This window comes from Hyla sarda, unplaced genomic scaffold (assembly GCF_029499605.1).
Source record: "Hyla sarda isolate aHylSar1 unplaced genomic scaffold, aHylSar1.hap1 scaffold_662, whole genome shotgun sequence".
NCBI classification, from domain to species: Eukaryota; Metazoa; Chordata; class Amphibia; order Anura; family Hylidae; genus Hyla; species Hyla sarda.
Genome location: NW_026610678.1, coordinates 9,894 through 81,982, shown reverse-complemented (window position 1 = coordinate 81,982; position 72,089 = coordinate 9,894). Strand labels below are relative to the sequence as shown.

At 45.9% G+C, this 72,089-nt stretch overlaps 1 protein-coding gene across 3 annotated transcripts; it reads left to right on the top strand.

Moving 5' to 3' along the window:
• The first annotated feature begins 22,063 nt into the window (after window positions 1-22,063).
• LOC130342974 (zinc finger protein 260-like) lies at window positions 22,064-41,556 on the top strand. 3 transcript variants are annotated; one of them, XM_056554305.1, is made up of 10 exons: window positions 22,128-22,444; window positions 25,672-25,808; window positions 25,914-26,069; window positions 29,216-29,345; window positions 34,024-34,118; window positions 34,225-34,395; window positions 34,473-34,599; window positions 37,907-37,998; window positions 38,128-38,236; window positions 40,090-41,556. In XM_056554305.1, the coding sequence occupies exons 2-10, from the start codon at window positions 25,731-25,733 to the stop codon at window positions 41,493-41,495; spliced, it is 2,364 nt and encodes a 787-aa protein (XP_056410280.1). In that variant the 5' UTR covers window positions 22,128-22,444; window positions 25,672-25,730; the 3' UTR covers window positions 41,496-41,556. The 3 variants fall into 3 exon arrangements, with proteins under 3 accessions (XP_056410282.1, XP_056410280.1, XP_056410281.1); XM_056554307.1 differs by lacking the exons at window positions 25,672-25,808; window positions 25,914-26,069; window positions 29,216-29,345 and having other exon boundaries at window positions 22,064-22,444; XM_056554306.1 differs by lacking the exons at window positions 22,128-22,444; window positions 25,672-25,808; window positions 25,914-26,069; window positions 29,216-29,345 and adding an exon at window positions 32,383-32,499.
• The last annotated feature ends 30,533 nt before the right edge of the window (window positions 41,557-72,089 follow it).

The following is a 72,089-nucleotide window of genomic DNA, read 5'->3' as shown; positions in this document are numbered from 1 at the left end:
GCGCTGTTATTCTACATTAATAAACATAATTTAGTCTATATACAGAGGCCGAGACCTGCGTGTTATCGTGTGCGCTGTTATTCTACATTAATAAACATAATTTAGTCTATATACAGAGGCTGAGACCTGCGTGTTATCGTATGCGCTGTTATACATTAATAAATATAATTTAGTCTATATACAGAGGCCCAGACCTGCGTGTTATCGTGTGCGCTGTTATTATACATTAATAAACATAATTTAGTCTATATATACAGAGGCCGAGACCTGCGTGTTATCGTGTGCGCTGTTATTATACATTAATAAACATCATTTAGTCTATATATACAGAGGCCGAGACCTGCGTGTTATCGTGTGCGCTGTTATTCTACATTAATAAACATAATTTAGTCTATATATACCGAGGCCGAGACCTGCGTGTTATCGTGTGCGCTGTTATTCTACATTAATAAACATAATTTAGTCTATATACAGAGGCCCAGACCTGCGTGTTATCGTGTGCGCTGTTATTCTACATTAATAAACATAATTTAGTCTATATACAGAGGCCGAGACCTGCGTGTTATCGTGTGCGCTGTTATTCTACATTAATAAACATAATTTAGTCTATATACAGAGGCTGAGACCTGCGTGTTATCGTGTGCGCTGTTATTCTACATTAATAAACATAATTTAGTCTATATATACAGAGGCCCAGACCTGCGTGTTATCGTGTGCGCTGTTATTCTACATTAATAAACATAATTTAGTCTATATATACAGAGGCTGAGACCTGCGTGTTATCGTGTGCGCTGTTATTCTACATTAATAAACATAATTTAGTCTATATATACAGAGGCCGAGACCTGCGTGTTATCGTGTGCGCTGTTATTCTACATTAATAAACATAATTTAGTCTATATACAGAGGCCAGACCTGCGTGTTATCGTGTGCGCTGTTATACTACATTAATAAACATAATTTAGTCTATATACAGAGGCCGAGACCTGCGTGTTATCGTGTGCGCTGTTATTCTACATTAATAAACATAATTTAGTCTATATATACAGAGGCCCAGACCTGCGTGTTATCGTGTGCGCTGTTATTCTACATTAATAAACATAATTTAGTCTATATATACAGAGGCCCAGACCTGCGTGTTATCGTGTGCGCTGTTATTCTACATTAATAAACATAATTTAGTCTATATACAGAGGCCGAGACCTGCGTGTTATCGTGTGCGCTGTTATTCTACATTAATAAATATAATTTAGTCTATATACAGAGGCCAGACCTGCGTGTTATCGTGTGCGCTGTTATTCTACATTAATAAACATAATTTAGTCTATATACAGAGGCCGAGACCTGCGTGTTATCGGGTGCGCTGTTATTCTACATTAATAAACATAATTTAGTCTATATATACAGAGGCCCAGACCTGCGTGTTATCGTGTGCGCTGTTATTCCACATTAATAAACATAATTTAGTCTATATATACAGAGGCCCAGACCTGCGTGTTATCGTGTGCGCTGTTATTCTCTATTAATAAATATAATTTAGTCTATATATACAGAGGCCCAGACCTGCGTGTTATCGTGTGCGCTGTTATTCTACATTAATAAACATAATTTAGTCTATATATACAGAGGCCTAGACCTGCGTGTTATCGTGTGCGCTGTTATTCTAAATTAATAAACATAATTTAGTCTATATACAGAGGCCGAGACTGCGTGTTATCGTGTGCCGCTGTTATTATATATTAATAAACATAATTTAGTCTATATACAGAGGCCGAGACCCTGCGTGTTATCGTATGCGCTATTATTCTACATAATAAACATAATTTAGTCTATATATACAGAGGCTGAGACCTGCGTGTTATCGTGTGCGCTGTTATTCTACATTAATAAACATAATTTAGTCTATATATACAGAGGCCCAGACCTGCGTGTTCGCGTGTGCGCTGTTATTATACATTAATAAATATAATTTAGTCTATATATACAGAGGCCGAAACCTGCGTGTTATCGTGTGCGCTGTTATTCTACATTAATAAATATAATTTAGTCTATATACAGAGGCCGAGACCTGCGTGTTATCGTGTGCGCTGTTATTCTACATTAATAAACATAATTTAGTCTATATACAGAGGCCGAGACCTGCGTGTTATCGTGTGCGCTGTTATTCTACATTAATAAATATAATTTAGTCTATATACAGAGGCCGAGACCTGCGTGTTATCGTGTGCGCTGTTATTCTACATTAATAAATATAATTTAGTCTATATACAGAGGCCCAGACCTGCGTGTTATCGTGTGCGCTGTTATTCTACATTAATAAACATAATTTAGTCTATATATACAGAGGCCCAGGACCTGCGTGTTATCGTGTGCGCTGTTATTCTACATTAATAAATATAATTTAGTCTATATACCGAGGCCGAGACCTGCGTGTTATCGTGTGCGCTGTTATTCTACATTAATAAACATAATTTAGTCTATATACAGAGTCCGAGACCTGCGTGTTATCGTGTGCGCTGTTATACATTAATAAACATAATTTAGTCTATATATACAGAGGCTGAGACCTGCGTGTTATCGTGTGCGCTGTTATTCTACATTAATAAATATAATTTAGTCTATATACAGAGGCTGAGACCTGCGTGTTATCGTGTGCGCTGTTATTCTACATTAATAAACATAATTTAGTCTATATATACAGAGGCCGAGACCTGCGTGTTATCGTGTGCGCTGTTATTCTACATTAATAAACATAATTTAGTCTATATACCGAGGCCGAGACCTGCGTGTTTATCGTGTGCGCTGTTATTCTACATTAATAAACATAATTTAGTCTATATATACAGAGGCCGAGACCTGCGTGTTATCGTAGTGCGCTGTTATTCTACATTAATAAACAATAATTTAGTCTATATACAGAGGCCCAGACCTGCGTGTTATCGTGTGCGCTGTTATTCTACATTAATAAATATAATTTAGTCTATATACAGAGGCCCAGACCTGCGTGTTATCGTGTGCGCTGTTATTCTACATTAATAAACATAATTTAGTCTATATATACAGAGGCCGAGACCTGCGTGTTATCGTGTGCGCTGTTATTCTACATTAATAAACATAATTTAGTCTATATATACAGAGGCTGAGACCTGCGTGTTATCGTGTGCGCTGTTATTCTACATTAATAAATATAATTTAGTCTATATATACAGAGGCCCAGACCTGCGTGTTATCGTGTGCGCTGTTATTCTACATTAATAAACATAATTTAGTCCTATATACAGAGGCCGAGACCTGCGTGTTATCGTGTGCGCTGTTATTCTACATTAATAAACATAATTAGTCTATATATACAGAGGCCCAGACCTGCGTGTTATCGTGTGCGCTGTTATTCTACATTATAAACATAATTTAGTCTATATACAGAGGCCGAGACCTGCGTGTTATCGTGTGCGCTGTTATTCTACATTAAATAAACATAATTTAGTCTATATACAGAGGCCGAGACCTGCGTGTTATCGGTGTGCGCTGTTATAATTAATAAACATAATTTAGTCTATATACAGAGGCCGAGACCTGCGTGTTATCGTGTGCGCTGTTATACATTAATAAATATAATTTAGTCTATATACAGAGGCCGAGACCTGCGTGTTATCGTGTGCGCTGTTATTCTACATTAATAACATAATTTAGTCTATATATACAGAGGCCCAGACCTGCGTGTTATCGTGTGCGCTGTTATTCTACATTAATAAACATAATTTAGTCTATATACAGAGGCCCAGACCTGCGTGTTATCGTGTGCGCTGTTATTATACATTAATAAACATAATTTAGTCTATATATAAGAGGCCGAGACCTGCGTGTTATCGTGTGCGTCGTTATTCTACATTAATAAACATAATTTAGTCTATATATACCGAGGCCGAGACCTGCGTGTTATCGTGTGCGCTGTTATTCTACATTAATAAACATAATTTAGTCTATATACAGAGGCCCAGACCTGCGTGTTATCGTGTGCGCTGTTATTCTACATTAATAAACATAATTTAGTCTATATACAGAGGCCGAGACCTGCGTGTTATCGTGTGCGCTGTTATTCTACATTAATAAACATAATTTAGTCTATATACAGAGGCTGAGACCTGCGTGTTATCGTGTGCGCTGTTATTCTACATTAATAAACATAATTTAGTCTATATACAGAGGCTGAGACCTGCGTGTTATCGTATGCGCTGTTATTCTACATTAATAAACATAATTTAGTCTATATACAGAGGCCCCAGACCTGCGTGTTATCGTGTGCACTGTTATTCTACATTAATAAACATAATTTAGTCTATATATAGAGGCCGAGACCTGCGTGTTATCGTGTGCGCTGTTATTCTACATTAATAAACATAATTTAGTCTATATATACAGAGGCCGAGACCTGCGTGTTATCGTGTGCGCTGTTATTCTACATTAATAAATATAATTTAGTCTATATATACAGAGGCCGAGACCTGCGTGTTATCGTGTGCGCTGTTATTCTACATTAATAAACATAATTTAGTCTATATACAGAGGCCCAGACCTGCATGTTATCGTGTGCGCTGTTATTCTACATTAATAAACATAATTTAGTCTATATATACAGAGGCCGAGACCTGCGTGTTATCGTGTGCGCTGTTATTCTACATTACTAAATATAATTTAGTCTATATACAGAGGCCCAGACCTGCGTGTTATCGTGTGCGCTGTTATACATTAATAAACATAATTTAGTCTATATACCGAGGCCGAGACCTGCGTGTTATCGTGTGCGCTGTTATTCTACATTAATAAACATAATTTAGTCTATATACAGAGGCCCAGACCTGCGTGTTATCGTGTGCGCTGTTATTCTACATTAATAAACATAATTTAGTCTATATACAAGAGGCCGAGACCTGCGTGTTATCGTTGTGCGCTGTTATTCTACATTAATAAACATAATTTAGTCTATATATACAGAGGCCCAGACCTGCGTGTTATCGAGTGCGCTGTTATTCTACATTAATAAACATAATTTAGTCTATATACAGAGGCCGAGACCTGCGTGTTATCGTGTGCGCTGTTATTCTACATTAATAAACATAATTTAGTCTATATACAGAGGCCCAGACCTGCGTGTTATCGTGTGCGCTGTTATTCTACATTAATAAACATAATTTAGTCTATATACAGAGGCCCAGACCTGCGTGTTATGGTGTGCGCTGTTATTTCTACATTAATAAACATAATTTTAGTCTATATATACAGAGGCCCAGACCTGCGTGTTTATCGTGTGCGCTGTTATTCTACATTAATAAACATAATTTAGTCTATAAATACAGAGGCCGAGACCTGCGTGTTATCGTGTGCGCTGTTATTCTACATTAATAAACATAATTTAGTCTATATATACAGAGGCCCAGGACCTGCGTGTTATCGTGTGCGCTGTTATTCTACATTAATAAACATAATTTAGTCTATATACTGAGGCCCAGACCTGCGTGTTATCGTGTGCGCTGTTATTCTACATTAATAAACATAATTTAGTCTATATATACCGAGGCTGAGACCTGCGTGTTATCGTGTGCGCTGTTATTCTACATTAATAAACATAATTTAGTCTATATAACAGAGGCCGAGACCTGCGTGTTATCGTGTGCGCTGTTATTCTACATTAATAAACATAATTTAGTCTATATACAGAGGCCGAGACCTGCGTGTTATCGTTGTGCGCTGTTATTCTACATTAATAAACATAATTTAGTCTATATACAGAGGCCGAGACCTGCGTGTTATCGTGTGCGCTGTTATTCTACATTAATAAACATAATTTAGTCTATATATACAGAGGCCCGAGACCTGCGTGTTATCGTGTGCGCTGTTATTCTACATTAATAAACATAATTTAGTCTATATATACAGAGGCCGAGACCTGCGTGTTATCGTGTGCGCTGTTATTCTACATTAATAAACATAATTTAGTCTATATACAGAGGCCGAGACCTGCGTGTTATCGTGTGCGCTGTTATTCTACATTAATAAACATAATTTAGTCTATATACCGAGGCCGAGACCTGCGTGTTATCGTGTGCGCTGTTATTCTACATTAATAAACATAATTTAGTCTATATATACAGAGGCCGAGACCTGCGTGTTATCGTGTGCGCTGTTATTCTACATTAATAAACATAATTTAGTCTATATATACAGAGGCCGAGACCTGCGTGTTATCATGTGCGCTGTTATTCTACATTAATAAACATAATTTAGTCTATACATACAGTGGCCGAGACCTGCGTGTTATCGTGTGCGCTGTTATTCTACATTAATAAACATAATTTAGTCTATATACAGAGGCCCAGACCTGCGTGTTATCGTGTGCGCTGTTATTCTACATTAATAAACATAATTTAGTCTATATACAGAGGCCGAGACCTGCGTGTTATCGTAGTGCGCTGTTATTCTACATTAATAAACATAATTTAGTCTATATATACAGAGGCCGAGACCTGCGTGTTATCGTGTGCGCTGTTATTCTACATTAATAAACATAATTTAGTCTATATACAGAGGCCTGAGACCTGCGTGTTATCGTGTGCGCTGTTATTCTACATTAATAAACATAATTTAGTCTATATACAGAGGCCGAGACCTGCGTGTTATCGTGTGCGCTGTTATTCTACATTAATAAACATAATTTAGTCTATATATACAGAGGCCGAGACCTGCGTGTTATCGTGTGCGCTGTTATTCTACATTAATAAACATAATTTAGTCTATATACAGAGGCCGAGACCTGCGTGTTATCGTGTGCGCTGTTATTCTACATTAATAAATATCATTTAGTCTATATATACAGAGGCCCAGACCTGCGTGTTATCGTGTGCGCTGTTATTCTACATTAATAAATATAATTTAGTCTATATATACAGAGGCCCAGACCTGCGTGTTATCGTGTGCGCTGTTATTCTCTATTAATAAATATAATTTAGTCTATATTATACAGAGGCCGAGACCTGCGTGTTATCGTGTGCGCTGTTATTCTCTATTAATAAATATAATTTAGTCTATATATACAGAGGGCCAGACCTGCGTGTTATCGTGTGCGCTGTTATTCTACATTAATAAATATAATTTAGTCTATATATACAGAGGCCCAGACCTGCGTGTTATCGTGTGCGCTGTTATTCTACATTAATAAACATAATTTAGTCTATATATACAGAGGCCCAGACCTGCGTGTTATCGTGTGCGCTGTTATTCTACATTAATAAACATAATTTAGTCTATATATACAGAGGCCCGACCTGCGTGTTATCGTGTGCGCTGTTATTCTACATTAATAAATATAATTTAGTCTATATATACAGAGGCCGAGACCTGCGTGTTATCGTGTGCGCTGTTATTCTACATTAATAAATATAATTTAGTCTATATACAGAGGCCGAGACCTGCGTGTTATCGTGTGCGCTGTTATTCTACATTAATAAACATAATTTAGTCTATATATACAGAGGCCCGACCTGCGTGTTATCGTGTGCGCTGTTATTCTACATTAATAAATATAATTTAGTCTATATATACAGAGGCCGAGACCTGCGTGTTATCGTGTGCGCTGTTATTCTACATTAATAAATATAATTTAGTCTATATACAGAGGCCGAGACCTGCGTGTTATCGTGTGCGCTGTTATATATTAATAAACATAATTTAGTCTATATACAGAGGCCCAGACCTGCGTGTTATCGTGTGCGCTGTTATTCTACATTAATAAATATAATTTAGTCTATATATACAGAGGCCGAGACCTGCGTGTTATCGTGTGCGCTGTTATTCTACATTAATAAATATAATTTAGTCTATATACAGAGGCCGAGACCTGCGTGTTATCGTGTGCGCTGTTATTCTACATTAATAAACATAATTTAGTCTATATATACAGAGGCCCGACCTGCGTGTTATCGTGTGCGCTGTTATTCTACATTAATAAATATAATTTAGTCTATATATACAGAGGCCGAGACCTGCGTGTTATCGTGTGCGCTGTTATTCTACATTAATAAATATAATTTAGTCTATATACAGAGGCCGAGACCTGCGTGTTATCGTGTGCGCTGTTATATATTAATAAACATAATTTAGTCTATATACAGAGGCCCAGACCTGCGTGTTATCGTGTGCGCTGTTATACTACATTAATAAACATAATTTAGTCTATATACAGAGGCCGAGACCTGCGTGTTATCGTGTGCGCTGTTATTCTACATTAATAAACATAATTTAGTCTATATATACAGAGGCCCAGACCTGCGTGTTATCGTGTGCGCTGTTATTCTCTATTAATAAATATAATTTAGTCTATATACAGAGGCCGAGACCTGCGTGTTATCGTGTGCGCTGTTATTCTACATTAATAAACATAATTTAGTCTATATACAGAGGCCCAGACCTGCGTGTTATCGTGTGCGCTGTTATTCTACATTAATAAACATAATTTAGTCTATATACAGAGGCCGAGACCTGCGTGTTATCGTGTGCGCTGTTATTCTACATTAATAAACATAATTTAGTCTATATATACAGAGGCCCAGACCTGCGTGTTATCGAGTGCGCTGTTATTCTACATTAATAAACATAATTTAGTCTATATATACAGAGGCCCAGACCTGCGTGTTATCGTGTGCGCTGTTATTCTACATTAATAAACATAATTTAGTCTATATATACAGAGGCCCAGACCTGCGTGTTATCGTGTGCGCTGTTATTCTACATTAATAAACATAATTTAGTCTATATACTGAGGCCCAGACCTGCGTGTTATCGTGTGCGCTGTTATTCTACATTAATAAACATAATTTAGTCTATATATACCGAGGCTGAGACCTGCGTGTTATCGTGTGCGCTGTTATTCTACATTAATAAACATAATTTAGTCTATATACAGAGGCCGAGACCTGCGTGTTATCGTGTGCGCTGTTATTCTACATTAATAAACATAATTTAGTCTATATACAGAGGCCGAGACCTGCGTGTTATCGTGTGCGCTGTTATTCTACATTAATAAACATAATTTAGTCTATATACAGAGGCCGAGACCTGCGTGTTATCGTGTGCGCTGTTATTCTACATTAATAAACATAATTTAGTCTATATATACAGAGGCCCAGACCTGCGTGTTATCGTGTGCGCTGTTATTCTACATTAATAAACATAATTTAGTCTATATATACAGAGGCCCAGACCTGCGTGTTATCGTGTGCGCTGTTATTCTACATTAATAAACATAATTTAGTCTATATACTGAGGCCCAGACCTGCGTGTTATCGTGTGCGCTGTTATTCTACATTAATAAACATAATTTAGTCTATATATACCGAGGCTGAGACCTGCGTGTTATCGTGTGCGCTGTTATTCTACATTAATAAACATAATTTAGTCTATATACAGAGGCCGAGACCTGCGTGTTATCGTGTGCGCTGTTATTCTACATTAATAAACATAATTTAGTCTATATACAGAGGCCGAGACCTGCGTGTTATCGTGTGCGCTGTTATTCTACATTAATAAACATAATTTAGTCTATATACAGAGGCCGAGACCTGCGTGTTATCGTGTGCGCTGTTATTCTACATTAATAAATATAATTTAGTCTATATATACAGAGGCCCAGACCTGCGTGTTATCGTGTGCGCTGTTATTCTACATTAATAAACATAATTTAGTCTATATACAGAGGCCGAGACCTGCGTGTTATCGTGTGCGCTGTTATTCTACATTAATAAACATAATTTAGTCTATATATACAGAGGCCGAGACCTGCGTGTTATCGTGTGCGCTGTTATTCTACATTAATGAACATAATTTAGTCTATATACAGAGGCCGAGACCTGCGTGTTATCGTGTGCGCTGTTATTCTACATTAATAAACATAATTTAGTCTATATATACAGAGGCCGAGACCTGCGTGTTATCGTGTGCGCTGTTATTCTACATTAATAAACATAATTTAGTCTATATATACAGAGGCCGAGACCTGCGTGTTATCATGTGCGCTGTTATTCTACATTAATAAACATAATTTAGTCTATATATACAGAGGCCGAGACCTGCGTGTTATCGTGTGCGCTGTTATTCTACATTAATAAACATAATTTAGTCTATATATACAGTGGCCGAGACCTGCGTGTTATCGTGTGCGCTGTTATTCTACATTAATAAACATAATTTAGTCTATATACAGAGGCCCAGACCTGCGTGTTATCGTGTGCGCTGTTATTCTACATTAATAAACATAATTTAGTCTATATACAGAGGCCCAGACCTGCGTGTTATCGTGTGCGCTGTTATTCTACATTAATAAACATAATTTAGTCTATATATACAGAGGCCGAGACCTGCGTGTTATCGTGTGCGCTGTTATTCTACATTAATAAACATAATTTAGTCTATATACAGAGGCCCAGACCTGCGTGTTATCGTGTGCGCTGTTATTCTACATTAATAAATATAATTTAGTCTATATATACAGAGGCCCAGACCTGCGTGTTATCGTGTGCGCTGTTATTCTACATTAATAAACATAATTTAGTCTATATATACAGAGGCCCAGACCTGCGTGTTATCGTGTGCGCTGTTATTCTACATTAATAAACATAATTTAGTCTATATATACAGAGGCCCAGACCTGCGTGTTATCGTGTGCGCTGTTATTCTACATTAATAAACATAATTTAGTCTATATATACAGAGGCCCAGACCTGCGTGTTATCGTGTGCGCTGTTATTCTACATTAATAAACATAATTTAGTCTATATATACAGAGGCCGAGACCTGCGTGTTATCGTGTGCGCTGTTATTCTACATTAATAAACATAATTTAGTCTATATACAGAGGCCGAGACCTGCGTGTTATCGTGTGCGCTGTTATTCTACATTAATAAACATAATTTAGTCTATATATACAGAGGCCCAGACCTGCGTGTTATCGTGTGCGCTGTTATTCTACATTAATAAACATAATTTAGTCTATATATACAGAGGCCCAGACCTGCGTGTTATCGTGTGCGCTGTTATTCTACATTAATAAACATAATTTAGTCTATATATACAGAGGCCGAGACCTGCGTGTTATCGTGTGCGCTGTTATTCTACATTAATAAACATAATTTAGTCTATATACAGAGGCCGAGACCTGCGTGTTATCGTGTGCGCTGTTATTCTACATTAATAAACATAATTTAGTCTATATACAGAGGCTGAGACCTGCGTGTTATCGTGTGCGCTGTTATTCTACATTAATAAACATAATTTAGTCTATATACAGAGGCCGAGACCTGCGTGTTATCGTGTGCGCTGTTATTCTACATTAATAAACATAATTTAGTCTATATATACAGAGGCCGAGACCTGCGTGTTATCGTGTGCGCTGTTATTCTACATTAATAAACATAATTTAGTCTATATACAGAGGCCGAGACCTGCGTGTTATCGTGTGCGCTGTTATTCTACATTAATAAATATCATTTAGTCTATATATACAGAGGCCCAGACCTGCGTGTTATCGTGTGCGCTGTTATTCTACATTAATAAATATAATTTAGTCTATATATACAGAGGCCCAGACCTGCGTGTTATCGTGTGCGCTGTTATTCTCTATTAATAAATATAATTTAGTCTATATATACAGAGGCCGAGACCTGCGTGTTATCGTGTGCGCTGTTATTCTCTATTAATAAATATAATTTAGTCTATATATACAGAGGGCCAGACCTGCGTGTTATCGTGTGCGCTGTTATTCTACATTAATAAATATAATTTAGTCTATATATACAGAGGCCCAGACCTGCGTGTTATCGTGTGCGCTGTTATTCTACATTAATAAACATAATTTAGTCTATATACAGAGGCCCAGACCTGCGTGTTATCGTGTGCGCTGTTATTCTACATTAATAAACATAATTTAGTCTATATATACAGAGGCCCGACCTGCGTGTTATCGTGTGCGCTGTTATTCTACATTAATAAATATAATTTAGTCTATATATACAGAGGCCGAGACCTGCGTGTTATCGTGTGCGCTGTTATTCTACATTAATAAATATAATTTAGTCTATATACAGAGGCCGAGACCTGCGTGTTATCGTGTGCGCTGTTATTCTACATTAATAAACATAATTTAGTCTATATATACAGAGGCCCAGACCTGCGTGTTATCGTGTGCGCTGTTATTCTACATTAATAAACATAATTTAGTCTATATATACAGAGGCCGAGACCTGCGTGTTATCGTGTGCGCTGTTATTCTACATTAATAAATATAATTTAGTCTATATACAGAGGCCGAGACCTGCGTGTTATCGTGTGCGCTGTTAAACTACATTAATAAACATAATTTAGTCTATATACAGAGGCCCAGACCTGCGTGTTATCGTGTGCGCTGTTATACTACATTAATAAACATAATTTAGTCTATATACAGAGGCCCAGACCTGCGTGTTATCGTGTGCACTGTTATTCTACATTAATAAACATAATTTAGTCTATATATACAGAGGCCAGACCTGCGTGTTATCATGTGCGCTGTTATTCTACATTAATAAATATAATTTAGTCTATATATACAGAGGCCGAGACTTGCGTGTTATCGTGTGCGCTGTTATTCTACATTAATAAACATAATTTAGTCTATATACAGAGGCCCAGACCTGCGTGTTATCGTGTGCGCTGTTATTCTACATTAATAAATATAATTTAGTCTATATATACAGAGGCCCAGACCTGCGTGTTATCGTGTGCGCTGTTATTCTACATTAATAAATATAATTTAGTCTATATATACAGAGGCCCAGACCTGCGTGTTATCGTGTGCGCTGTTATTCTACATTAATAAATATAATTTAGTCTATATATACAGAGGCCCAGACCTGCGTGTTATCGTGTGCGCTGTTATTCTACATTAATAAACATAATTTAGTCTATATACAGAGGCCAGACCTGCGTGTTATCGTGTGCGCTGTTATTCTACATTAATAAACATAATTTAGTCTATATATACAGAGGCCGAGACCTGCGTGTTATCGTGTGCGCTGTTATTCTACATTAATAAACATAATTTAGTCTATATACAGAGGCCGAGACCTGCGTGTTATCGTGTGCGCTGTTATTCTACATTAATAAATATAATTTAGTCTATATATACAGAGGCCCAGACCTGCGTGTTATCGTGTGCGCTGTTATTCTACATTAATAAATATAATTTAGTCTATATATACAGAGGCCGAGACCTGCGTGTTATCGTGTGCGCTGTTATTCTCTATTAATAAATATAATTTAGTCTATATATACAGAGGCCGAGACCTGCGTGTTATCGTGTGCGCTGTTATTCTCTATTAATAAATATAATTTAGTCTATATACAGAGGCCGAGACCTGCGTGTTATCGTGTGCGCTGTTATACTACATTAATAAACATAATTTAGTCTATATATACAGAGTCCGAGACCTGCGTGTTATCGTGTGCGCTGTTATTCTACATTAATAAACATAATTTAGTCTATATATACAGAGGCCCAGACCTGCGTGTTATCGTGTGCGCTGTTATTCTACATTAATAAACATAATTTAGTCTATATATACAGAGGCCCAGACCTGCGTGTTATCGTGTGCGCTGTTATTCTCTATTAATAAATATAATTTAGTCTATATATACAGAGGCCGAGACCTGCGTGTTATCGTGTGCGCTGTTATTCTACATTAATAAACATAATTTAGTCTATATATACAGAGGCCCAGACCTGCGTGTTATCGTGTGCGCTGTTATTCTACATTAATAAACATAATTTAGTCTATATATACAGAGGCCCAGACCTGCGTGTTATCGTGTGCGCTGTTATTCTCTATTAATAAATATAATTTAGTCTATATACAGAGGCCGAGACCTGCGTGTTATCGTGTGCGCTGTTATTCTACATTAATAAACATAATTTAGTCTATATACAGAGGCCCAGACCTGCGTGTTATCGTGTGCGCTGTTATTCTACATTAATAAACATAATTTAGTCTATATACAGAGGCCCAGACCTGCGTGTTATCGTGTGCGCTGTTATTCTACATTAATAAACATAATTTAGTCTATATATACAGAGGCCCAGACCTGCGTGTTATCGTGTGCGCTGTTATTCTACATTAATAAACATAATTTAGTCTATATACAGAGGCCCAGACCTGCGTGTTATCGTGTGCGCCGTTATTCTACATTAATAAACATAATTTAGTCTATATATACAGAGGCTGAGACCTGCGTGTTATCGTGTGCGCTGTTATTCTCTATTAATAAATATAATTTAGTCTATATACAGAGGCCGAGACCTGCGTGTTATCGTGTGCGCTGTTATACTACATTAATAAACATAATTTAGTCTATATATACAGAGTCCGAGACCTGCGTGTTATCGTGTGCGCTGTTATTCTACATTAATAAACATAATTTAGTCTATATATACAGAGGCCGAGACCTGCGTGTTATCGTGTGCGCTGTTATTCTCTATTAATAAATATAATTTAGTCTATATACAGAGGCCGAGACCTGCGTGTTATCGTGTGCGCTGTTATACTACATTAATAAACATAATTTAGTCTATATATACAGAGTCCGAGACCTGCGTGTTATCGTGTGCGCTGTTATTCTACATTAATAAACATAATTTAGTCTATATATACAGAGGCCCAGACCTGCGTGTTATCGTGTGCGCTGTTATTCTACATTAATAAACATAATTTAGTCTATATATACAGAGGCCGAGACCTGCGTGTTATCGTGTGCGCTGTTATTCTACATTAATAAACATAATTTAGTCTATATACAGAGGCCCAGACCTGCGTGTTATCGTGTGCGCTGTTATTCTACATTAATAAACATAATTTAGTCTATATACAGAGGCCCAGACCTGCGTGTTATCGTGTGCGCTGTTATTCTACATTAATAAACATAATTTAGTCTATATATACCGAGGCCGAGACCTGCGTGTTATCGTGTGCGCTGTTATTCTACATTAATAAATATAATTTAGTCTATATATACAGAGGCCGAGACCTGCGTGTTATCGTGTGCGCTGTTATTCTACATTAATAAATATAATTTAGTCTATATATACAGAGGCCCAGACCTGCGTGTTATCGTGTGCGCTGTTATTCTACATTAATAAACAGAATTTAGTCTATATACAGAGGCCCAGACCTGCGTGTTATCGTGTGCGCTGTTATTCTACATTAATAAACATAATTTAGTCTATATACAGAGGCCCAGACCTGCGTGTTATCGTGTGCGCTGTTATTCTACATTAATAAATATAATTTAGTCTATATATACAGAGGCCCAGACCTGCGTGTTATCGAGTGCGCTGTTATTCTACATTAATAAACATAATTTAGTCTATATATACAGAGGCCCAGACCTGCGTGTTATCGTGTGCGCTGTTATTCTACATTAATAAATATAATTTAGTCTATATATACAGAGGCCCAGACCTGCGTGTTATCGTGTGCGCTGTTATTCTACATTAATAAACATAATTTAGTCTATATATACAGAGGCCCAGACCTGCGTGTTATCGTGTGCGCTGTTATTCTACATTAATAAACATAATTTAGTCTATATACAGAGGCCGAGACCTGCGTGTTATCGTGTGCGCTGTTATTCTACATTAATAAACATAATTTAGTCTATATATACAGAGGCCAGACCTGCGTGTTATCGTGTGCGCTGTTATTCTACATTAATAAACATAATTTAGTCTATATATACAGAGGCCCAGACCTGCGTGTTATCGTGTGCGCTGTTATTCTACATTAATAAACATAATTTAGTCTATATACAGAGGCCCAGACCTGCGTGTTATCGTGTGCGCTGTTATTCTACATTAATAAATATAATTTAGTCTATATATACAGAGGCCCAGACCTGCGTGTTATCGTGTGCGCTGTTATTCTACATTAATAAACATAATTTAGTCTATATATACAGAGGCCGAGACCTGCGTGTTATCGTGTGCGCTGTTATTCTACATTAATAAACATAATTTAGTCTATATACAGAGGCCCAGACCTGCGTGTTATCGTGTGCGCTGTTATTCTACATTAATAAATATAATTTAGTCTATATATACAGAGGCCCAGACCTGCGTGTTATCGTGTGCGCTGTTATTCTACATTAATAAATATAATTTAGTCTATATATACAGAGGCCGAGACCTGCGTGTTATCGTGTGCGCTGTTATTCTACATTAATAAACATAATTTAGTCTATATATACAGAGGCCCAGACCTGCGTGTTATCGTGTGCGCTGTTATTCTACATTAATAAATATAATTTAGTCTATATATACAGAGGCCAGACCGACCTTCTTTTTGGATTTCTCGAGGATCTATGCAGCTCCGGCAAAATATTCCCCCAGATGTCGCTGCTCCTGTATATAGTTGGTGTCCTACAGAATGTATGGGGCCCCAGATACTCATTAGTAGGCAGTATGAAGGTGTCCGGACCCCAAGGAGCCTCCCAGTAATGCTGTATACCAATTATACTGGGGGCCTAAACAGCAGGACATACAATGTATAGCTTGCTGTTCATTATACAAGAGCAGGGACTCCTGTCTATTGAGAGGAGCCTGGCTGAGGAACGCTCCTGAAATGAAATTTAGGATGTTCGCTCATTCATAGTAGTAATGTTTTATAGTATGGAGGAGGGGCTACCATTAACTAGTTGTTTACTGATCACGGCATCTGAAGTATAACAGGGTGAGAGACTCATCAGGCCACCTGTAACGCAATCGCAGGGGTCCAATGAGTCAAGATGGTGGCCAGAGCTCCTCTCACCCGCTCCTGTGCCGTTTCGGCAATCTTCTTCTATGGTCTTCCTTCTGATAGACAACACATATAGATTAAAGATATCACTGATCATCTGTCTATGTACAGCGCTAAACAGTATTAACAATCAAAAGATTAATAGTCCTCTATAGGGACATAAAAAAAAAGTAAAAAAGTTTTAATAAAAGTGAGTAAGCCCCTCCCCCAATAAAAAAATAAATCCCATTTTTATCCATTAACCCCTTAAATACATTTTGGCCTTAAAGGGGTACTCCGCTGCTCTGCGTTTGGAACAAACTGTTCCGAATACTGGAGCCAATGCCGGGAGCTCGTGACATAATAGCCCCGCCCCCTCATGATGTCACGCCCCGCATCAGTACGTTTAAAATCGCCCTATTTTGACCGCCTCGAACGTTCTCATTTTTCCGTATACGGAGATGTGTTAGGGCTCATTTTCTGTGCCCTTTTACGTATATGTGACTTTTTGATTCCTTTTTAGAAAATGTTTTTGCAATGTGATGTGATCAAAAAGCAGCAATTTTGGATTTTTTTTTTTTTTTTATATGTTTACGCTGCTCACCATACTGGATCATTAACATTATATTTTTATAGTTCGGACATTTACGCACACGGTTATGACAAATATGTTTATTTATCATTTTTTACGCTTTTTCAATTAAAATGGGGAAAAAGAGTGATTTCAATCTTTATTGGGGGAGGGGATTAAAAAAAAATACTTTTCTTTTAACTTTTTATTTATTTTTTTACACTTTTTATGTCCCCATAGGTGACTATTTACTGCAATCATTTGATTGCTAATACTGATCAGTGCTCAGCATAGGGATAGCACTGATCAGTATTATCGGCAATCTTTTTCTCTGGTCTGCTGGAAGGCAGATCAGAGCAGAAGACCCTGGGAGAGTGGCCGAGGCAGAAGAGGGGACCTCCGGCCGCCATCTTGACTGATCTGATCCCTGTGGCGGTATCGTGGGCGATCAGATCAGCCATTTAAAGGGGTATTCCAGGGAAAAACTTTTTTTTATTTTTTATATCAACTGGCTCCAGAAAGTTAAAGAGATTTACCTGGGGTAACACCTCCTGGAATTATTACATACCTGGGGTAACACCTCCTGGAATTATTACATACCTGGGGTAACACCTCCTGGAATTATTACATACCTGGGGTAACACCTCCTGGAATTATTACATACCTGGGGTAACACCTCGTGGAATTATTACATACCTGGGGTAACACCTCGTGGAATTATTACATACCTGGGGTAACACCTCCTGGAATTATTACATACTTGGGGTAACACCTCCTGGAATTATTACATACCTGGGGTAACACCTCCTGGAATTATTACATACCTGGGGTAACACCTCCTGGAATTATTACATACCTGGGGTAACACCTCCTGGAATTATTACATACCTGGGGTAACACCTCATGGAATTATTACATACCTGGGGTAACACCTCCTGGAATTATGACATACCTGGGGTAACACCTCCTGGAATTATTACATACCTGGGGTAACACCTCCTGGAATTTCCTCCTTCACTTCCCTCTTACACGGGTGATGGCCGCTCATCCTCTCTTCTTCATCCTCCACTACATTATTAGTCAGATCTCCCCCCTGATGTGACATATAGAACAATTCACTACAATACAGCAGACAGGAGGAGCAACAGAGACCCCCAAAATCTACCCCCACATCTATGACTGCAGGACCCCCCTATAGAGATATAGGATCAGCCTCATCTACCTGATGCTTCTCTGGGACATTTCCCTCTGGACAGTCCTGGGAATACAGAGGACGGGGACACCTCTCGGGTGGATTTCTATCACTGACTCCATCTGTAGGGAACACAAAAGGAATGAATACATCACCTCCAGTATATCCATCTGTAGGGAACACACAGGGAATGAATACATCACCTCCTGTATATCCATCTGTAGGGAACACACAGGGACAGAATACATCACCTCCTGTATATACATCTGTAGGGGGGAACACACAGGGAATGAATACATCACCTCCTGTATAACCATCTGTAGGGGGGAACACACAGGGAATGAATTAATCACCTCCTGTATATCCATCTGTAGGGAACACACAGGGAATGAATACATCACCTCCTGTAGATCCATCTGTAGGGGGGAACACACAGGGAATGAATACATCTCCGGCTGGATAGATTTCTATGTTACTAGGTAGTGAGAGTGATATCTATATATAAGTCTCTTCTTACCTTGTGATGTTGGGGGCCGGTGATCCCCCATCATGACTATGTCCTGGTACAGATCCTTGTGTCCTTCTATATACTCCCACTCCTCCATGGAGAAATAGACAGTGACGTCCTGACACCTTATAGGAACCTGACACACACAATGATACAGTCATCAGCAGAGCCCTCCCTTATTGTATAATGTCCCAGCATTCCCAGCAGTGTCACCTCTCCAGTCAGCAGCTCAGTCATCCTGGTGGTCAGTTCTAGGATCTTCTGCTCATGTATCAGTGAATGAGGTGGAGGCTCCTCGGGGGTGGGGCTCTGGGTGGTGCCCGATCCTCCTGACACACGGGGGGTCACACACTCACCAGACCACTTCTTCACTACTGTGTAATCCTGTGTATGGTGAGACACTGATCACTACAGACATTCTAAGAATCCGCCCCCTTTCCAGTCATTTCCGGGATTATTTCTAGGGATAAGACGTCATGTGACCTCTCACCTCTCCGGTTATCAGGTGGATTATCTCTAGGGTGAGGTGTAATATCCTGGCAGCCATGTGCTTTCTGGCCTTCTCCATCCTTGTTGGGTCATTGGTGAAGAGGACCATGGCCTTCAGAGAAAACGTTTGGTTACATGTCTGTCTGGTTCCTTCTCATGACACGCCCCCTCCCATAGGCTTGCATTGAGGGGGCGGAGCCGTGATGTCACTATGCTGCGGGGGCTGATTGGGGTGCGGCGTGGAGGATCACAGGACCCCCGCGACCAGGCATCTTATCCCCAATATCTTATGGATAGGGGATAAGATGTCTTAGCGCCGGGGTACCGTATTTTTCGCCGTATAAGACGCACTTTTTCTTCCTCAAAACTGGGGGGGAAAAGTCGGTGCTTCTTATGCGGCGAATACACCCCCCCTATCGCGGCGGTCCCTGCGGCCATCAACGGCCGGGACCCGCGGCTAATACAGGACATCACCGATCGCGGTGATGCCCAGTATTATCCCTTCAGACTGAAGGGAAAGTGACACTAACCCGGCTGTTCAGCAATCTCACCGCGGCGTCCCGAACAGCCCGACTGAATAGCCGGGTTAGTACTTACAGGACACCGGGAGGGACCTTACCTGCCTCCTCAGTGTCTTCTCCGTTCAGGGATCCCCTGTATGGCCGGCGCTCTCCTTCCTCGTCATCACGTACGTGCGTCGGCGTGCATAATGACGGCGACGGAGTGCGAGGATACCCGGCCGGCAGCAGAGACGTTCCGGAGCGACATCCAGGGCAGCGGTGACGGGTCCGGAGCGGCGGGGACACGTGAGTATTACCTCCTATGCAGTGGTCTTCAATCTGCGGACCTCCAGATGTTGCAAAACTACAACTCCCAGCATGCCCGGACAGCCAACGGCTGTCCGGGCATGCTGGGAGTTGTAGTTTTGCAACATCTGGAGGTCCGCAGGTTGAAGACCACTATTGGGTTCAAAATCTTTATTTTTTCAGATTTTGCCCCTATAAATTGGGTGCGTCTTATACGCCGGTGCGTCCTATAGGGCGGAAAATACGGTAAGCCTTTAAAGCAAAAAAAATGTCAGGAAGGTGATGATAAATCTCTACTTATTATTATTATTTCTATTGTATTTAAATAGTTTAGACAATTCTGTACACGGTGATAACAAACAGCTTCATTTTATTGTTTTCACATTTTTTAACGTTAATATCACAATATCTAAAAGGGGTTAAAGGGGAACTCCTCTGGAAAATGTGTATTTCAAAATCAGCTGCTGTAGGTTATTATGTTATTTCCTTCCTGTCTGACCACAGTGCTCTCTGCTGAAATCACAAGCACAGTGCTCTCTGCTGACACCTCTGTCCATTTTAGGAACTGTCCAGCGTAGGAGCAAATCTCCTGTAGAAAACCTCTCCTGCTCCGGACAGTTCCTATAATGGACAGAGGTGTCAGCAGAGAGCACTGTGGTCAGACAGAAAGGAAAGAACTTCCTGTGGAGCATACTGCAGCTGATAAGTACTGGAAGGATAAAGATTTTTTTTTTAAATACCGTAGAAGTAATTTACAAATCTGTTTAACTTTCTGGCACCGGTGGATTTAGAGGAGATTTCCAGTGGTGAACGACGTATCTCCGATCCTGAGGAGGGTTCGACCGCTGGGGCCCAGACAGCCCACGGGAAGGGGGTGTGTCGACCACCGCAGGAAACCGCGGCCGACACGCCCCCTCAATACAACTCTATGGCAGAGGCGGAGCGCTGCCTTCAGCAATCTCGGGCTTTGCCATAGCAAAGTATTGAGGGGGGGGGGGGGGTGTCGGCCGCTGCTTCGTGCGGTGTTCAACACCCGCTATCTGGCCGGAGAGCCACTGGACTACCCCTTTAAAAAAGAATGTTTTCCAGAGGAGTACCCCTTTAATGATCCTGATGTCCCCATTACCGGCGAGGTCCCCTCCTGATGGCCCCCGCGCTCCTTTCAGAATGTTAATGTACGTCTTAGTGCGCTAAGTACCGGGGCGCCATCACACATTATAACACCGGGGCGTCATTAACACCTCAAGGGGTTAATGACAGGTCATAGATCTATAAGTCACTGATCATGTGATCGGGCTGTAATGTAGGCGCCTGTATCTGACCCTTATACCATCACAGAATAGTCACAATATTAATGTCACCTCAGGGGTAGATTTTAGGTGTATTTAGGGTCCGTGACTACAACCTCACCGCTCACCTCTGACCTCTCTGGATACAGAAGATTCCAGGTGTCTTAAGGACCTTTGGTGATGTCACGATCATGTGATCAGTCACATGGGTGGGCGGAGTCAGGCTCCTGGGTGTACAGGGGAAGGGATCATAGGACCTTTGGTGATGTCACGATCATGTGATCAGTCACATGGGTGGGCGGAGTCAGGCTCCTGGGTGTACAGGGGAAGGGACTATAGGACCTTTGGTGATGTCACGATCATGTGATCAGTCACATGGGTGGGCGGAGTCAGGCTCCTGGGTGTACAGGGGAAGGGACGATAGGACCTTTGGTGATGTCACGATCATGTGATCAGTCACATGGGTGGCCCTCAGCCCTCGGATATTTTATTAATCCGTTCTCTATAAGGAACAATTTATACTCCAGACCCAATAATTACTATAATTCTATATCCGAGGATTGAGGGGCATTCGTAGCCTGACTCCTCCCACCCATGTGACTGATCACATGAGCGTGACATCATCAAAGGTCCTTTTGTCCCTTCAGCTGTACAGCCTTCAGCCTGACTCCTCCCACCCTAGTGACAATCACATGATCACCAAAGGTCCTTAAAACGTCTGGGATCTTCTGTATCCAGAGTGGTGAGACTTGTATTCATTGTTATACAGCAGTGGTTCCCAACCAGGGTGCCTACAGATGTTGCAAAACTACAACTCCCAGCATGCCTGGACAGCCTTTGGCTGTCCAGGCATTCTGGGAGTTGTAGTTTTGCAACAGCTTGAGGCACCATGGTTGGGAAATACTATTATAATGTGTGTGATTCATATATATATATATATATATATATATATATATATATATACAGCAACAGAAGAATACAGCAGCACACTGCCAGCACAAGGATATAGGTGCAACATGAACATGCAGATAAAACATGGAGACTATACAGCTATGGTGTAATAGATGCAAATGTGAAACTATGAAATAATGAGGCACTTAGCTCGCAAATCTGTCTCCGCCGACGGTCAAATAACTTGGACCGTCCCACCGCGATAAGGTAGCCTCCTGGGACGGACCCTACACTGTGAATATGCCTCTGTGTGAACAGTTCAGTAAGCATGGCAGGGTCTGGAACATCCAAGACACCTTATATACACACCTGATAGAGGTGGGTGGGGTGCAATATATATATATATATAGATGTAGATAGAAAAGGTTTGTATATACTGTGTATAGATAGATATTGTATATACGGTGTGTATGTGTATATCCACTTTTGTTTTTTCGTTTTTTCCCTCCTCTCTTTTAAGACTCCTAATATTCACTGTGTAGTATATTAGGGGGTTGTATATTTTTTGGAATCACTAAATCCCTGTATGTATAGATGTAACACCAGCGGCTGACCACCCCCGGATTCCTTACCTTGACTGACCCGCACACCCAGCTGTCCTCTCCTGTTTGGCGCCAAAAGTTTCTGGTGCATCCCATAGGGGCGACACACATATGAGCTGTTGCTTTAGAGATCCACGCATACCCCTAATTCCTGTCCTCCAATCCTTGCCAGGCACCACCTATAAGAGGGCACTCCTCCCTTCATGTGGTGCCTGGGCAACATAGTAGTTTTCTACAGAGAAGGTTCCTGACTCCATCTGATCCCCCTGTACCTCGCTGCCCTCCTGTATATGACCCAGACTGTGGACCACACCTCTGTATTCCAAGCTAGCTAACACCTCCTGGCTGCTTCTAAGCTACTCAGCTCTGCTGCAAACACCAACTCAGCTCTGCCGCAAACACCAACTCAGCTCTGCCGCAAACACCAACTCAGCTCTGCCGCAAACACCAACTCAGCTCTGCTGCAAACACCAACTCAGCTCTGCCGCAAACACCAACTCAGCTCTGCCGCAAACACCAACTCAGCTCTGCCGCAAACACCAACTCAGCTCTGCTGCAAACACCAACTCAGCTCTACTGCAAACACCATCTCAGCTCTGCCGCAAACACCAACTCAGCTTTGCTGCAAACACCAACTCAGCTCTGCTGCAAACACCAACTCAGCTCTGCTGCAAACACCATCTCAGCTCTGCTGCAAACACTGCAAACACCAACTCAGCCCTGCTGCAAACACCAACTCAGCTCTGCTGCAAACACCAACTCAGCTCTGCTGCAAACATCAACTAAGCTCTTCTGCAAACACCAACTCAGCTCAGCTGCAAACACCAACTCAACTCTGCTGCAAACACCAACTCAGCTCTGCTGCAAACACCATCTCATCCTGCTGCATCAGACTGTATTTCCTGCACTAATACCTTTTACAGCATCAGCTCGCCCCTCCTGCCTGTGTACCCAGTGCTTGGCACCACGATGTCCTGGCCTTCCGGGCCAGCTGCCACTTAGCCAGGACCATTCTTGTGGTAGCGACCTGGTATTTCCCCTTTACCTTAAAGGGGTACTCTGGCCCTAAGACATCTGGAACCGCTGGGGACCCCCCGCAATCTTTCATGCTGCACCCCGCTATCATCAGCCTCCGGAGCGAACATCAAACATCTGATGAATCACGATCACGGGGCTGGAGTATCATGACATCACGGCTTCGCCCCCATGTGACGTCACGCTCTGCCACCTCAATGCAAGCCTATGGGAGGGGGCGTGGCATATGCCACGCCCCCTCCCATAGGCTTGCATTGAGGGGGCGGAGCGTGATGTCACATGGGGGGACGGAGCAGTGACATCACGATACTCCGGCCCAGTGATCGTGATTCATCAGATGTTTGATGTTCGCTCCGGAGGCTGATGATAGCGGGGTGCAGCATGAAAGATTGCGGGGGGGGGGTCCCCAGCAGCGGGACCCCCACGATCAGGCATCTTATCCCCTATCCTTTGTATAGGGGATAAGATGTATGAGGGCCGGAGTACCCCTTTAAGTCAGGAGCGGGGAACACTTAGACTTTTCTCCCTAGTTTGGCCCGAAGCCAATCAGAACAGTGGAGGGGGAGCAGGAGAGTATCGGGGTCTTTTCTATTGTCCAGTGGTCTCCGCAGAATTATACCTCAGTTATTTTTTACATTTTTTCCCCTTCGTTTTATCAAGCGGTTTAGATTATATTTTATTTTTATTTCCAGTGGAAATTCTGTCGGGAGGTAAATAGATCTGAAACGTTTTTTTATTTTTACGTCAATGTCGCCGCGTGGAGGATTGTGGGATTTTTTGAGGATGAATTTTAGTTGTTACTGTTGATGATTCTAGATACATATAATTTATTGAATAGTTTTTTGTATTTTTTTTATCTCTGGATGGATGAAGATGAAGCTCTGCTCCTATTACACTGTGTGGCCCTTTGCCAGTATCTCGAGCAGAGCTCAGGTGAACCATAAGACGGCTACTTCAGTGTCTTAAAGGGGAACTCCGGTAGAAAACTTTTTTTTTTTTTTTAATCAACTGGTACCAGAAAGTTAAACAGATTTGTAAATTCTGCTCTCTGCTGACACCTCTGTCCATGTCAGGAACTGTCCAGAGCAGAAGAGGTTTGCTATGGGGATTTGCTTGTACTCTGGACAGTTCCTGATATGGACAGAGGTGTCAGCAGAGAGCACTGTGGTCAGACAGGAAATAAATTCAAAAAGAAAAGAACTTCCTGTGGAGCATACAGCAGCTGATAAGTACTGGAAGGATTAAGAATTTTTAATAGAAGTCATTTACAAATCTGTTTAACTTTCTGGCACCAGTTGATTTAGTAAAAAAAAAAAAAAAAATTCCACCAGAACACCCCTTTAAAGGAGTACTCCAGAGGGGGGAAAAAAAATTTCAGATCAACTGGTGACAGAAAGTTATACAGAAATTATTTCTATTAAAAAATCTTTATCCTTTCCAGAGGGAGGTCTCCAGTAGTGGTCGGGGGTCTCCCTTTCTTCTCCTGACTGCCCCCTAAGGATGGAGAAGGACCTGGATGTGATGGAGGAGAGAATATTACACGTGGCCCTAGAGATCATGTCCCTGCTGAGCGGAGAGGTGAGGGATTCTGGAGATCATGTCCCGTCTCTTCTATCTCTAAACCATGGACATGGCTGGAGAGGTGAAGGGATAAAGTGACATCAATGTCTCCTCCATACACAGGATTACATGGTAGTGAAGACAGAAGAGGGGGAAGGATGGAGCAGGGAGCAGGTTCCTATATCGCTGCCTCCACCTCACTCACTGATACATAAGGGAAACAGTCATCAGGAGATCCTGGAACTCATCAACAAGATGGCCGACCTGCTGACTGGAGAGGTGAGCACTGCTGGGGGTGTCAGGAGGGAGGGGCAGGCTGATGACTGGAGAGGTGAGCACTGCTGGGGGTGTCAGGAGGGAGGGGCAGGCTGATGACTGGAGAGGTGACACTGCTGGAGGTGTCAGGAGGGAGGGGCAGGCTGATGACTGGAGAGGTGACACTGCTGGGGGTGTCAGGAGGGAGGGGCAGGCTGATGACTGCAGAGGTGAGCACTGCTGGGGGTGTCAGGAGGGAGGGGCAGGCTGCTGACTGGAGAGGTGAGCACTGCTGGAGGTGTCAGGAGGGAGGGGCAGGCTGATGACTGGAGAGGTGAGCACTGCTGGAGGTGTCAGGAGGGAGGGGCAGGCTGATGACTGGAGAGGTGAGCACTGCTGGAGGTGTCAGGAGGGAGGGGCAGGCTGATGACTGGAGAGGTGAGCACTGCTGGGGGTGTCAGGAGGGAGGGGCAGGCTGATGACTGCAGAGGTGAGCACTGCTGGGGGTGTCAGGAGGGAGGGGCAGGCTGCTGACTGGAGAGGTGAGCACTGCTGGGGGTGTCAGGAGGGAGGGGCAGACTGATGACTGGAGAGGTGAGCACTGCTGGGGGTGTCAGGAGGGAGGGGCAGGCTGATGACTGGAGAGGTGAGCACTGCTGGAGGTGTCAGGAGGGAGGGGCAGGCTGATGACCGGAGAGGTGAGCACTGCTGGAGGTGTCAGGAGGGAGGGGCAGGCTGATGACTGGAGAGGTGAGCACTGCTGGAGGTGTCAGGAGGGTGGGGCAGGCTGATGACTGGAGAGGTGAGCACTGCTGGGGGTGTCAGGAGGGAGGGGCAGGCTGATGACCGGAGAGGTGAGCACTGCTGGAGGTGTCAGGAGGGAGGGGCAGGCTGATGACTGGAGAGGTGAGCACTGCTGGGGGTGTCAGGAGGGAGGGGCAGGCTGATAACTGGAGAGGTGAGCACTGCTGGAGGTGTCAGGAGGGAGGGGCAGGCTGATGACCGGAGAGGTGAGCACTGCTGGAGGTGTCAGGAGGGAGGGGCAGGCTGATGACTGGAGAGGTGAGCACTGCTGGAGGTGTCAGGAGGGTGGGGCAGGCTGATGACTGGAGAGGTGAGCACTGCTGGGGGTGTCAGGAGGGAGGGGCAGGCTGATGACCGGAGAGGTGAGCACTGCTGGAGGTGTCAGGAGGGAGGGGCAGGCTGATGACTGGAGAGGTGAGCACTGCTGGAGGTGTCAGGAGGGAGGGGCAGGCTGATGACTGGAGAGGTGAGCACTGCTGGGGGTGTCAGGAGGGAGGGGCAGGCTGATGACTGGAGAGGTGAGCACTGCTTGAGGTGTCAGGAGGGAGGGGCAGGCTGATGACTGGAGAGGTGAGCACTGCTGGGGGTGTCAGGAGGGAGGGGCAGGCTGATGACTGGAGAGGTGACACTTCTGGAGGTGTCAGGAGGGAGGGGCAGGCTGATGACTGGAGAGGTGAGCACTGCTGGGGGTGTCAGGAGGGAGGGGCAGGCTGATGACTGGAGAGGTGAGCACTGCTGGAGGTGTCAGGAGGGAGGGGCAGGCTGATGACTGGAGAGGTGAGCACTGCTGGAGGTGTCAGGAGGGAGGGGCAGGCTGATGACTGGAGAGGTGAGCACTGCTGGAGGTGTCAGGAGGGAGGGGCAGGCTGATGACTGGAGAGGTGACAATGCTGGAGGTGTCAGGAGGGAGGGGCAGGCTGATGACTGGAGAGGTGAGCACTGCTGGGGGTGTCAGGAGGGAGGGGCAGGCTGATGACTGGAGAGGTGAGCACTGCTGGGGGTGTCAGGAGGGAGGGGCAGGCTGATGACTGGAGAGGTGAGCACTGCTGGAGGTGTCAGGAGGGAGGGGCAGGCTGATGACTGGAGAGGTGAGCACTGCTGGAGGTGTCAGGAGGGAGGGGCAGGCTGATGACTGGAGAGGTGAGCACTGCTGGGGGTGTCAGGAGGGAGGGGCAGGCTGATGACTGGAGAGGTGAGCACTGCTGGGGGTGTCAGGAGGGAGGGTCAGGCTGCTGACTGGAGAGGTGAGCACTGCTGGGGGTGTCAGGAGGGAGGGGCAGGCTGATGACTGGAGAGGTGAGCACTGCTGGAGGTGTCAGGAGGGAGGGGCAGGCTGATGACTGGAGAGGTGAGCACTGCTGGAGGTGTCAGGAGGGAGGGGCAGGCTGATGACTGGAGAGGTGAGCACTGCTGGGGGTGTCAGGAGGGAGGGGCAGGCTGATGACTGGAGAGGTGACACTGCTGGGGGTGTCAGGAGGGAGGGGCAGGCTGATGACTGGAGAGGTGAGCACTGCTGGGGGTGTCAGGAGGGAGGGGCAGGCTTATGACTGGAGAGGTGAGCACTGCTGGAGGTGTCAGGAGGGAGGGGCAGGCTAATGACTGGAGAGGTGAGCACTGCTGGAGGTGGAGGTGTCAGGAGGGAGGGGCAGGCTGATTACTGGAGAGATGAGCACTGCTGGGGGTGTCAGGAGGGAGGGGCAGGCTGATGACTGGAGAGGTGAGCACTGCTGGAGGTGTCAGGAGGGAGGGGCAGGCTGATGACTGGAGAGGTGAGCACTGCTGGAGGTGTCAGGAGGGAGGGGCAGGCTGATGACTAGAGAGGTGAGCACTGCTGGGGGTGTCAGGAGGGAGGGGCAGGCTGATGACTGGAGAGGTGAGCACTGCTGGGGGTGTCAGGAGGGAGGGGCAGGCTGATGACTGGAGAGGTGAGCACTGCTGGGAGTGTCAGGAGGGAGGGGCAGGCTGATGACTGGAGAGGTGAGCACTGCTGGAGGTGTCAGGAGGGAGGGGAAGGCTGATGACTGGAGAGGTGAGCACTGCTGGAGGTGTCAGGAGGGAGGGGCAGGCTGCTGACTGGAGAGGTGAGCACTGCTGGAGGTGTCAGGAGGGTGGGGCAGGCTGATGACTGGAGAGGTGAGCACTGCTGGAGGTGTCAGGAGGGAGGGGCAGGCTGATGACTGGAGAGGTGAGCACTGCTGGGGGTGTCAGGAGGGAGGGGCAGGCCGATGACTGGAGAGTTGAGCACTGCTGGAGGTGTCAGGAGGGAGGGGCAGGCTGCTGACTGGAGAGGTGACACTGCTGGGAATGCTGGGACATTATACAATAAGGGAGGGCTCTGCTGATGACTGTATCATTGTGTGTGTCAGGTTCCTATAAGGTGTCAGGACGTCACTGTCTATTTCTCCATGGAGGAGTGGGAGTATATAGAAGGACACAAGGATCTGTACCAGGACATAGTCATGAGGGGGCATCACCGGCCCCCAACATCACCACTGGGTAAGAGGAGACCTTCCTGATTGTAGAGGAGACCAGGGGTGAGGGTCCCCTAGACCCCCCATCATGTGATCATCACATATACACAATGGGGGGAATTTATCATTATATTGTACACACAGTTCTCCCCCTTTACACTCTTGCTCAGAATTTACTAAGGCTGTTACACTCCTTTAATAAATCTTGTGCAAATATATAAAAGCCCCCCCCTCTCTACCGTACACTCCTTCTCTACCGCGCACTCCTTCTCTACCGCGCACTCCTTCTCTACCGCACACTCCTTCTCTACCGCACACTCCTTCTCTACCGTACACTCCTTCTCTACCGTACGCTCCTTCTCTACCGTACACTCCTTCTCTACCGTACACTCCTTCTCTACCGCACACTCCTTCTCTACCGTACACTCCTTCTCTACCGTACGCTCCTTCTCTACCGTACTCTCCTTCTCTACCGTACACTCCTTCTCTACCGTACGCTCCTTCTCTACCGTACGCTCCTTCTCTACCGTACACTCCTTCTCTACCGTACACTCCTTCTCTACCGTACGCTCCTTCTCTACCGCACACTCCTTCTCTACCGTACACTCCTTCTCTACCGCACACTCCTTCTCTACCGCACACTCCTTCTCTACCGCACACTCCTACTCTACCGTACATTCCTACTCTACCGTACATTCCTTCTCTACCGCACACTCCTTCTCTACCGTGCGCTCCTTCTCTACCGTACACTCCTTCTCTACCGTACACTCCTTCTCTACCGTGCGCTCCTTCTCTACCGTACGCTCCTTCTCTACCGTGCGCTCCTTCTCTACCGTGCGCTCCTTCTCTACCGCACACTCCTTCTCTACCGCGCACTCCTTCTCTACCGCGCACTCCTTCTCTACCGCACACTCCTTCTCTACCGCACACTCCTTCTCTACCGTACGCTCCTTCTCTACCGTGCGCTCCTTCTCTACCATACGCTCCTTCTCTACCGCGCGCTCCTTCTCTACCACGCACTCCTTCTCTACCGCACACTCCTTCTCTACCGCACACTCCTTCTCTACCGTACACTCCTTCTCTACCGTACGCTCCTTCTCTACCTTGCATTCCTTCTCTACCGTACGCTCCTTCTCTACCGTACGCTCCTTCTCTACCGTACGCTCCTTCTCTACCGTACACTCCTTCTCTACCGTACACTCCTTCTCTACCGTACGCTCCTTCTCTACCGTACGCTCCTTCTCTACCGTACACTCCTTCTCTACCGTACACTCCTTCTCTACCGCACACTCCTTCTCTACGTACACTCCTTCTCTATCGTACACTCCTTCTCTACCGTACACTCCTTCTCTACCGCACACTCCTACTCTACCGTACATTCCTTCTCTACCGCACGCTCCTTCTCTACCGTGCGCTCCTTCTCTACCGTACACTCCTTCTCTACCGTACACTCCTTCTCTACCGTACACTCCTTCTCTACCGTACACTCCTTCTCTACCGTACACTCCTTCTCTACCGTACGCTCCTTCTCTACCGCACGCTCCTTCTCTACCGCGCGCTCCTTCTCTACCGTACACTCCTTCTCTACCGTACACTCCTTCTCTACCGTACGCTCCTTCTCTACCGCACACTCCTTCTATACCGTACACTCCTTCTCTACCGTGCATTCCTTCTCTACCGTACGCTCCTTCTCTACCGTGCGCTCCTTCTCTACCGTACGCTCCTTCTCTACCGTGCGCTCCTTCTCTACCGTACGCTCCTTCTCTACCGTACGCTCCTTCTCTACCGTGCGCTCCTTCTCTACCGTGCACTCCTTCTCTACCGTACACTCCGTCTCTACCGTACACTCCTTCTCTACCGTACACTCCTTCTCTACCTTACACTCCTCCTCTACCGTACACTCCTCCTCTACCGTACGCTCCTTCTCTACCGTACGCTCCTTCTCTACCGCACGCTCCTTCTCTACCTTACACTCCTTCTCTACCGTACACTCCTCCTCTACCGTACACTCCATCTCCACCGTACACTCCTTCTCTACCGTACACTCCTCCTCTACCGTACGCTCCTTCTCTACCGTACACTCCATCTCTACCGTACACTCCTTCTCTACCGCGCACTCCTTCTCTACTGTACACTCCTTCTCTACCGTACACTCCTCCTCTACCGTACACTCCATCTCTACCGTACACTCCTTCTCTACCGTACACTCCTCCTCTACCGTACACTCCTCCTCTACCGTACACTCCTTCTCTACCTCACAGGAAAAGTGGACGTAGGGATTTTGTTCTATTGCTTTGAGGCCAGGATTCCATTGAGGTTTTTTGTCCATTAGCAAAAACGTTCCTGTGTTTTGTCAGTTTTTTTTGCGTTTTTTTACTTGCGTTTTTGCTGGTGTGTGGAAACAAAAAAAGTACTAAACTTTTTGCTTATCGCTAACCCCCAATTATTACCCCAGTACCCACCGCCACAGGGGTGCCGGGAAGAGCCGGTACCAACAGGCCCGGAGTGTCAAAAATGGTGCTCCTGGGCCTAGGCGATAACAGGCTGGCATTATTTAGGCTGGGGAGGGCCAGTAACAATGGTCGCCCACTCTGGTAACATCAGACTGTTGCTACTTGGTTGGTATCCGGTTGATACTGAAAAAATGAGGGAACCACACACTTAAAAAAAAAATGTATTTATTTAGCAAAAAAAAAAAACGCATAGGGTTCCCCCTATTTTCAGTATCAGCCGGATACCAACCAAGCAGCAGCAGCCTGACGTTACCAGGGTGGGCGAGGACCAATGTTACTGGCCCTCCCCAGCCTAAATAACACCATCCTGTTACCGCCTAGGCCCAGGAGTGACATTTTTGATGCTCCGGGCCTATTGGTTTGGCTCTTCCCGTCACCCCTGTGGTGGTGGGTACCGGGGTAATAATTGAGGGTTAGCACTAGCTGATTTTGGGGCTAATGCTAAGCCCTGGCTTTGTAATGGATTCCATCTATAAGATGGCAACACATTAATACATTTTTTTAACACATTAACACATTAACACATTAAAGTCACTCCCCCCACCCTCGTTAACCATTTTATTGAAATAAAAAAAATGCTGGTCATCGTCACAATCCACCGAATCTGACGTCGTCCTCCGCATTCACGTATCTAAAATGAGAAGAAAAGAAAAACAAGAAATATGGGTTAGTACATTTTTGGCGCTCTCTCCTGGGAAGAGCGCACATAATGCAGCGTGTTCCTAAACAGGGAACCTCCAGTTGTTGCTAAACCACAACTCCCATCATGAGGGGCAGTAGTTAAGCAACAGCTGGAGTCTCCCTGTTTGGGAACACACTGCTCTGTTCCCATTATGCAAAACTCATAATGTGAACAGAGATCTGTCCCTCTGCCCTTGGACTACTACTCCTATCTTGAGTCTGTCCCATAATGGGAGGAGTTTTAGTACTGCAGCGCTGCTGAGGGATGGCACTTGCACATCCCCCAGTTGCGGGACTTTTAGGACTACTACTCCCATCATGAAAAACTCTGCCCATGATGGGAGTTGTAGTCCAGGGGCTGAGGTGCATCGGGTCATTCTGCAGAGACCCACTGCGATCCGCATTTAAGTTAGGAAACCGGGCGGTACATGCGTCTACATCGAAAATAAGACCTAGACCAGTGGTCTCCAACCTGCAGACCTCCAGATGTTGCAAATGTTTGCAACATCTGGAGGTCCGCAGGTTGAAGACCACTGAACTAGACAATGCCCGGCCGGCTTCTTACATGACAGTGGGCTCAGCCTATCATCGGCAGAGGTGGGACATCGCTGCGGCTGGTGATAGGCTGAAGGCTCTGAGACGTCCCAACACCAGGAAGCAGCGATAACAGGGACCATGAGGTCGGTTCCTTAGCAACGGGGGAACGGAGGACGAAGGTAAGTTAAAGTTTGTTTTTTAATATTTCCAGCCCGGGAACAGGAATAGATACAGCGCAGCGGCTGATAATTATTTGGCAGGGGGGGGACGAAGCTGCGCTCACGGGTGACAAATGTGGTGCAGCGCTGGGCTGCTAAATCGGCGGGGAGGGACGTTGGGGGGCAGAGCTGCGCCCATCACATGATGATAATGTGGGGGGAGGGGTGTAAATACCGTGGAACCGCCATGTTGTTCAATGTACATACGGTAAATAAATAAGTCCTACCCTGAAAAGTTTTTTGTGACTAAAATTAATATAAATTTTACACGGTATATACACTGACATAATTCATAATCCCTGCCGGGAGAGGAGAGCTCTGATTGGTCAATAGCTTTTCTCCAATCAGAGCTCCCCTCTCCCGGTGGGGATTATGAATGATGTCAGTGTACATAGAAGCCGCGGGCAGCGCGATGTAGACGCATGTACCATCGGCTTCCTAACTTACATGCGGATCGCAGCCCCTGGACAACAACTCCCATCATGGGCAGAGTCTGTCCATGATGGGAGTAGCAGTCCTTACTATCCCAAAATAGACACTTCGGTACATGTCCTCCGAGGTGGTGTATATTTGCGCAAGAAAAACGCAGTTAATAAATTCGATTCTACAGTAGAAAGTGCTCTATGGTAAACTTAACCGTAGACATGACCATGGAAAATTCAGATTTTGCGCAAAAAAAAATGCACAAAAAAAGCTCTATATAAAATGATGAATTCCCCCCAATGTATTCAGTCCCTCTGTATATTTCCTATAGATATAGACCCAACAAGGATGGAGAAGGCCAGAAAGCACATGGCTGCCAGGATATTACACCTCACCCTAGAGATAATCCACCTGATAACCGGAGAGGTGAGAGGTCACATGACGTCTTATCCCTAGAAATAATCCCGGAAATGACTGGAAAGGGGGCGGATTCTTAGAATGTCTGTAGTGATCAGTGTCTCACCATACACAGGATTACACAGTAGTGAAGAAGTGGTCTGGTGAGTGTGTGACCCCCCGTGTGTCAGGAGGATCGGGCACCACCCAGAGCCCCACCCCCGAGGAGCCTCCACCTCATTCACTGATACATGAGCAGAAGATCCTAGAACTGACCACCAGGATGACTGAGCTGCTGACTGGAGAGGTGACACTGCTGGGAATGCTGGGACATTATACAATAAGGGAGGGCTCTGCTGATGACTGTATCATTGTGTGTGTCAGGTTCCTATAAGGTGTCAGGACGTCACTGTCTATTTCTCCATGGAGGAGTGGGAGTATATAGAAGGACACAAGGATCTGTACCAGGACATAGTCATGATGGGGGATCACCGGCCCCCAACATCACAAGGTAAGAGGAGACTTATTGTCCATTACTGTGGGTACAGGGGGCACTGGGGTCATGTTGAAACCTGAATGGGGTACTCCGGTGGAAAACATATTTTGCCAGAAAGTTAAACAGATTTGTACATTACTTCTATTAAAAGATCTTTACCCTTCCAGTACTTATTAGCAGCTGTATGCTACAGAGGAAATTATTTTCTTTTCTAATTTCTTTTTTGTCTTGTCCACAGTGCTCTCTGCTGACACCTGATGCCCGTATCAAGAACTGTCCAGAGCAGGAGAAAATCCCCATAGCAAATCTATACTGCTCTGGACAGTTCCTGACACGGACAGAGGTGTCAGCAGAGAGCACTGTGGACAAGACAAAAAAGAAATTAAAAAAGAAAATAATTTCCTCTGTAACATACAGCTGCTAATAAGTACTTAAAGGATTAAGATTTTTAAATAGAAGTCATTTACAAATCTGTTTAACTTTCTGGCACCAGTTCATTTAAAAAAAAAAACCCTTTAAAGGAAATTGGCTACAAACGGCAGAACATACTTTTCTATCTGCGGGAAGTTACAGTTTCCCTTGTACATAGGCTGAAGTATAACAGTGCTGTTTAAAGTGCCTGACGCTGTCTCTGTTTCATTAACAATGTCATGTGAAAGTATAGCAGGATTTATATTCTCACTTGGAGAAAGACTAAAGTAGGATAGCGCTGAATAAATGCTTGCTTGACACAGGAGAATATGTCTGGTATTTAAAGATGTCAGGATTGGTCAGATTCATAGTTCTGATCCGGAAAATGAGCCGGGCAAGTGTGCAGAATCTGGTGGAAAAAAATCAGCTCAGAAATTCCATTGCAGCAGACTCCCATTGTCTTTAATGGGATTGTGCTGCACCGTACAGAATTTCCACAGCGGAAACATCTGCCACAGAAGTTCCGATTCCGCACTTTGCAGGAAGAATTGACATTTCGATTCTTTGTGTGGAATTTGCTCGGAAATGCATCACCATCTGACCTGGAAATTCTGCTGTGGAAATGGGGCCTAAAAGTTTTATGGGATTAAAAGTAGCTTTTGCTATCTGCACGACCCGTGGCTTCTCTCATCCAGGCTTAGCAGCTGTCGTTAGCATGGCTGTGCTTCAAGGGGTACTTTACTGCCCCAGCATTGGGAACATTTTGTTTCGAACACTGGGTGCGGGCTGCAGGGGCCGTGACGACACGGCCACGTTGTGGCCGTGACGTCACGACCCCCGCAGCCTGCACCCAATGTTCGGAACAAAATGTTCACAATGCTGGGGCAGTAAAGTACCCCTTTAAGCTTACCTATATGAAAGGGGGGCGGTGGAAAGCATTAAGTAATAATGGAGGCTAGCTTTCCTCCATCGAGGCTGCGTGCACGCCATAAGTTGCCTAAGAAAGTGGAATCAAATAGTTTAATAAACAATGGCTTAAAACAGAAAAATGCAGCTTTTGATTACATAAAATTTGATGCAAACACTGGATATAAAGTGCCATCATCAGGAAGTTCCATTTTCACTTGGACACAGGCTGTAGTACAACAGCACATTGTTAATGTGTGTGTGTGATGCTGAACAATAAGAGGTTAGGTGGCACTTCAATTAGATTCTCACTGCATGATGCTATGGACAACAGGGGCTATTTAGCCTCTTGGACACAGGCTGGCATATAATGGGGCAGTGTAAATGTCAACTTGACCCATCATGACAACATGTGCTGCTTTCCCAGCTTACTCACAGATCACTGCTTCTGACTGAAAATACCCTGACTGGGACAGCCCGAGGGGGCGGGGCATGACAGCATGAGGGGGCGGGGCTATGACATCACAGGCTCCCAACTCCAGCTAACAGTTTATTTCAAACGCTGAGCAGCGGAGTACCCCTTTAATGAAGTAGCGGTAAAGAATACATACATGTGCAGGGGGACGTGGACGTCAGTAGTAACAGCTGTTTCATGTACTTGATATAGTTCATCAGACCGTACCCTCTGATGTCTACAGAGCCCGGGTAAATACCCCCAGGATTTGACGTCATCAGACAGGGGTGTAACATGACAAAAACACTTATGTCCAACTACAATATAAGGCTAGTAAAGTCACAGGAACGCGCTTAGATCTGTTTATCATTTATTCCAAGCCAACCTTGTGCGTTCGAGCCCATTATCTGTTTAGCTTCGGCTTGTAGGACAACCCTCCTACTGTCAGCCCCTCCCCCACGGCCTTTCAATTCCAAAAAACATAGATGTGTTCACGGAGGTGTGTGCATGGGGCGGATTGTGCTTCCAATATAGAAGCGCCCACATGCACACACGATCCCGTACACGACAAAAGTTGGTGCAACAACATACAGAATATTTTGTAACCTGTCACTCCTCCTACTTAGAAACCTTGTCCCGGCAGGACACCACTTGTGTTTGCCACAGGGTACCACGCCCTGCAACCAATCTTCAAAAAAGAAAAGAATAAGGACCGACGGGCGGCGCCTCGTGTAATACCCTTAGCGAGTGGTAGATTATTGGGGGGGGGGGGGGGGGGGCTGCCCCACAGGGTTCATAGATGGCCACTCACCTTAGAAAGAATATAAATGCGCATATCACCCCAGAAAGCATCGGGGTACAAATGGTGCGAGTCGCTGCTCAGCCAGCGGGTTGCAGGAGAAGACAACAGTCGTCCTGGAGAGGTATGTAGAAGCGAAGATGAATGATGCGGATGCCAGAAATATGAAGTAGTCCTCAGCAGGACAGGAGTACACGTTTCGGGAGGAGCCCTCCCTTCCTCAGATCAGGGTAAGATCAGAAATGTTCATTAAGGCAGGCAATACTGTCACCTCTATGCAGACAAGATTGTCAGCGTGGAAAAACTCACATTTGTTAAAATGTATCAGAGATGGATCAGTGAGGAATTTATACCTGTGCCAGATGCCACTGATTAGACAGTACTGCCACAACCCCTGCTGTATGCTGGCTACTATAACAACAACCCTTCTGTATGCTGGCTACTATTACCACAACCCCTGCTGTATGCTGGCTACTATTACCACAACCCCTGCTGTGCGTTGACTACTACAACAACCACCCTGCTGTATGCTGGCTACTGTACAATCACCCCTGCTGTATGCTGACTACTACAGACACCACCACTGCTGTGCGCTGACTACTGCGAACACCACCCTGCTGTATGCTGGCTACTGCTAATCCTTCCAGTCCGCCACTGTGTGATGTCTGCTGGCTTCTATAACTGAGATAAGTGTATGATATATAGAGGATATACAGGAGATCTTGTATTCAGTTACTGTGTGTTCCCTACAGATGGATCCAATAGGAGAAGTCCACCCGAGAGGTGTCCCTGTCCTCTGTATTCCCAGGACTGTCCAGAGGGAAATGTCCCAGAGAAGCATCAGGTAGATGAGGCTGATCCTATATCTCTATAGGGGGGTCCTGCAGTCATAGATGTGGGGGTAGATTTTGGGGGTCTCTGTTGCTCCTCCTGTCTGCTGTATTGTAGTGAATTGTTCTATATGTCACATCAGGGGGGAGATCTGACTAATAATGTAGTGGAGGATGAAGAAGAGAGGATGAGGGGCCATCACCCGTGTATGAGGGAAGCGAAGGAGGATATGCCAGGAGGTGTTACCCCAGGTATGTAATAATTCCAGGAGGTGTTACCCCAGGTATGTAATAATTCCAGGAGGTGTTACCCCGGGTATGTAATAATTCCAGGAGGTGTTACCCAAGGTATGTAATAATTCCAGGAGGTGTTACCCCAGGTATGTAATAATTCCAGGACGTGTTACCCCAGGTATGTAATAATTCCAGGAGGAGTTACCCCAGGTATGTAATAATTCCAGGAGGTGCTCATATGTTCTGGAGAGAGGAGTGATTGTGTATAGAGATTCTCTTAATGTTCCACATTAGGCCTGTACTCCGCTCCCATCTGTTCATTCCTCATCGTCCTCGGCAGCTTTCATAGTTTTAGGATTCCATCTCCCCAGGAAAGACAGAATCTACAAGCATTAGGTAAAGAATTGGATTATGGGAGCTCCTCCTCCTCTGTACTATAAAACATTAATACTAAGGATCAGCAAAGCGGATTCTGATTGGTCCCGTACACTTGACGGGCCTGGTGCAGAGCCAATGGACTAGCAAGGGTATTAAGGAGTGTAAGCTGAGATGTGTAGCACAGTGCTGCTTACCTCTTGGCCGGTTGGACAGGAGCAGGGACTCTTCTTTTGAATATGAGTCCCTGCTTCTGTAATATTAAGCATGAACAAAACCCTCAGAAAAATTAGTTCAGATTAATCAGATTTTTGGGGAAAATTTAGAACAAATTTGATACCTTCCATATTACATTGTTTAGAAGACTATGAATGTAAAAAGTACCAAGATCAAACTATGTAAGACCCAAGATAATCGTAATGATTTATCACTGGAGATCAGGAGAAGACAGAGCTACCAAATGTGTTCATTAACTGATGTAGGCGGGGCCAGTGCTGAGTAACTGATGTAGGCGGGGCCAGTGCTGAAGAGCTGATGTAGGAGGGGCCAGTGCTGAGGAGGTGATGTAGGTGGGGCCAGTGCTGAGGAGATGATGTAGGTGGGGCCAGTGCTGAGGAGATGATGTAGGTGGTGCCTGTGCTGAGGAGGTGATGTAGGCGGGGCCAGTGCTGAGGAGGTGATGTAGACGGGGCCAGTGCTGAGGAGGTGATGTAGACGGGGCCAGTGCTGAGGAGATGATGTAGGTGGGGCCAGTGCTGAGGAGATGATGTAGGTGGTGCCTGTGCTGAGGAGGTGATGTAGGCAGGGCTAGTGCTGAGGAGCTGATGCAAGTGGGGTCAGTGCTGAGGAGCTGATGTAAGTGGGGCCAGTGCTGAGTAGCTGATGTAGGTTTGGCCAGTACTGAGGAACTGATGTAGGCGGGCCAATGCTGAGGAGATGATGTAGGCGGGGCCAGTGCAAAGGAGCTGATGTAGGCGGGGCCAGTGTTGAGGAACTGATTTAGGCAGGGCCAGTGCTGAGGAGCTGATGTAGGTTTGGCCAGTACTGAGGAACTGATGTAGGTGGGCCAATGCTGAGGAGATGATGTAGGCGGGGCCAGTGCTGAGGAGCTGATGTAGGCGGGGCCAGTGCTGAGGAGCTGATGTAGGCAGGGCCAGTGCTGAGGAGATGTAGACGAGGCCAGAGCTGAGGAGGTAATGTAGGCGGGGCCAGTGCTGAGGAGCTGATATAGGTGGGGCCAGTCCTGAGGAGCTGATGTAGGCGGGGCCTATCAAACATGAAGTTTTTGGGACAGTTATTGGTAACCAAATAAAGGAGTCTATTAAACATAAATAGCATAAAAGAAACACCTTTTTATTCTCCTTTCTGAGGAATTAGCTACTGGTTAAAAAAAAAACTGCATCAGAAACTGTTTCCAGTGTAATAGAAATGTTTTGTTAAATTTGTCTACTTTGTAGCTCATAAAAAATGATGGAATCAAATTGTAATCCATACAGAAAATCCCAGTAAGGACACCGATGGAACCTTCAAATTATCACTAAATTATAAAGTAGAAGATGAAGACTTCATGCAGCACTCCCCAGGAGAGGACTTCTTTCCCCTTACTGTACATCCAGGACCTTACAGTACAGATCTATCATATAATGCCCCTAATCATGGGGAACCTTCTCCTGACCCATCACAGGTTGTTACCACAAGGACAGATCAGAGAGAAGGGAAAAGGTTTTATTGTGGTGAATGTAAAAAAGAGTTTACAAAAAATTCAGACCTCATAACCCACAGAAGAAGTCACACAGAGGAGAAGTATTCATGTTCACTATGTGGGAAATGTTTTACAGATAAGTCAGAACTTGTGTCACATGAGAGACTGCACACAGCAGAGAATCCATATTCATGTTCACAATGTGGGGAACGTTTTGCCCAAAAAGCAGTTCTTGTTCGACATCAAGAAACTCACACAGAAAAGAGACTATATCAGTGTCCTGAATGTGAGGAATGTTTTACAGATAAACCAAGCTTTGTTAAACATATGAGAAGTCACACAGGAGAGAAGCCATATTCATGTTTAGAATGTTGGAAATGTTTTACAGAAAAATCAAGCCTTGTTAAACATGAGAGAAGTCACACAGGAGAAAGACCATATTCATGTTCAGAGTGTGGGAAATGTTTTCGAGATAAATCAAGCCTCGTTAAACATGAAAGAATTCACACAGGAGAGAAGCCATATTCGTGTTCCGAATGTGCGAAAGGTTTTACTGATAAATCAAGCCTTGTTAAACATGAGAGAATTCACACAGGAGAGAAGCCTTATTCATGTTCAGAATGTGGTAAAGGTTTTACACGTAAATCACATCTTGTAAGACATCAGAGAATTCACACAGGGGAGAAACCATATTCGTGTTCAGAATGTGGTAAAGGTTTTACAAATAAATCAAATCTTGTTATGCATGAGGGAAGTCACTCAGGGGAGAAACCATATTCATGTTCAGAATGTGGAAAATGTTTCACATACAAATCAGGTCTTATTATACATGAGAGAAATCACACAGGAGAGAAGCCATATTCATGTTTAAAATGCGGGAAATGTTTTACAATTAAATCACATCTTGTGACACACGAGAGAAGTCACACAGAAGAAAAGCCATATTCATGTTCAGAATGTGGAAAATGTTTCACATATAAATCACTTCTTGTTAGGCATGAGAGAATTCACACAGGAGAGAAGCCATATCCATGTTTAGAATGTGGGAAAGGCTTTATAACTAAATCACATCTTGTTATACATGAGAGAATTCACACAGGAGAGAAGCCATATTCATGTTTAGAATGTGGGAAACGCTTTACAGATAAATCACATCTTCTAAAGCATAACAGAAGTCACAAAGGAGAGAAGCCTGTATGATGTGCGGACTATGTTATCACAGGTCACTCACACAAAGAATAAACAAGATTCTTCTTTAGAAGTTTGTGTTGATGATAAATAATAGATATTTACATTATACTGAGGTACCAGATACAATCTGTCATCCGTGAAAAGGACTGTCAAGGACCACAACTGGAATAAGAAGGAAGTGGAACATGGAAGGATTTGAGAGGGTAAGACTAAAATAACGGGGCAAAAGTCTGTATGACTCTGGGTAAACAGATGGTGCCCGGAGGTAACTAACAGCTTGTTTACAAACACAATGCATCTTTATGCCTTTATAGATTAAAAAGGTCCCAAAATCCTTAATTTTTGGAGGGCAGTTGCTTTCTGGTGGTACGGGAAGTTGCAATGGGTTTTTGCAGGTGGTTAAAAAATAATCCCTTTTTGGTAATAGCAACTGGATCAGCACCCTGGAAAGTGGAGAAGAAATGGTTTTCTTTTCACAAATAAGAAGCCAAAGAAATTAACCCTTTTTGGATCATCTGGTTGTGTCGACCTGGTAGTAGAACCAGCAGAGGTAGTAGCAGCAGTAAAGGTGGACTGGTTTCAGTAGTAGCCAGTCAAAAACAGGGGTGGTTGTAGTAGTGGTGACAGTTATAGTCAGTCAATAGCATGGATGGTGGTAGTAGTATCAAGCGTACAGCAGGGGTGGTTGTAGTAGTTTTCAGCATACAGTAGGGGTGATGGTAGAAGTAGTCAGCATACAGCAGGGGTGGTGTTATGAGTATCCAGCATACAGCAGGGGTGGTGTTATTAGTATCCAGTGTACAGCAGGGGTGATGGTAGGAGTAGTCAGCGTACAGCAGGGGTGGTGTTATGAGTATCCAGCATACAGCAGGGGTGATTGTTGTAGTCAGCCTACAGCAGGGGTAGTAGTACAGTAGGGATGGTGGTAGTTGTGGTCAGCCTACAGCAGGGATAGTAGTAGTATAGTAGGGGTGGTGGTAGTTGTGGTCAGCCTACAGCAGGGGTAAGAGTACAGTAGGGGTGGTGGTAGTTGTGGTCAGCCTACAGCAGGGGTAGTAGTACAGTAGGGGTGGTGGTAGTTGTGGTCAGCCTACAGCAGGGATAGTAGTAGTATAGTAGGGGTGGTGGTAGTTGTGGTCAGCCTACAGCAGGGATAGTAGTAGTATAGTAGGGGTGGTGGTAGTTGTGGTCAGCCTACAGCAGGGGTAAGAGTACAGTAGGGGTGGTGGTAGTTGTGGTCAGCCTACAGCAGGGGTAGTAGTACAGTAGGGGTGGTGGTAGTTGTGGTCAGCCTACAGCAGGAATAGTAGTAGTAGTAGTATAGTAGGGGTGGTGGTAGTTGTGGTCAGCCTACAGCAGGGATAGTAGTAGTATAGTAGGGGTGGTGGTAGTTGTGGTCAGCCTACAGCAGGGATAGTAGTAGTATAGTAGGGGTGGTGGTAGTTGTGGTCAGCCTACAGCAGGGGTAAGAGTACAGTAGGGGTGGTGGTAGTTGTGGTCAGCCTACAGCAGGGGTAGTAGTACAGTAGGGGTGGTGGTAGTTGTAGTCAGCCTACAGCAGGGGTAGTAGTATCCAGCATACAGCAGGGGTGGTGGTAGTCTTGTCTTATAAGTGGCATCTGGCACAGGAAGGATAAATTCCTCCCTGATTCATTTTAACAAACATGAGTTTTTCCACATATTTGGCAGACGCTGTCTACACTGGAGGGAGGACAAGACAGACCTCCTATGGCAAGCTGGGCGAGTTATCACAATGGTCTTACCTGGTGACCCAAAAGTGTATTCCCAGTTGTTGAGGTGGCGGTGCACAACCTTGGTGACCACTCATGTCTGGTTGGAACAATGGATGTAAAACCTTGTGTACATGTCCTCCAGTGTGAAGATGCTGCTGCCTCTTATTACTGGCAGGGGCAGTGGAGTGTTGCCCCCCCCCCCCCCCCCCCCCATTATTTTATTTAAGGCTGGCTGTGGAGCTTATCTTTAAAAATCCAATTTTGCCTCCCTCCCCAAAGGTGGACAAAAATTCCTGAGGGTCTCAGAGTGTGACCATCCAATATTCAGAATACGGCTGTCGGCACGAAGGCATCAGAGCACACATCAGAGCACACATCGGAGCACACAGAGCACACATCGGAGCACACAGAGCACACATCGGAGCACACATCGGAGCACACATCAGAGCACACATCGGAGCACACATCAGAGCACACATCGGAGCACACATCAGAGCACACATCGGAGCACACATCAGAGCACACATCGGAGCACACAGAGCACACATCGGAGCACACAGAGCACACATCGGAGCACACAGAGCACACATCGGAGCACACAGAGCACACATCGGAGCACACAGAGCACACGTCGGAGCACACAGAGCACACATCGGAGCACACAGAGCACACATCGGAGCACACATCGGAGCACACAGAGCACACATCGGAGCACACAGAGCACACATCGGAGCACACATCGGAGCACACAGAGCACACATCGGAGCACACAGCTCGTCAATCTTACCTGCATTTCCGAGGGCCCGACAGGTTTCATCTCTGTCCTATACTGTGATCATCATCGCTGACATTGTGTTGTGTGTCTGGCCCGTTCCCTGTCATTTCCTATGATATGATAGGACTAATTCCTTGACCAATCATCACTGAGCGTTTGTCCTAGAAGGACTATCGGGCACAATATACTTCATTTCGCTGTTGTCCCTGCTGATAAATCTTGTTGCCCCTTTAAATAGCGGCTCCATTAGCTTCTGCTGCATGAATCGGTCGCCATGCTCTGCTGCTGGTACAGGCTCTGTCGTGTGAGGGTGAATTCCAGCGTGTTGGAACGTCTTAGATTAAAGGGGTACTCCGCCCCTACACATCTTATCCCCAATGGATAGGGGAGAAGATGTCTGATCCCGGGGTCCGACCGCTGAGACCCCCGTGATCTCCATGCAGCGCCCGACACCCTAAACATTATGTTCAGAATATTTGGTGCGGGCGGCTGTGACGTCACCCCACACCCCCTCCATTCTGGTCTATGGGAGGGGGGGTGGCCTGGCAGCCATCACTATATTCACCTCTATAACTGCCACAATCACCACAGGTACCTACAGTCCCACTACCACAACATACTGTCCTCATGGCTATCCTCATAGAAACATAGAATGTGTCAGCAGATAAGAACCTTTAAGCCCGTCTAGTCTGACCAATATACTGAACACTATTAATAGTCGCTCACTCTATCTTATATGAAGGATAGCCTTATGCCTACCCCTATCTTATATGAAGGATAGCCTTATGCCTACCCCTATCTTCTATGAAGGATAGCCTTATACCTATCTCTATCTTATATGAAGGATAGCCATATACCTATCCCTATCTTATATGAAGGATAGCCTTATGTCTACCCCTATCTTATATGAAGGATAGCCTTATGCCTATCCCTATCTTATATGAAGGATAGCCTTATACCTATCTGTATCGTATATGAAGTATAGCCTTATACCTACCTCTGTCTTATATGAAGGATATCCTTATACCTATCTGTATCTTATCTGAAGAATAGCCTTATACCTATCTCTATCTTATATGAAGGATAGTCTTATATCTATCCCTATCTTATATGAAGGATAGCCTTATATCTATCCCTATCTTATATGAAGGATAGCCTTATACCTATCTCTATCTTATATAAAGGATAGCCTTATACCTATATCTATCTTATATGAAGTATAGCCTTATACCTACCTCTGTCTTATATGAAGGATAGCCTTATACCTATCTCTATCTTATATGAAGGATAGCCTTATACCTATCTCTATCTTATATGAAGTATAGCCTTATACCTATCTCTATCTTATATGAAGGATAGCCTTTTACCTATCCCTATCTTATATGAAGTATAGCCTTATACCTATCCCTATCTTATATGAAGGATAGCCTTATGCCTATCCCTATCTTATATGAAGTATAGCCTTATACCCATCTCTATCTTATATGAAGGATAGCCTTATACCTATCCCTATCTTATATGAAGGATAGCCTTATACCCATCTCTATCTTATATGAAGGATAGCCTTATACCTATCCCTATCTTATATGAAGGATAGCCTTATACCAACCTCTAGCTTATATGAAAGATAGCCTTATACCTATCTCTAGCTTATATGAAAGATAGCCTTATACCTATCCCTATCTTATATGAAGGATAGCCTTATACCTATCTCTATCTTATATAAAGGATAGCCTTATACCTATCTCTATCTTATATGAAGGATAGTCTTATACCTATCCCTATCTTATATGAAGGATAGCCTTATGCCTATGCCTATCTTATATGAAGGATAGCCGTATGCCTACCTCTACCTTATATGAAGGATAGCCTTATACCTATCCCTATCTTATATGAAGGATAGCCTTATGCCTATGCCTATCTTATATGAAGTATAGCCTTATACCCATCTCTATCTTATATGAAGGATAGCCTTATACCTATCTCTATCTTATATGAAGGATAGCCTTATGCCTATCTCTACCTTATATGAAGGATAGCCTTATACCTATCTCTATCTTAATAAATGTAGTAGAGTAGAAATGAAGAGAGTTCACTTCCCGCTTCTGGTGCTCAGTCTTTATTTCGGGGTACAGTGTAAAAAGCGCATACAAGGGTTAGTTCGGACGCCTCATAAAACACGAGTGACAGCTGTTTCACACCAGCAGGGTGTTTCTTTAGACTCAATCTCACCTGTGCAGGGGGAGGTATAAATTCCCACCCTGCGTGACGTAGGTGAGGGGCGTGTTAGAAGCTCTTGTTTCAATCGGGCGTCACATGGTAGTAGTGCTTGTCGTCTGTCTACGCCTTTCTGCGGATGCACCCTTTCTATGCCAGGCATTTTCTGGTCTCCACTGTGTGCGTCACCTACGTGGGAGATCAATCTTGGTGCTCCTCTTCCCGTTCTCAGAGATTATATGTGCTCTCTGAAACGGGTGTTAAAGGGGTACTCCGGCGCTAAGACATCTTATCCCCTATCCAAATGATAGGGGATAAGATGCCTGATCACGGGGGTCCGCTGCTGGGGACCCCCATGATCTTGCACGCAGCACCCTGTTACCTTCAGTCCCCGGAGCATGTTGGCTCTGGGTTTGATGACTGGCGATCACGGGGCCGGAGGATTGTGACGTCACGCCCCAGTATGATGTCACACTCCGCCCCCTCAATGCAAGCCTATGGGTGGGGGCATGACAGCTGTCACGCCCCCTCCAATAGGCTTGCATTGAGGGGGCGGAGTGTGATGTCACACGGGGGCGGAGCTGGGATGTCACAATGCTCCGGCCCCGTGATCGCCAGTCATCAAACCCAGAGCCAACATGCTCCGGGGACTGATGGTAACGGGGTGCTGCGAGCAAGATCATGGGTGTCCCCAGCAGCGGACCCCCGTGATCAGGCATCTTATCCCCTATGGATAGGGGATAAGAGGTCTTAGTGCCAGAGTACCCCTTTAAGTGCTCCGCTCCTACATCCCATATAAAATCGCATGCACGGTCTCCTTAGATCCCCTGCGGAATGCGGAGCATCACTTAGCCTCTTTTTTGGATTTTACTTCTATGCGTGCATTTCTGGAGGGTGCCCCCTCCCCCTCGATTCCGCAGACTCCTCCTCCTTTACAAACTGGCCCTGCAGGTAATGGCGACAGTCACAGAAGGTCACTTCCTTTACTGATGTTAAAGGGGTTATCCAGGATATCAACTGGCTCCAGAAAGTTAAACAGATTTGTGAATGACTTCTATTAAAAAATCTTAACCCTTTCAGTATTTATGAGCTTCTGAAGTTGAGTTGTTCTTTTCTCTCTAAGTCCTCTCTGATGACGCGTGTCTCGGGAACCGCCCAGTTTAGAAGAGGTTTGCTATGGGGATTTGCTTCTACTCTGGACAGTTCCCGAGACACGTGTCATCAGAGAGCACTTAGACAGAAAAGAACAACTCAACTTCAGAAGCTCATAAGTACTGAAAGGATTAAGATTTTTTTTAATAGAAGTCATTTACAAATCTAGAAAGAAGAGAAAAAATGAATGTATGTGCAGCTCACAATTACTAATACACACCGAGGTCAAACTAGGGCATGCAACTATACCTGAATTGCTCAAAAAGGGAAACCAAAAGTAAAAAGTAGCCCGGACCTTCTAGGTGAGTGTATATATATATATATATATATATATATATATATATAAATCTCTGGATCGGGCTTCAATAATAATAGTCAGCAATTTATTAAAATAACATATGTGTAAATTAAGATTAGTTACTTCTCACAGGGCCCATGTAAGAAGAACATAATCAATAAAAGGAACCAATCAATAATAATTATACATAGATTTAAATAGCAAATATTATAACAATGTCCCTGGTATAAAATTGTCTTCTGATGTGTAACCGGTTTATGCCCGATAGTGTAAGAAGCAGACGCCAACTGCACAAGAGAAGCAACATACAACTGAAGTGCTTAAAGGGAACCTGTCACCAACTTTATTTTTGGATATGTTGTAGTACTTATGTACTACAACATATCTCTAATATATTTTTATTTTATTTTTTTTTAAATTAAAATTCTTTAATTTACATTTGAAAACCGGCCACTAGGGGTCTCCCTCCTAGTGGCCGGCTGCAGCCTGGCGTGACGTCACACCTGAAAAAGGACCGATGCGGCCGGGCACCGGTCCTTTTTCGTTCAGCCTGCGCTCGCTCCCTGCCTGTCAATCAGACAGGCAGGGAGCGAGCGCATTGGCTCCCCGGCCACTCCTCCCGCACATCACCGCCGCTGTCCCTGCTCGCCTGCTGCCGGACTCTGCAGTAATGAGGGAACGGGGTATGCGGGGGGGAGGGTTGTGATGGAGGGAATGGGGTATGGCGCGGGGGGAGGGAGATGGAGGGGACGGGCTAGCGCCGCATGTAACTAATAGTTTATCTACACAGGGTGCCTCCAGCTGTTTCAATACTACAACTCCAAGCATGCCCTGACAGCCAATAGATGTCAGGGCAAGCTGGGAGTTGTAGTGGTGAAACAGCTGGAGGCATCCTGTGTAGATGAACTAAGGGCGGAAGTCCCCCCCCCCAGCAGGCATCAGTGACGTGGTGCCTGCTGGGGAAGTCTGCCTGGTAGTGAGCACATTGCCGGGCAGACAAAAGGCATTTTTAATATAGTAAAAATAAAAATTAAAAGCAGGGAGGGGGTTAGGGATAGATGGGCAATAGGCAGGGACAGAAAAAAAAAATAGGATGGTGGGAGCTCCCCTTTAAGTGATTGTTTCCCTCATTTAAATGTTCAAAGTGATTGTATCCTTTTTTTATAATATTACACAGTTTGTAACAGTTTCCGAATTATGTTACCGATCCTTATAGTGGCAACGCGGGCAGTAGGTGTTGTTACCACAGTGCCTAGATGGCAGAGGACCCAGTGCACTAAAACCATCTAGGCACTGTGGTAACAACACCTACTGCCCGCGTTGCCACTATAAGGATCGGTAACATAATTCGGAAACTGTTACAAACTGTGTAATATTATAAAAAAGGATACATTTCCCTTTGAACATTTAAATGAGGGAAACAATCAGTTCAGTTGTATGTTGCTTCTCTTGTGCAGTTGGCGTCTGCTTCTTACACTATCGGGTATAAACCGGTTACACATCAGAAGACAATTTTATGCCAGGGACATTGTTATAATATTTGATATTTAAATCTATGTATAATTATTATTGATTGGTTCCTTTTATTGATTATGTTCTTCCCACATGGGCCCTGTGAGAAGTAACTGATCTTAATTTACACATATGTTATTTTAATAAATTGCTGACTATTATTATTGAAGCCCGATCTCGTGGGGTTGCTCAATTAGGAGACACGATGACTTACTGAAGTCTCTTACACAGGTCCAGACTGACTTTGGGGTCCCCCGCGAGGCGTCTTATAGATATCTCCAACTCCGCCACGCTCTGACTGCTCAATTTCCCTCCGCGAGACCTCCTATCTCTGCTTACCCACTTATCAGGATCCTTGGGAGCGAAGGATTCCGATAAGTGGGTAAGCAGAGATAGGAGGTCTCGCGGAGGGAAATTGAGCAGTCAGAGCGTGGCGGAGTTGGAGATATCTATAAGACGCCTCGCGGGGGACCCCAAAGTCAGTCTGGACCTGTGTAAGAGACTTCAGTAAGTCATCGTGTCTTCATCTCTATTTTCTACACCCATCTGACCAGGACTAAAATTGCTAACACTGTCGATTTGGCGGAGGCTTTTAGGAAGGCATGGGTCCCTTCTCCCAGTACGGAGGATTGGTCAGAGATTCTGTCCTCTCGTGTAACAGTCTCTCCGGCAGCTAATAACAAATGAATTCATCTGTACATTATTCATCATTGCTATTGTGATAGCCTGGGGGGATTGTAGCTGAGCGGTTACTAAAGGTTGCTTGTTAACTCTTGTTATAGGTGACGCCAGGGTGAGGGCTCCTCAGTAATGCTTGTCCTACCGCCACCCTTCCCAAGAGCGATAGGGAGGTATAGAATAATTGAATGTCCACAACCGGAGAGTTTTGTAGAAACTTGTCGGAACTTTACTGAAGATTTTATGCAAGCTTTATAACCGGAACAGTCTCTGTACATGCAAAGTCTCTTAGAGATTGACAGAGGTTGAGACCTTAAGCGGTTTAGAGCCCATAGACTGATATGCGCTGTTCCGCTGGATTTCGGGGATTTAGTTTCGGTCCAGTAGTCACGCTAACTTTAGCAGGGATTTAGTTTAGGACTCACGGTTTAGTTCTGTGCTGAGGCCGGCAGACTTCTGGCCTTTCGTGTCTTTGAAATTTGCGCAGATCCGTCCTGATAGTCCGGCATCCACGAGAGCAGCAACCCAAGAGAGCGATAATTGGCTACAGCTCCCTTATATGGGCAGGGGCTGGACTAAAGCTGATTGGTCCAATACTTCTGTCAATCACCATTACACAGAGTTATGGGTAACATGTGACCCAAGGACCTCCAAAGGTCCTCTAACATACCATAGAGGAATTAACACAGTCACATGACCGAAGGTCCTGCGACGCTAACAAGGTAAGTACACTAATATGCATTATATTAGATATTTACATTATTAAATATATACTTATAAACATTATAGAAGTAGAGTAGAATGAGGCGACTAGGGGCTGTCCCACCTGGGGGACCCTACCTGAACGTAGGAACTCTGAATTTGGGGACCACTACACAAGGTACGGTATGCAATACAGTACCGGGACACCCCACTATCTCACTCCGATGAGGCTTTTCAGGATGGGGCGGTGCCTTCCGATGCATCACAGATGTCATTCCCCTAGACCGGATTCCCCTGATTTTTTGTCATCCCTAATATCCATCCCCGTCCTGCTAGATCCCCTGATATGCCTCTTTGGTCTGCTACCCGAGGAGTCCTGGCAACATCATATGAGGACTTTCCTCCGTGAGGGACTATTCATAGCTATAGCTCTACAGTGAATGGATCCCCGTCCGCCCTCTCTTCCACAATGGAGAAAGCTAGTCAATGCCATTCTTCTGTATGAACAATAGTTTTTTAAGCATGGAAAATGCCCGAACAAATTCCAAAAGGTCTGGGGAATCTGGTGTGCGTCCCTCTTACCAGATATTCCCCCTCAGCATTCACCTCCCTAATGTCCTCCGGGGCCTTGGGTTCTCCCTTCTGATCCCTCACCTTTTTCCATGGTATCCCTCTTTCCTTTTCTCCGAAGCCTCTCCTTTTGTATCCCTATTGCTCTTCATTAAAGGGGTACTCTGGTGCTAAGACATCTTATGCTTTATTCAAAGGATAGGGGATAAGATGCCTGATTGCGGGGGTCCCACCACTGGGGACCCCCGTGATCTTGCACGCAACACCACATTACAATCAGTCCCCGGAGCATGTTCGCTCCGGGTCTGATGACGGGCGATCACGAGGCCGGAGCATTGTGATGTCACGGTCCCGCCCCCGTGTGACATCACGCTCGGCCCCCTCAATGCAAGCCTATGGGAGGGGGCGTGACAGCTTTCAAGCTCCCTCCCATAGACTTGCATTGAGGGGGCGGGATGTCATGAGGGGTGCCGGCGCTGGGAGCTCGTGACGTCATAGCCCTAGCCCCACCCCCTCATGACGCAGCACCCCGTTACAATCAGTCCCCGGAGCATGTTCGCTCCGGGTCTGATGACTGGCGATCACGGGGCCGGACCATTGTGATGTCACAGCCCTGCCCCCGTGTGACGTCATGCTCCGGCCCCCTGATCGCCTGTCATCAGACCCGGAGCGAACATTCTCTCTTATCGGTATAGTAACTCCTCCTACTTTGTTTTTTTCCCCCCCGTAATCATAAAGGGGCACCACGTGCAAGAACCACATTTAAAATTTCCTGTCGGGACTGTTTTTTCGAACCAATTGGATTTTTTGGGATCTGTAAATTTACTTCGTGTAAGAACGCTACCCATAGTGTCGCATTTCTTAAAGGAGACGAGGGGTTTACCGTCACTAATACTTTTAAGATCAGCATCGTTCTGTATAATGTACCAGTTTTTGTTAATTATTTCTTTAATTTTGTTGGGCATAGGACTATATTTGAATGTGAAAGTGAATTGTTCTTTTTATTAATATCTTTCTTATATGGATTTCTTAACAGTGTAAGACGATTCTTTGGCTTCAATACTTTGGGTGGATATCCCCTGTTTAGTAACCTCCCATACAGCCCTCCGGCCTGCTTCACAAAATCTTCTTCACTGTCATTAATCTGTCAAAGTCTTAAAGGGTAACTCTCATTAAATCTATTTTTTGCTATTGCTCCTTATGGTAAATAAAAATATTTCTAATATACTTTGGTTAAAAAAAAGTTTTCTATGTTTTATTTGTGTTTAACCTCTTCAGGACACAGGGCGTATGGATACGCCCTGCATTCCGAGTCCTTAAGGACACAGGGCGTATGGATACGCCCGTGGGAAATCTGTTCCCCACCGCTAGCCGGTTGGGGACCGGAGCCGGATGCCTGCTGAAATCATTCAGGAGGCAAATCCCCCCCCAACCCCCCCCCCCCCCCCCAATGTCGGCGATCGGAGAAAAATGGCATGTCAATTCAGACATGCGATTTTATCCAATTCCGGGCTGATCGGGTCTCTGGTGACCCAATCACCCGGAAAATAGGGCTGATCGGAGCTGTCAGCAACAGCCCCGATCAGCCTAAGGGATAGGAGTGAGGTCGCAGAGCTGCGATCTCCTCCTATCCCCTGCCATTACTCAGAACAGAGTTCTGACCAATGGCAGCGCAGGACAGGGGGTTGGCAACCCCCCGTTCTGCCCGCCCCTGGATGTCGAGGGGCTCTGGGAAGAAGATGGAGGCCGTACCTGCAGGAGAAGATGCCTGGGGACCCGGGATCTTCGCTGGAGCCTGCTGGATCTTTGCTCAGGTAGGGAATCGATGGGGGTGGGGGGTGGGGGGGGCTAATTGAAAGTGAAAGTAAATCGATCTTTACTGTGGCAACCACTAGGAGGGCCAAACTGCAACTCCCAGCATGCCCAGACAGCCAAAGGCTGTCTGGGCATGCTGGGAGTTGTAGTTTTGCAACATCTGGAGGGTCACAGTTTGGAGACCACTGTTACAGTGGTGCCCAAACAGTAGCCCTCCAGATGTTGCCAAACTACAACTCTCAGCATGCCTTGACTGCCCAGGCATGCTGGGAGTTGTAGTTCTGTAACATCTGTCCCTTCAGATTTAGCAATTTTCATGACATTTTTGAAAATTGCTGCTCTACTTTGAAGCCCTCTAATTTTTTCAAAAAGCAAAAGTACATCCATTTTATGAGGCCAACATAAAGAAGACATATTGTATTTGTGAAGAAAAATTACATTTATTTGGAATATTCATTTTCCTTACAAGCAGAGAGCTTCAAAGTTAGAAAAATGCTAAATTTTCTAAATTTTCATGAAATTTTGGGATTTTTTACCAAAAAAGGATGCAATTAACGCCGAAAATTTACCACCAAAATAAAGTAGAATATGTCATGAAAAAACAATCTCAGAATCAGAATATTCGGTAAAAGCGTTTTCGCATTATTAATTCGTAAAGTGACGGTGGTCAGAATTGCAAAAAAGGGCTCAGTCCTTAAGGGGTTAAAAAAGCTTCAGAGCACATTTTCCCCCCATCTCATAAACAGACTTAGGACCGAAGTCCAAACACAGGAAGTTCAGCCTGGAGTGCTGAGGGGGGGGGGGGGGGTGTCCAGCCAACAGCATATGGCAATTAAGTGTGAGAGGAGCTGTGATTGGATGAGGCTGGACACACCCCCTCAGCACTTCAGGCTACACTTCGTATGTTTGGACTTCGGTCCTAAGTCTGTGTATAAGATGGGGGGAAATGTGCTCTTGGGCCTTTTTAAGCACAAATAAAACATAGAAAACTTCATTTTAAAAAAAATAAACAAAGTATATTAGAAATATTTTTCTTTACCATAAGGAGTGCAATAGCAAAAATTTATTTTAATGAGAGTGACCCTTTAAGAGCTGGCTGTACGGTACTGTGGTTTGTGATTTGGGTGATAGCTGTTAACCTCTTAAGGACGTAGGACGTACCTGTATGCCCTACGCCCGGTCCCGGTATTTAAAACGGGGTCACGCCATGACCCCGCATCATACCGGGTCGGTCCCGGGGGCTAATGATAGCCGGGACCCTGGGATAATAGCGTGCGGCACCGATCGTTGTGTGTCAGTGAGGCGATGGCGTGGGTACCAGGGGAACGGATAGCGTGGGTACCAGGGGAATGGAATCTAAGGGGTTACTGGTTTTCACCAGAGCCCGCCCCAAAGCGGGATGGACTTGCTGCGGCAGGTAACCCCCAGGTCATTCCACCCGATAGCGACTCAACCTCACTGAGAGCTGAGACAGGCGCGTTACACAAGGACAAGGCAAGGCGAGGTCAGACGTAGCAGAAGGTCTGGGCAGGCGGCAAGGTTCGTAGTCAGGGGCAACAGCAAGGGGTCTGGATACACAGGCTAGGGATACACACAAAACGTTTTCTCAGGGCACTAAGGCAACAAGATCCGACAAGGACAGGACAGGGAAGTGGGTTTATATGTGTGGGAGTGATTGGGAACAGATTGGGCCAGGCACCAATTAACGGTGCACTGGCCCTTTAAATCTGAGAGACCCGGCGCGTGCGCCATAGAGAGCAGGGCCGCGCGCACCGGGACTGATCAGCAGGAGGACGGGGCAGGTAAACAGAACGGGATGCGACCCGCGGGCAGGCACATCCCGCCGCGTGAATCGCATCCCCGCCGGGGGAAACAGAGCAGCGCTCCCGGTCAGCGAGTCTGACCGGGGCGCTACAACCAAGAGGTGAACGCCGCGAGCGCTCCGGGGGAGGAGGGGACCTGGAGCGCTCGGCGTGACAGAACCCCCCCCCCCTTGGGTCTCCTCCTCTTTTTGGAACCAAGGAATTTGTGGATGAGCTCCTTGTCCAAAATATTGGCCTCAGGCTCCCAGGACCTCTCTTCAAGACCACAATTCTCCCAGTCAATAAAAAAAAAAAATATTTTACCTAGGACAACTTTGGAGGTCAGGATCTCCTTCACGGAGAATACATCAGAGGATCCAGAGACAGGAGCAGGAACAGTGACCTTGGGAGAATAGCGGTTAAGTATGAGAGGTTTGAGAAGAGAAACATGGAAAGAGTTGGGAATACGAAGAGAAGAAGGAAGATGGAGCTTGTAGGAGACAGAATTGATTTGATTTTAAATGGCCCGAGGTACCGTGGACCCAGCTTGTAGCTAATGACACGGAAACGGATGTATTTGGCAGAAAGCCACACTTTGTCACCGGGGGCAAAGACAGGAGGAGTTCTTCTCTTTTTATCAGCATGTCTCTTCATGCGAGATGAGGCCAGTAAGAGCGACTTTTGAGTTTCCTTCCAGATAGAGGAGAAGTCTTGTGTCAATTCATCTACGGCAGAAACACCAGAGGAAGTGGGAATGGGGAGGGGGGGAAGTGGATGAAGGCCGTACACCACAAAAAATTGAGATTTGGAGGAAGACTCAGAATTTTTGAAATTGTATGAGAATTCAGCCCAGGGCAGAAGGTCGACCCAATCATCTTGATGGGAGGAGACAAAATGTCGCAGGTAGTCACCAAGAATCTGGTTCACTCTTTCCACTTGTCCATTGGATTGAGGATGATAAGCAGAGGAAAAATGTAATTTGATTTTAATTGACTGCAGAGAGCTCTCCAAAATTTTGAGACAAATTGAACGCCTCTATCAGAGACGATATGCGTGGGAAGCCCGTGGAGACGAAAAATTTGCAGAAAAAATTGTTTTGCCAATTGTGGCGCAGAAGGAAGACCCGGAAGCGGGACAAAATGAGCCATTTTGGAAAAACGATCAAAGACCACCCAAATGACAGTGTTGCTATGAGATGAAGGAAGGTCAGTGATGAAGTCCATAGCTATATGGGACCACGGCTGTTCAGGCACCGGCAGAGTAAGGAGAAGACCTGCAGGCTTCTGGCGTGGAGTTTTGTCCCGTGCACACACTGTACAGGCCCGTACAAAATTGGTCACATCTTTCTCCAGGGAAGACCACCAATAGTGTCTGGCAATTAACTGTATGGACTTTTTGATTCCAGCATGACCAGCCAGAAGGGAGGAATGACCCCATTTGAGAGTCTGGAGGCAAAGACGTGGAGGAACATAAGTTTTTCCCGGAGGGATTGGCACCAGAGAAGCAGGAGCAGAGGAGATCAGACACTCTGGAGGTATGATGTGCTGAGGAAGAGCTTCGGATTCAGAGGCATCGGTGGAACGTGATAGAGCATCTGCCCTGACATTCTTGTCCGCAGGATGAAAATGGATTTGAAAATTGAAACGGGCAAAAAACAACGACCATCTAGCCTGGCGAGGATTTAACCGCTGGGCGGATTGAAGATAAGACAGATTTTTATGATCTGTGTAGATGGTGATGGGATGAAGGGACCCTTCCAGAAGATGTCTCCACTCTTCAAGTGCCAACTTAATGGCCAATAGTTCACGGTCTCCTATAGAATAGTTTTTTTCAGGAGGAGAAAAAGTTTTGGAGAAAAATCCGCAAGTGACGTTTTTTCCCTTCGCGGTTTTTTGAAGAAGGACGTCCCCGGCTCCTACTGAGGAGGCGTCAACCTCAAGGAAGAAAGGCTTCAGAGGATCTGGCCTGGACAAGACTGGTGCAGAGGCGAAGGCGGCCTTAAGGCAATTAAAAGCTTCATCCGCTTGGGAAGGCCAGGACCTCGGATTCGCGTTTTTCTTAGTCAGTGCCACAATAGGAGCAACGATGGTGGAGAAGTGAGGAATGAACTGACGATAGTAGTTGGCGAATCCAAGGAAGTGCTGGATAGCACGAAGTCCGGAGGGGCGAGGCCAATCCAACACCGCGGAGAGCTTGTCATGATCCATTTGAAGACCTTGACCGGAGACCAGGTATCCCAGGAAAGGAAGACAGCTGCGTTCAAAAAGACACTTTTCAAATTTCGCGTATAGATGATTTTCACGAAGGCGCTGGAGCACTTGACGGACATGGAGCCGGTTTTCCTCAAGGTTGGAGGAAAAAATTAGGATGTCATCTAAGTAGGCAACAACGCAGGTATACAGTAAGTCCCGAAAAATGTATTAACAAAATCTTGAAAGACTGCAGGGGCCTTGCAAAGTCCAAAAGGCATGACAAGATACTCGAAGTGGCCATCTCTGGTGTTAAAAGCGGTTTTCCACTCATCACCTTCACGAATTCTGATGAGATTATAAGCACCCCTAAGGTCAAGTTTAGTAAAAAATTTTGCTCCGTGCAGACGGTCAAAGAGTTCCGAGATGAGAGGCAGAGGATAGCGATTTTTCACTGTGATTTTATTAAGGCCACGATAGTCTATGCAAAGGCGTAGAGATCCGTCTTTTTTGGCAACGAAGAAGAATCCAGCTCCGGCTGGAGAAGAAGACTTCCTGATGAAACCTCTCTTAAAGGGGAACTCCGGTGGGAAAAAAAGTTTTTCCAAATCAACTGGTGCAAGAAAGTTAAACAGGTTTGTAGATCACTTTTATTAAAAAAAATCTTAACCCTTCTAGTACTTATCAGCTTCTATATACTACAGATATACTACAGAGAAATTTGTGAAGTTCTTTCCAGCCTGACAACAGTGCTTTCTACTGACACCTCTGTCCGTGTCAGGAACTGTCCAGTAGGAGAGGTTTTCTATGGGGATATGATTCTAATCTGGACAGTTTTGACACGGACAGAGGTGTCAGCAGAGAGCACTGTGGTCAGACTGGAAAGAAATTCACACATTTCTCTGTTTTATACAGCAGCTAATAAGTACTGGAAGGATTAAGATTTTTTAATAGAAGTAATTTACAAATCTGTTTAACTTTCAGGCACCAGTTGATTTGAAAACATTTGTTTTCTACTTCTTCCACCGGAGATCCCCTTTAAGATTCTCCTGAATGTATTCAGCCATGGCCTGAGTCTCTGGAGCGGAGAGAGGATAGATTCTGCCACGGGGTGGTATGGTACCAGGGAGCAAGTCAATAGGGCAGTCGTAGGGTCTGTGCGGTGGTAAGACCTCCGCCTGCTTCTTACAAAAGACGTCAGAATAGTCCTGATAGACCTCTGGAAGGCCAGGCAATGGTGTGGCGATGGGGACTTGGCTGGTAGGTACAAACTTAAGGCCCCAAGTTTTAATGTCACCAGTGGTCCAGTCGAGGGTAGGAGTGTGACGCTGGAGCCAGGGCAAGCCAAGAAGAATTTCATAGGTACAGTTTGGCAAAACAAAGAATTCAATTTTGTCTTGATGGTGAGCACCAACGGTCATGAGCAGGGGTTCAGTGCGGTAACGCACGGTGCAGGCCAGATTTTCTCCGTTTACAGATGAGATGAAGAAAGGTTTGATGAGACGGGTAACAGGAATATTGAATCTGTTGATGAGCGAGGCTTCGATAAAGTTTCCTGCTGAACCCGAGTCCAGGAAGGCCACTGCAGAGAAGGAAGAATTAGCGGATAGTGAAATCCGCACTGGTATAGTCAGACGTGGAGAGGAGGAATTCACACCTAGTAACGCCTCTCCCACGTTAACTAGGTGCATGCGTTTCCCTGACGCGGAGGACGAATAGGGAAGTCCTTTAGGAAATGTTCGGTACTAGCACAGTACAGGCACAAATTTTCATTTCTGCGGCGAATCCTCTCTTCTTGGGTCAGGTGGGACTGACCTACTTGCATAGCCTCCTCGGCGGGAGGCACAGGAATAGGTTGCAGAGGACACTGGAAGAGAGGTACCAAGCGATGAAACCGCCTGGTGCGAACAAGATCCTTTTTCTGGCGGAGCTCCTGGCGTCTTTCAGAGAAACGCATATCAATGCGGGTGGCCAAATGGATAAGTTCAGATAAGGTAGCAGGAATTTCTCGTGCGGCCAGAACATCTTTGATGTGGCTGGATAAATCTTTCTTGAAGGTCGCGCAGAGGGCCTCATTGTTCCAGGATAGCACAGAGGCGAGGGTGCGGAACTGTATGGCGTATTCGCCCACTGAAGAGCTCCCTTGAAAGATATTCAGAAGAGCCGTCTCGGCTGAGGAAGCCCGGACTGGCTCCTCAAAGACACTGTGTACTGCGTAAAAAGGACTGGATGGAAGCAGTGGCAGGATCGTTGCGGTCCCAAAGCGGTGTGGCCCATGACAAGGCCTTTCCAGATAACAAACTGACCACGAAAGCCACCTTAGACCGTTCTGTGGGGAACTGGTCCGACATAATTTCAAGGTGCAGGGAACATTGGGACAGGAACCCACGGCACAGCTTAGAGTCCCCATCAAATTTCTCCGGGAGAGACAGGCGGACTCTAGAGGTAGAAGCGGCAGCTCGTAGTGGAGGAGATGCTGGAGCTGGTGGAGGAGATCGTAGAGGCTGTGGAGGCAGAAGCTGCTGGACCATGGCAGCCAACTGCGACAGCTGTTGTCCTTGTTGGGCGATCTGCTGAGACTGCTGGGCAACCACGTTGGTGAGGTCAGCGAGACTTGGCAGCGGCACCTCAGCGGGATCCATGACCGGATCTACTGTCAGGGTCCGGACTGGTATGCGGGGAGGACATGGTAGTGGATCCTCTGTGTCAGTGAGGCGATGGCGTGGGCCGTACCAGGGGAACGGTATCTAAGGGGTTACTTTTCACCAGAGCCCGCCGCAAAATGGGATGGACTTACTGCGGCAGGTAAACCCCAGGTCATTCCACCCGATAGCGACTCAACCTCACTGACAGCTGAGACAGGCGCGGTACACAAGGACAAGGCAAGGCGAGGTCAGACGTAGCAGAAGGTCAAGGCAGGCGGCAAGGTTGGTAGTCAGGGGCAACAGCAAGGGGTCTGGATACACAGGCTAGGGATACACACAAAACGCTTTCTCAGGGCACTAAGGCAACAAGATCCGGCGAGGACAGGAAGGGGAAGTGGGTTTATATGTGTGGGAGTGATTGGGAACAGATTGGGCCAGGCACCAATTAATGGTGCACTGGCCCTTTAAATCTGAGAGACCCGGCACATGCGCGCCGGGACTGATCAGCAGGAAGACGGGGCAGGTAAACAGACGGGGTTGCGACCCGCGGGCAGGCACGTCCCGCCGCGTGGATCGCATCCCCGCCGGGGGAAACAGAGCAGCGCTCCCGGTCAGCGAGTCTGACCGGGGCGCTGCAACCAGGAGGTGAACGCCGCAAGCTCTCCGGGGGAGGAGAGGGACCCGAAGTGCTCGGCGTGACAGATACCTTAACTGTACACGGTACTGGCAGTGAGGTGGAAATGTCGTCTCTCCCGAATAGATCAGGATACCTACTATAAATATTGCCAGATACCAAGAAAACACTGTACACCTTGACGTTTATGCACAACAAGTTCTAGACATTTTATTATAAGACAACTATAATACACTTTGCATAGTCTTCTTGCAAGATTTGTATGTTACTATCGATTGTGTGCCGACTGTGTTCATACCATTCCCTTTCTGCTTGCTTAGCCCAGGCGGCTGCCTGTGTTATCTCTATAGCTGTCTTAACTGTCTAAAATGACTAACCTTTCAGGATCTGGTATATATTACTGGGATTACAATGGTTATAGATGTATATTGATACACATTGATACTATTGTCTCTCCCCTAGGTGATACGCTTGACTACATTGTACTTTATTTACACGTTTATATTAACCCCCTGCTGATCATAGATTTCCCTATACTTTGCTCTTATTATGATCTGTTATACGCTGCCACCCTCGGAGTAGCCCTTAGTTGGGTGCTCTGCCGACTCAGCTTTGTTCGGCTTTGTTAATCATAACGGACTTATATTGACACCAGAGCGCTACATGCGCCTTCGTCTCCGTACAGAGTTTCATCAATATGCCGGATTTTGGACCCCGGATTATCAGATTTACCTTACAGCCGATGTGGATGCTGATCCGGAATTACTATGAGACTTTTTGCTGTGTATGACAAGGAGCATATAGCTTTGCAGTTCCCGGCTGGGAACACTGAGGACATCAGATGCACGGTCCTATCTCCGTGACCGCTTTACTAGCGCACGCTGTGATGCGCACCATCCACGCCAACTCCCCTGCAGGGGAGCGCGATCGGCTCATGTTTTTTGTTTACTATTATTTCTTTGTTTACATTGCTACCATGACAATCTTGACGTCACACCCGGCGTGCCGGCCAGTGGGTGACGTCATTACTGGGCGCCCCCTCATGTATTTAGCTGACGCTTGTATGCGTTCTAGCTAGACAGCAGAGGAAGGCTTTGCCGAAACGCGTCCTGTTTCCTTGTGTACAATAAATGCAAATTGGCTTGCAACCTGGTGAGTGCTGGGACTTTTTTGTTCTATATGTTTGACTTTTTACACGTGCACACCCACCACAGAAGTGCAGATTTCTTCTCCTAAACTATAATACACTTAACATAAGTACAAGTTAGTGCCAGGTGGCAAATAAAATATATTACTTGTAATAAAATATACATAAGTGACCATTGTACTGCTCGACAGTCCAGATACATTATAGAGTTCACTTGAAAGAATCTCGGCTAAAAGCCGGGCACAACACTTACGAGATTGGTTACCACTTTAACGGTCTTGAAAAGTTTGTTAGGCTCTGTACTTAAGTGTTGCTTGTAACCTGTAACAATAGCAGAGTTCTCGCACACACAAGTTAGTCTGGTCGACCATTTTGATAAAGTTAATGAACATACACAAGATACACAAGATGTTCTTCAAATTGGCATTTTTCCATCCCAGCCTCGCCGGACGGTTTGCTTTCTAGGTTGGGACATAAACCTAGGACCATGAGACTGGGCCCCCTCCATGGGGTTAACGTGAGTGTTCCAAGAGACTTGGGACAAACGGGACTCTGTGATGGTCAGGCTCACAGTGACCACCACTTGTACCGCAGCAGCTTGCACCACTGGGGGACGAGCTGTCGGTGCCTGTCGGGCCAGCCAAACCTCCACAACAGCTGGAGTAGGCCGAGGCACTTGCGTTGGTGACTGCTGATTAGGCCAAATCTCCTTGACCATAGGAGTCGGCCTGGGCACATCCTCAGATGACTTTGGCATATACTTTGGAGCTGTAGCAGGTACCTCGGGCAGATGGACTTCCTCCTCTCGGACTGGGTCTCTGACTTGTGATGATAGTAATCCAAAGGGATCTGCGTCCCAATCATCCGATGGGAAGTAGGCAAATGGGATTTGGCTAGGATTCCTCGGAGGGGTCACCGCAGCCGCCCACTCTTCTCTCATGCTCTGCACGGGTGTGTACTCCACGATCTCCCCGCTCTCAAGAGAATGCATAGCTGGGGGGAGATATTCTCTGTACTGCCCTCTGGTTCACTAAAACGGTTCCCCCGTGTCGGCAGTCCATAAGGGTGCCAAACCCCCAGACCTTGTCATATTTTATCACAGTTGTGCGACGGCGCTCCAGGGGTGGCTTAAAGGAGATATCCAGTGGTGACTCAGTGGTAAGCAACTTATCCTCTATCCTAAGGATAGGGAATAAGTTGCAGATCGCGGGGGGTCCGACCGCTGGGGCCCCCTGCGATCTCCTGTACAGAGCCCCGACAGCCCGCGGGAAGGGGGCGTTTCGACCTCCGCATGAGGCGGCGGCCGACACGCCCCCTCAATACAACTCTATGGCAGAGCCGAAGCGCTGCCTTCGGCAATCTCCGGCTCTGCCATTGAGATGTATTGAGGGGGCGTGTCGGCCGCCGCCTCGTGCGGGGGTCGACACCCGCTATCTTGGCGGAGAGCCGGGGCCCCGTACAGAGAGATCGCAGGGGGCCCCAGCGGTCGGACCCCCGCGATCTCAAACTTATCCCCTATCCTTAGGATAGGGGATAAGTTTTTCACCACTGGACTACCCCTTTAACCTCTCGGGGGTGCTCTAATTTTTGGATGTACAAGGCCTCAAATTTTTTAGTGTCTTGTTGCTGCTCCTGTTGCACCTCAAACTTCAGCTGCTTTGACCCATATCTCTCTATCCTCTGAGCCCTCAGTTCCTCCACAATTGCGGCCACTTCAGTGCCTCTCTTGGCCCTTTCAGACTGGGCCGGAGGAACTGGGGGATGGGACTTTCCTGGCGGGGGAAGAAGGTGCTCCCTCGTGTAATGGATTAAGTTGGGCTTATCACCGAACAACCACCTGGATAAGGGTTGTGACTGCGGACGTGCAGTAGACTCAACAGACTTTAGGGCCTGGGGGTTTTGCTCTGGGCTAGAGGTGGAAGGAGGAGTAGAAAACAAGGCCTCAGCCAGGGCACTCCCTTCTGATTCCTCCGTCTGGATTTCGGCCCAGGACCCCCAGGTCCAGTGGTTAGGGGACAGCCTCACCAGCAATGATACATCTGATGACTTGGAAGTTCCCCCTCCCGGGGTTGCTGGCCAGTCTTCGTCCTCTGGGATCAGGTGGGAGGCCTCATCGGTCCTGAGGTAGAACCGCTGCAACTGGTCAGCAAGGTGCTGAAATAGTTGCGCTGCGGCCGTGGCAACTTTCCGGGCCTCCGGCGCCATCTTCGTACTCTCCATATGTGCACTTGCCTGCTCTGCCATCTTACTGTTCTCCGAGACTTCTGGCAAACTGAGGTGTGCTGACCGTGTGGTCTCTTTTATAATGGGCTCCAATAAAATGGCCGCCGGCCGGAAGGACGTCATCAGTGCAGCGCTGACTTCGTATCCCCCGGCAACAAGAGGCAGATCTTCATAGTTCCATTTCGGCATGGACACAATGACAAGATTTCTATGCCCAGGGGCGGGACGTTGACCAACGCGGGACATTTTCTCAAGCTTCTCCAGCGCCATCTTAACCCTTTCAGGTACCCGCACAGTGGAACAGCATAGCATGGCTTCAGTTCTAATTTTGAACATTGTGGTTAAAACTTTTACAGACTTCCAAACAGCAGGCAGTAAAATCCTCTTCACCTTCCTTTCTATTTCACAAGGGCCACAGTGAAAACACTTTACAATGACAACAGTCCCGTACACTTTTTCTGGTGCAAATTCTGTCGCATCGGCATGCGACTTTAACAGACAGTTTCGGGCACAGTTTAGACTAGGGGGAGGACTTGTGGCTTGTGGTATATGGCGCACACCCGTATCCTGTTCGTGATTGTCAGGATCCGGGTACTGTGAGGATACTGGTGGTGGATCCTCTGTGTCAGTGGGGTGATGACGTGGCCCGTACCAGGGGAACGGAGTCTAAGGGGTTACTGGTACCTGGGGGTTACCCGCCACAAAGCGGGATGGACTTGCTGCGGCAGGTAACCCCCAGGTCGTTCCACCCGATAGCGACTCAACCCCAACTGACGGCTGAGATAGGCGCGGTACAAGGGATTAGACAAGAGCAAGGTCGGACGTAGCAGAAGGTCAGGGCAGGCAGCAAGGATCGTAGTCAGGGGCAACGGCAGAGGGTCTGGAACACTGGCTTGGGACATACAAGGAACGCTTTCACTGGCACAAGGGCAACAAGATCCGGCGATGCTGGGAAGGGAAAGTGAGGTAATATAGGCTAGGACACAGTTATATGCACTAATTGGGCCAGGCGCCAATCAGAGGCGCACTGGCCCTTTAAATCGCAGAGAGTCGGAGCGCGCGCGCGCCGGGACTGAACTGACGGAGGACAGGTCGGGTAAGAAGACTGGGATGCGAACCGCGAGCGGGCGCGTCCCGCTTCGCAGGTCGCATCCCCGCCATTGACATTAATGCAGCGCTCCCGGTCAGTGGGTCTGACCGGGGCCCTGCGACAAGGTGAACGCTGCGAGCGCTCCGGGGAGGAGCGGGGACCCGGAGCGCTCGGCGTAACAGTGATGCCAAAAAGTTGTGGCGTCGGGGTGTGAGGTGCAGGGTAGATGCAGGGCAGATGTTATGGCCCAAGGGGGCAGATGGTATTAAACCCTTCTTGTCGTGATGCCAGGGCGTGGTTTAGCCTTAACCACCCAAAGGTAATGCCGCTGATCCTGGGTTAGGCAGAGCAATGAAGACACCAACACCAGATTAAGGATAACGGCAGCTTTACTGAGGGTAGACAGGTGATCTAGTCTTTGCAGTACAGCAAAATATCCCAGGGAGGTGACCAGTGACACAGGGGGACCTCGCAGACTTGCTGGGACTTGCAGTAGTTAGACTGACTTTAGTGCAGGCCACGGTGACTACAGATGAACTTGACTTGACAGAGATGGTGACTGACAATAAGATGACTTGACTTACTGATGACCGACTTGTGGCTGCAGGACTTTAGGCTTGTGGCCTCCAATGATCCGGACACTGAGACGACTGCACTGGACCTCAGCAGGAAAGAGAAAGATTGCAGCCCCTCCCCTGGTTATATAGGGGGCTGTGTAAGGAGCCCATAGGTCACTTGGGGGGTCAACTGGTCACTGAAGACTCCTGGGTAACAATCATGTGGTACAAACATTAAAGCAACAGTACATTATATATACAAAACCTATGTACAACATGGAGAACTGTAAGGGGGACCATGGGGACATACAGGGACTCTGCCTAACAGGGCAGGAGGACAGTACGGGCCATATCATCCCGTACTGGGACACCACACTTATATAAGCCAACTACAAACTACTGACCCGATCATCCGGAGACACACCTGGACCTACCTGTAACCGGCTTTCGGCGCGCAACAAACGAGTAAAGCAGCAAGTAATGGGCGCCAGCATGAGGAGCCGCCATCTTCCTCATCTCCCTCACCCCGCGCTCTACAAGCTGTATAAGGGAGGTGGAGATTTATGATAACTCCACACAACGTCCTTCAGAAGCAGCAGCTCTAGTATTATACGTTACCTCAGAGGGAGAAGGCTATTGTCGCCATCTTTACTTGATCCCCTTCCTGCTTTCTCGAGTGTGCGGCAGATCCTATATAACTGCTTGTTTTTAGATTCATTTGCTCTAACAAGTAACAGTTCTCATAATCTCACATCGCAGCTATTGTCTTTTTATTCATATTTTTCTAAAGCTGCTTGACCTGATTGAGCAAAGCAATATCTCCTTTTCACCACTAGAGGGAGAAATGACTCCATGATTACTCTCTATTCTCCTCCATTCTGAACCTACTGAAAGTTAAAGCGTCACCCAAAAAAAACGAAACTGTTATATGTTGCTCAGTACCTCATCCTGATCATGTGCATATCCTTTTTATATGTCTATGACCTATATTTCTCTCAGAATTAGCTTTTATTTCTGAATTACCTTAATATTGTCGACCAGAAGCAGGGGGCGGGTCCCTTTCTTCTCCTGTGGTGATAACCACTCCCCCTCCCTCACTCTCCTCAGTCACTGGTCTCAGGAGTGAGCATCTGTAACCCTTTCCTTTCTGGTTTCATGTTATACACACACTGTGGGGGACACGTATCAAAGAATTTAAACCGTTTTTGTATGTAAATTCTTGCGCAAAATTTTGTGCAAGCTGTTTTTTGTGTCTTTTTTTGAGTACATTCTGATAGAGCATTTCCTCCTGATGTCCCAATTTGGGGTACCTTGGAGTGACACCTATAGTAGGCAAGGATTTATTAAGTGCATACTTTTCCTTTATAATACAAAAGAGCGAAACTAATGGCTGGAGGGCAAAATATACAATAATCACTGATAGATTGCCGGAGGCAATCCAATAAAGGCCCTGAGGGTCCCAACCAAAAATTTACTATGAACAGGACTTTAATTTGCGGGTCCAAAATTATAGTAGTGAGAAAAGAAGGAAAAAATCACACATTTAAAAACACTATGTGCTCCTAACTAATGGCTAAGTTAATAGGGCTTATTGGGCTCGACTAGCTCCATCATTTTCTGTAATTCGTAGGAGATACATTGTATTTTTGTATCCCAGAACTACTGATTGTTAGGGTACATAGCAGTTAAAACCATAACACTGCCCCCCTCAACGTTTCGCCACCAAGTGGCTTTGTCAAGAGGCAAATGGGCCAAGACTTAAAATCTTTCCATGTACCTTTTAATAACAATGTAATGATTATGGACACTTGTGATCACCTGATCACCCGCAGTCTAACCCCATACACCCTATAATACACGGGGTTATAGTGCGGGTGATAATACACGGGGTTATAGTGCGGGTGATAATACACGGGGTTATAGTGCGGGTGATAATACACAGGGTTATAGTGCGGGTGATAATACAGGGGGTTATAGTGCGGGTGATAATACACGGGGTTATAGTGCGGGTGATAATACACGGGGTTATAGTGCGGGTGATAATACACGGGGTTATAGTGCGGGTGATAATACACGGGGTTATAGTGCGGGTGATAATACACGGGGTTATAGTGCGGGTGATAATACACCGGGTTATAGTGCGGGTGATAATACACGGGGTTATAGTGCGGGTGATAATACACAGGGTTATAGTGCGGGTGATAATACACCGGGTTATAGTGCGGGTGATAATACACGGGGTTATAGTGCGGGTGATAATACACTGGTTATAGTGCGGGTGATAATACACCGGGTTATAGTGCGGGTGATAATACACGGGTTATAGTGCGGGTGATAATACACGGGGTTATAGTGCGGGTGATAATACACGGGTTATAGTGCGGGTGATAATACACAGGGTTATAGTGCGGGTGATAATACAGGGGGTTATAGTGCGGGTGATAATACACCGGGTTATAGTGCGGGTGATAATACACGGGGTTATAGTGCGGGTGATAATACACGGGGTTATAGTGCGGGTGATAATACACCGGGTTATAGTGCGGGTGATAATACACGGGGTTATAGTGCGGGTGATAATACACAGGGTTATAGTGCGGGTGATAATACACGGGGTTATAGTGCAGGTGATAATACACGGGGTTATAGTGCGGGTGATAATACACGGGGTGATAATACACGGGGTTATAGTGCGGGTGATAATACACAGGGTTATAGTGCGGGTGATAATACACGGGTGATAATACACGGGGTTATAGTGCGGGTGATAATACACAGGGTTATAGTGCGGGTGATAATACACGGGGTTATAGTGCAGGTGATAATACACGGGGTTATAGTGCGGGTGATAATACACGGGGTGATAATACACGGGGTTATAGTGCGGGTGATAATACACGGGTTATAGTGCGGGTGATAATACACAGGGTTATAGTGCGGGTGATAATACACGGGGTTATAGTGCGGGTGATAATACAGGGGGTTATAGTGCGGGTGATAATACACTGGTTGTAGTGCTGGTGATAATACACGGGGTTATAGTGCGGGTGATAATACACGGGGTTATAGTGCAGGTGATAATACACCGGGTTATAGTGCGGGTGATAATACACGGGGTTATAGTGCAGGTGATAATACACGGGGTTATAGTGCGGGTGATAATACACAGGGTTATAGTGCGGGTGATAATACACGGGGTTATAGTGCGGGTGATAATACACGGGGTTATAGTGCGGGTGATAATACACAGGGTTATAGTGCGGGTGATAATACACGGGGTTATAGTGCAGGTGATAATACACGGGTTATAGTGCGGGTGATAATACACAGGGGTTATAGTGCGGGTGATAATACACGGGGTTATAGTGCGGGTGATAATACACGGGGTTATAGTGCAGGTGATAATACACGGGGTTATAGTGCGGGTGATAATACACGGGGTTATAGTGCGGGTGATAATACACGGGGTTATAGTGCGGGTGATAATACACGGGGTTATAGTGCGGGTGATAATACACGGGGTTATAGTGCGGGTGATAATACACGGGGTTATAGTGCGGGTGATAATACACAGGGTTATAGTGCGGGTGATAATACACGGGGTTATAGTGCGGGTGATAATACACGGGGTTATAGTGCGGGTGATAATACACAGGGTTATAGTGCGGGGTGATAATACACGGGGTTATAGTGCAGGTGATAATACACGGGTTATAGTGCGGGTGATAATACAGGGGGTTATAGTGCGGGTGATAATACACGGGGTTATAGTGCGGGTGATAATACAGGGGGTTATAGTGCGGGTGATAATACACTGGTTATAGTGCGGGTGATAATACACTGGGTTATAGTGCGGGTGATAATACACGGGGTTATAGTGCGGGTGATAATACACGGGTTATAGTGCGGGTGATAATACACGGGGTTATAGTGCGGGTGATAATACAGGGGGTTATAGTGCGGGTGATAATACACGGGGTTATAGTGCGGGTGATAATACACGGGGTTATAGTGCGGGTGATAATACACGGGTTATAGTGCGGGTGATAATACACGGGGTTATAGTGCGGGTGATAATACACGGGGTTATAGTGCGGGTGATAATACACGGGGTTATAGTGCGGGTGATAATACACGGGGTTATAGTGCGGGTGATAATACACGGGGTTATAGTGCGGGTGATAATACACGGGGTTATAGTGCGGGTGATAATACACAGGGTTATAGTGCGGGTGATAATACACGGGGTTATAGTGCAGGTGATAATACACGGGTTATAGTGCGGGTGATAATACAGGGGGTTATAGTGCGGGTGATAATACACGGGGTTATAGTGCGGGTGATAATACAGGGGGTTATAGTGCGGGTGATAATACACTGGTTATAGTGCGGGTGATAATACACGGGGTTATAGTGCGGGTGATAATACACGGGGTTATAGTGCGGGTGATAATACACGGGTTATAGTGCGGGTGATAATACACGGGGTTATAGTGCGGGTGATAATACAGGGGGTTATAGTGCGGGTGATAATACACGGGGTTATAGTGCGGGTGATAATACACGGGGTTATAGTGCGGGTGATAATACACGGGTTATAGTGCGGGTGATAATACACGGGGTTATAGTGCGGGTGATAATACACGGGGTTATAGTGCGGGTGATAATACACGGGGTTATAGTGCGGGTGATAATACACGGGGTTATAGTGCGGGTGATAATACACGGGGTTATAGTGCGGGTGATAATACACGGGTTATAGTGCGGGTGATAATACACAGGGTTATAGTGCGGGTGATAATACACAGGGTTATAGTGTGGGTGATAATACATGGGGTTATAGTGCGGGTGATAATACACGGGGTTATAGTGTGGGTGATAATACATGGGTTATAGTGCGGGTGATAATACACGGGGTTATAGTTGTGGGTGATAATACACGGGGTTATAGTGCGGGTGATAATACACGGGGTTATAGTGCGGGTGATAATACACGGGTTATAGTGCGGGTGATAATACACAGGGTTATAGTGCGGGTGATAATACACAGGGTTATAGTGCGGGTGATAATACACGGGGTTATAGTGCGGGTGATAATACACGGGGTTATAGTGCGGGTGATAATACACGGGGTTATAGTGCGGGTGATAATACACGGGGTTATAGTGCGGGTGATAATACACGGGGTTATAGTGCGGGTGATAATACACGGGGTTATAGTGCGGGTGATAATACACGGGTTATAGTGCGGGTGATAATACACGGGGTTATAGTGCGGGTGATAATACACAGGGTTATAGTGCGGGTGATAATACACGGGGTTATAGTGCGGGTGATAATACACGGGTTATAGTGCGGGTGATAATACACGGGGTTATAGTGCGGGTGATAATACACGGGGTTATAGTGCGGGTGATAATACACGGGGTTATAGTGCGGGTGATAATACACGGGGTTATAGTGCGGGTGATAATACACGGGGTTATAGTGCGGGTGATAATACACGGGTTATAGTGCGGGTGATAATACACAGGGTTATAGTGCGGGTGATAATACACAGGGTTATAGTGTGGGTGATAATACATGGGGTTATAGTGCGGGTGATAATACACGGGGTTATAGTGTGGGTGATAATACATGGGGTTATAGTGCGGGTGATAATACACGGGGTTATAGTGCTGGGTGATAATACACGGGGTTATAGTGCGGGTGATAATACACGGGGTTATAGTGCGGGTGATAATACACGGGGTTATAGTGCGGGTGATAATACACAGGGTTATAGTGCGGGTGATAATACACAGGGTTATAGTGCGGGTGATAATACACGGGTTATAGTGCGGGTGATAATACACGGGGTTATAGTGCGGGTGATAATACACGGGGTTATAGTGCGGGTGATAATACACGGGGTTATAGTGCGGGTGATAATACACGGGGTTATAGTGCGGGTGATAATACACGGGGTTATAGTGCGGGTGATAATACACGGGTTATAGTGCGGGTGATAATACACGGGGTTATAGTGCGGGTGATAATACACGGGGTTATAGTGCGGGTGATAATACACGGGGTTATAGTGCGGGTGATAATACACGGGGTTATAGTGCGGGTGATAATACACGGGGTTATAGTGCGGGTGATAATACACGGGGTTATAGTGCGGGTGATAATACACGGGGTTATAGTGCGGGTGATAATACACGGGTTATAGTGCGGGTGATAATACACGGGTTATAGTGCGGGTGATAATACACGGGGTTATAGTGCGGGTGATAATACAGGGGTTATAGTGCGGGTGATAATACACGGGTTATAGTGCGGGTGATAATACACAGGGTTATAGTGCGGGTGATAATACACCGGGTTATAGTGCGGGTGATAATACACGGGGTTATAGTGCGGGTGATAATACACAGGGTTATAGTGCGGGTGATAATACACCGGGTTATAGTGCGGGTGATAATACACGGGGTTATAGTGCGGGTGATAATACACCGGGTTATAGTGCGGGTGATAATACACAGGGTTATAGTGCGGGTGATAATACACGGGTTATAGTGCGGGTGATAATACACGGGGTTATAGTGCGGGTGATAATACACGGGTTATAGTGCGGGTGATAATACAGGGGGTTATAGTGCGGGTGATAATACACGAGGTTATAGTGCGGGTGATAATACACGGGGTTATAGTGCGGGTGATAATACACGGGGTTATAGTGCGGGTGATAATACACAGGGTTATAGTGCAGGTGATAATACACAGGGTTATAGTGCGGGTGATAATACACGGGGTTATAGTGCGGGTGATAATACACGGGGTTATAGTGCAGGTGATAATACACAGGGTTATAGTGCGGGT

Excerpts from the sequence above, each read along its gene's own strand:
- LOC130342974 (XM_056554305.1), top strand. The coding sequence starts at position 25,731 with ATGGAGAAGGACCTGGATGTGATGGAGGAGAGAATATTACACGTGGCC. Across the intron at positions 26,070-29,215 it reads CCGACCTGCTGACTGGAGAG|GTTCCTATAAGGTGTCAGGA; the intron begins GTGAGCACTGCT and ends TGTGTGTGTCAG. Across the intron at positions 34,600-37,906 it reads CCGGCCCCCAACATCACAAG|ATGGATCCAATAGGAGAAGT; the intron begins GTAAGAGGAGAC and ends TGTTCCCTACAG.